A 70,556-nucleotide genomic window follows, 5' to 3' on the forward strand; every position below is an offset into this window, starting at 1 on the left:
TAGGTTGCTCACCTCTGCTCTTCAGATCTGGGGTTTTTGAGCTGAGGCCGGTTATCCTAGAGCCGCTATTGTCTGGAGCAAGTCCCTGGTGCCTCGCAGGCATGTGTCCTGGTCTTCCGCTGCCAACAGGGTATCATGTACATATTGCAATAAGGTCGAATGAGGGTGCTCGGACTGGAACTCACCCAAGTCTTCGTGTAAGGCCTCATCGAAGATGGTCAGTGAATTTTTGAATCCTTGTGGCAGTCGAGTCCAGGTGAGCTGGCCATTGATGCCTTTCTCGGGGTCTGTCCATTCAAAGGCGAAAAGGTCTTGGCTCTTGGTTGCTAAAGGCAGGCTGAAAAAGGCGTCTTTTACATCTAATACAGTAAAGCAAAGTTTGTGTGGAGGCAGGGTGGATAGGAAGGTGTATGGGTTTGGGACCGTAGGGTGCATATCCTCCACTCGCCAGCTGACTTCCCTTAAGTCCTGGACTGGCCTGTAATCATTAGAGTGCGGTTTCCGCACCGGCAGAAGAGAGTGAGTGTTCCATGCCGACTGGCAAGGTCTCAATATGCCCAAGTCCATTGGTTACCATATGTGGGGTGTGGTTCCCGTATGGGCTATGGGAGGCATGGGGTATTGGCGGACCCTGACAGATCTGCCCCTGGCTTTAGTTCTATGTAAATGGCCAGTCGGTGCCAGGCAAGCCCAGTTCCCCCAATTTCTGCCCATGCTTGGAGAAATTCCTGCATCCAATGGTCAATGTCAGTCACTGGGGCCGAGGGCATTTGGTGAAGACGATATTCGTCTTCTAAACTCAGGACAAGCACCTGAATCGGGTGCCCCTCCTTGTTTAGGATTTTTGCCCCTTCGGGGTGGAAGCAAATTTGTGCCCCCATCTTGGTGAGCAAGTCCCAACCTCACGATGGGTAGGGACACTCAGGGATGACCATGAAGGAGTAGGACACCCGGCCCATGCCTAGATCCACAGTTGTCCGGGTAGTCCATGAGTACTGTTTGGTGCCCGTGGCCCCTTGCACCCATGAAGTTTTGCTAGCCAATTTACCTTGGGGTTGTAATAAAACCGAATGTCGTGCCCCAGTGTCCACTAGAAATTCAGCGGGTTGCCCCTCCACTCTGAGAGCTACCCTGGGCTCAGGGAGGGGCGCCGAACCCCGACTCCTCTAGTCGTCCATGTCCTCTATCTCCAAGTTTTTGGTAGGGGCCTTGGGTCTTTTGTTAGGGCAGTCTTTCACCCAGTGGCCCTCCTCCTTGTAATAAGCACATTGGCTTTTGTTCAGTTTAGGGCACTCCGGATGGGAACCAGGGCCATCGTCCTTACCTGTCCCTGAAGCCAGTTTCTTGAGGTATCTCCGACTTTCCCGTGGGTCGTCCATGGTTGTGGCCAGGAGGATCTTGGCTAGGTTTCGGGTCTGCCGGTCACTTAGTTTGATGCTCTTCCAGACTTTATTATTATAGACTTTTTCTGCTACTATTACTAAGTCCTGCAAGCTCTTCTCCCCCGGTCTCTCTACTCTTTGCAATTTCTTTTTAATGTCCGGAGCGGCCCGGTTAACAAAGGCCATGATCATTGCGGCCTTCGTTTCTGGGGCTCCTGGGTTCATAGGGGTGTACTGCCTAAAAGCCTCTATGATCCTTTCTAAGAAGGCTGCTGGACTCTCATCCTTACCTTGTCTTACTTACATCATACACCTTGGCCAGATTTGTAGGCTTGCCGGGAGGACGGAAGTCGGCAGGCGTAAGGGATGTCTCCCAAGACCCTTGGTCGACGGTCTGCCAGCACAACCGCCTAAGCCAGTGTCGACCTAATACAGATTGGAATTCCTACAGGTAAAAATACAGTTTAGAGCTCTCGGGAAATATGCGCGCAAAAGGTGGAAAAAGTTGAGTATACTCTCCATGCCTGGCACCCTCCAGATGGGGTCCTAGGGGTCTCTTGGATCCCGGACGAGCCCCCAAATGTTGTGCCCAAGATTGCATATCTGAAAAACCACCAAGGAGCCGACAGCGATGCAAACACATGAGGATTTATTTACAATCTCAAGCTTGGGTCCAAGTATATACCCGACACGACAGAGCAGGGGTTTGGACCCTGAGGTGGGTTACAGCTGGGTTTTTATGGGCTGCTCTAGGGGTTTAAGATGGTAGCCAGAGATCTTCTCTCTCTCGGCCTCCACAGAAAGAGGCTTGCTTTCAGTACTTGAGAGGGTCTAACTATAGCCCATCCGGCCTCACTTATTCCCTGCTCTACAAAGCATCTGCCATCAGTATACAGATTCCACTCAGGATTGTCTAGTGGAGTCTCCTGCAGATCCTGCCTGGCAGCATCATCTTGCATTATCATTTGTTCACAGTCGTGTTCCAGTTTAGCAGCCTCCTCTGGCAAGAAAGTTGCAGGATTTTAAGATGTACAAGTTGTAATGCAAATATGGGGTTTCTCTAGGAGTAAGGCTTGATATTTCAAGAGGCGACTATCAGCCAGAAGCCTCCTTTTGATTCCCATAGTCTTGTTACATTAGGAGGGGGGTAACCAGTTCTTTCTGCCCCCAAGGTTATCTTAGTAGCTCCAGGTATTAGAAGCTCAATGGTGCTGCCACCCGTAAACAAGCCGGCCCTCCTTTTGGCACCATGTCTGATTCTTTGCTTAGGTATCCTGTCGGTTGCTGAGTTGATCCCCTCGTCTGGGTCACAACTCCAAATGCTATTCCCTTTCTTTCTGTAACATACAAGTTAAACTCTTTTCCTACAGGAAATTAGAGCTGGAGCTTTTAATGAAGCTTGTTTAAGTTTGTAAAAGGCCCAGATGCCTGAGTGGCTAAGCTGTTGAGCATCTGTCTGCCTTTGGCTCAGGGTGTGATCCCAGGGTTCCAGAATAGAGTCCCGAATCCAGCTTCCTGAATGGAGCCTGCTTCTCCCTCTGCCTAGGTCTCCTCCTCTGTGTGTGTGTGTGTGTGTGTGTGTGTGTGTGTGTGTCTCTCATAAACAAAAAAATTTAAAAATCTTAAGAAAAAAAAAGGATTCAGCATTATATCTCTGCAATCAAATTCAAGCATTTGGCTTGTATTTTGACAGACTTCAGTATAGTGGTCAGGATTATCTACAAATTTGCCCAAGTCACTCTTGATCTGTTTATAAAGTCTTGGAGAGAGAATGGCACGTGTACCTTACTTGGGCCAATTCTACTACGCGTGTCAGTTCATGGGTATAGCTAGTGCACCTTCCTCTCATTGGGAGGTTTCTCAGCTTGAGGCAAGCCTGGGTAAGGCCGGCAGGAAGGTTTGACAGGTACCTCTTGATGGGAGGGAGCCTCAGGGGGCAGGTTATCAGCATTTGCCCCTTGTGATCTTTTGCTTTGGCTAGGGAGGTGTTTTCTTTGCAAGATTTACAGAAGTCGGCCTGCTCTTGTAAGGCACAGGAGGGACTTTGGACCATTTAACTCCCCTTTTACAGTATGAATCTAATTGCAAGATAGCTTTGTTTCAATACTTCCCTCAGGGGGGACCAGGTCTCTCCATCCTCCAGATGATCCTGAAGCCAAGCCTGGGAACAGAAAAACATCATACACTTCCTTTTCAGTGTCAGTGGGTCAATTTCCCCAACTTTTCAGAATGCAGTGCACAAGCATCTCTGCAAAGGCTGATTGGTTCCCACCTCGAAATTCTCGTAGGAATCTCCTGCCCTGTACCTGTTCTAGAGAGGTGACCACTGATGGCATCCCTACAAGTCAGTTCTCACCTAAACCAAGGTGCCCCTTTGCTGCCTATCCAAGTTGATAGAGTGGCCTGACATCTTGGGATAAGGAGGGGTGAGGCCAGCGGGAGTAGCCACTCTCACCCGTCTGCCACCTAAATGATCCCGCTTCCTCTGGATCTTGTGAAAAACCGAGTCCTAATCCAGAGCTTAGCGAAGCTTAATAATTTTTTTTATTTTTATTTATTTATGATAGAGAGAGAGAGAGAGGCAGAGACATAGGCAGAGGGAGAAGCAGGCTCCATGCACCGGGAGCCCGGCGTGGGATTCGATCCCGGGTCTCCAGGATCGCGCTCTGGGCCAAAGGCAGGTGCTAAACCGCTGCACCACCCAGGGATCCCTGAAGCTTAATAATTTAAACGGTGATATTCCTTTTAGAAGGCTGAGGAAGTAAGTGGAACACCTATGGTCTCTCAGCGGGAGGCCTGTGCTGCTTTTGGATGAGGCTTCCCAGGGTGTCACCCCCAGGGCCAGTCTCCTTTGTTTTTGTTTTTTTTTAAAGACTTTATTTATTCATAAGACACACATACAGAGAGAGAGAAAGCGGCAGAGACACAGGCAGAGGGAGAAGCAGGCTCTTTACAGGGAGCCCGACCTGGGACTCAATCCCAGGTCTCCTGGATCAGGCCTGGGCTGAAGGCGGGGCTAAACGGCGGAGTCCCCGGGGCTGCACAGGTCTCCATCCTTTAACCTGTCTTGGGGACCCCAAGGCCACCAGAGGTAAGCAAAGGCAGGTTCAGAGTGCTGGATTGCCAGTCCTTATGTGCACTCTCCAGATGAACCTTAGGCTAGCAAGGAATCCTATTTTGGGGGTTTTTTTTGTATATTTTTTTATTGTAGTTTGATATGCCAGCATGTAGCATAACACCCAGTGCTCCTCCTAGCAAGTGCCCCCCTCGGCGCTCATCACCCAGTCACCCTGTTCCCCCACCCACCTCCCCTTCCACTACCCCTTGTTCATTTCCCAGAGTTAAGAGTTTCTCATGTGTTGTCACCTTCCCTGATATTTCCCACTCGTTTTCTCTTCCTTCCCCCTATAATGCCTTTCACTATTTTTATAGTCCCCAAACGAATGAGACCATATGATGATTGTCTTTCTCAGATGGACTTCACTTAGCATAATTAATACCCTCCAGTTCTATCCACATCAAAGTGAAGGGTGGGTATTCGTTGTTTCTAATGGCTGAGTAATATTGCATTGTATGTATAGACCACATCTTTATCCATCCATCTTTCGGTGGACACCCAGGTGCAGGTATCCCGCCGTTTCCCTGCCTCTGTATCATTGGGGTAAATCCCCAGCACTGCAATTGCTGGGTCATAGGGCAGGTCTATTTTTAACTCTTTGAGGAACCTCCACACAGTTTTCCGGAGTGGCTGTACCAGTTCACATTCCCACCAACAGGGCAAGAGGGTCCCACTTTCTCCACGTCCTCTCCCACATTTGTTGTTTCCTGTCCTGTTAATTGTCATCATTCTCACTGGTGTGAGGTGGTATTTCATTGTGTGTGTGTGTGTGTGTGTGTGTGTGTGTGTGTTTTAAGAGTTTATTCATTTATTCATGACAGACAGAGAGAGAGAGGCAGAGACACAGGCAGAGGGAGAAGCAGGCTCTATGCCAGAACAAGACATGGGACTCCATCCGGGTCTCCAGGATCACACCCTGGGCAGAAAGTGGCGCTAAACCGCTGAGGCACTGGGGCTGCCCTCATTGGGGTTTGGTTTTGTTTTGTTTTGTTTTTCATTGTGGTTTTGATTTGTATTTCCCTGATGGCCAGTGATGCAGAGCATTTTCTCTCGTGCTTGTTAGCCATGCCTGTGTCTTCTTCTGTTAGATTTCTGTTCATGTCTTTTGCCCATTTCATGATTGGATTGTTTTTTTCCTTGGTGTTGAGTTTAAGAAGTTCTTTATAGATTTTGGATACTAGCCCTTTATCTGATACGTCATTTGCAAATATCTTCTCCCACTCCGCGGGTTGTCTTTTAGTTCTGTTGTTTCTTTTGCTGTGCAGAAGGTTTTTATCTTGATGAAGTCCCAATAGCTCATTTTGCCTTTTGTTTCCCTTGCCTTCATAGATGTATCTTACAAGAAGTTGCCGTGGCCAAGTTCAAAAGAGGTGTTGTGTTGCCTGTGTTCTCCTCTAGGATTTTGATAGAATCTTGTCTCACATTTAGATCTTTCATCCATTTTGAGTTCATCTTTGTGTGTGGTGTAAGAGAATGGTCTAGTTTCATTCTTCTGCACGTGGCTGTCCAATTTTCCCAGCACCATTGGGTTGAATAGACTGTCCTTTTTCCAGTGGATTGTCTTTCCTGCTTTGTTGACTATTAGTTGACCCTAGAGTTGAGGGACAATTTCTGGATTCTCTATTCTGTTCCATTGATCTATGTGTCTGTTTTTGTGCCAGTACCACCCAGTCTTGATGATCACAGCTTGGTAGTACAACCTGCAATCTGGCATTGTGATGCCCCCAGCTCTGGTTTTCTTTTTCAATATTCCCCAGGCTATTTGGGGTCTTTTCTGATTCCACACAAATGTCAAGATGATTTTTGCCAACTCTCTGAAGAAAGTCCATGGTATTTTGATAGGGATTCCATTAAATGTGCCAATTGCCCTGGGTATCATTGACATTTTCACAATATTAATTCTTCCAATCAATGAACATGGAATCCTATAAATGACCTTATGTTCCTGGGCTCTCCTACAGGAGACCTCATCCTTTGGTCACATAAATTCACTTGCATCCCTTGCCCCATGGTGCCTGATGAGTCAGGCCGATCATGATTGTTGTGCCCAAGATTGCGAATCCGAGAAACCACCAAGGAGCCAACACCGATGCAAGTACACAAGGGTTTATTTACAAGTTCGAGCGTGGGTCCAAGTATACTCCACACAACAGAGCAGGAGCTTGGACCCTGAAGTGGGTTACAGCTGGGTTTTTCATGGGCTGGTCTAGGGAATTTTCAGAAGGGGTGGAGGAATGTTTTTTTCCCATTCCAATATGAGGGGAAAGGGTGGGGGAGTTTCTTAAGATCTGATAAGGGATTCTCTGAGCTCTGTAGTCTTTCTGATATGGGACTTCCTGCCAAGGGCGTTCTGAGCTTTGTTCTCATTCTAATATGGGGCTTAACTGAAGGAAGGTAAAGTTCAGCTCTTCTTCACAGGGCCTGAGATGGCTGTATTTGTGCTAATGCTGAACTTGAGGTGAATGGCCTTAATTTTCTCGGACTCCACAATGATCAGTTGCAGTTAAGTTTCCTGCCTCACCCTTGCTTCTCTCTGTTCCAGTACCTGGGGCCCCGTTTGCAAGCATGACCCCACAATAAGCGAAGGCCCTCAGGCGGGGGGAAAAGCCAATGCAGAAAGCCAGAAAACAGAAAGTGGAGCTGGTTAGGCTTAGGCCAACATTCCCTTCCTTTAGGGAAGGGGGATTGAGCAAACCTTTCTCCAGAAGCCTGTCAACCTGAGTCTTTAAGACCAGCAGCCTCGCTATCTGCCTTTAACTGGCTGACAAGTACCTGGTTTTGCTTTTTGTTACAAGAAGCGGTTACCGAAGGGAGAGATGTCACCCAGGAAAGAAAGGATAGAATCCACATTTACTCACCCTTTAAGGGGAGTGGCCCCCGGTTTGGGCACCAAAATGATACAGGAGAGCTTGGTTCTTGTCTCAAGGAGTCAAGGAATGAATCTAGAACAGACGACACAGAGTGAGCAAAGTGATAGAAGTTTTTTAAGCAGACATGCAGAGAAAGTTCTCAGAATTGAGACGGCCCCCCTGACAGGGGTGCCACTGAGGGCTTTTTATGGTCTTTTATAGGAAACTGCTCAGGGAACTTGGTAAATTTCTTGTCAGTATCTGGATGGATATTTAGAACAAAAGTGGTGGATTTGTAACTATCGTAATAACAAGATGTTCTTATAAATATCATGAGCAAGGTGTTCCTTTGTCTCTGGTTGATCCCTCCTCCATAATATTTCTCTACATCTGGGATATCTGTGAGCCTGGTCAGGTAGCCCATGAGCTTGCGATTCTTGTGATGTCTTGGTTTGAGCAGGGACTGTATTGAAAACATCTTAATGACCTATTTCTTTTTAGTCTGGTGAGTTTCTGTGATTACTTAGTAGCCATGCAAGGGGGGATAGTCCCTAGCATTTTGGAGTTAGGGAGCCACGTTTATTTCTTCTGTTTTTGCTGTCTTATGTCTGTTTTCTTGGGATGGGTAGGAGCCTGACTCTGGGGCCTTTCCTTGATCTTTCCCTGCTTAGGCCCCCATCTGCCACTAATTCGTTCCTACATCAATTCCATGGAGGTCAATTTGCAAATAACAGCATCAATCAAATTGAGTAAAATTAGTAAATAGGGAATATGTTGCCTTTGAGAACCCAAAAAGACAAAAAGATTTTCGACTTCTGTGCTGAGAAGGTTAACAACTGTTTCTTGACAGTGTCAGGGACGGTTTACCAAATAATTTTCAGGTACTTTAACTGAAAATGATGTGGTGGGACTTGCATTGTGTATGGAACATTGAGGACCCATCCTCCTTTTGTGAGCTCTGGGATTCATATCTTCATAACGAGTGTGTCAGAAGACTCTCTTTGGAGGAGGTATGTCATCAATATAATGTCATACCTGTGCGTGTCAAGAAAGTTGGGTCCAGTTAAGGGCTTGCCCTCAAAGATTGTATGTGATGGATCCCAAAGCTGTTGAGGTACCCATGAGGTACCCCCATGGGTAAAGGTGTATTGTATCCCTTGGGAGGTGAAGACAAACTATGGCTGAGAGGCATTGAAATAGACAACGAACAGAATTTATTAGCCAAATCTGTAATCTCAGAATATTTCTTTGTTACTGATGGGATGGACTTGGAAATTTCAATAATGTTTGGTAATGGAGCCTTAGGGAATGGGACCTCAGAATTAAGGTTGCAGTAGTCCACCATGAGGTGCCTGCCTTCTTTCCAAGTTTATTAACAGGCAAAGTTTAATAGGCAAATTTAACTTTTTAAACGGAGCAGTAGTAGGGGTAATCACTTCTTCAATCATTAGGTTTTCCCAAAGTTTCAATCATTGAAGGAAGGCGTAATACCAGCCTTGGACCCAGAACCCTGAGACCAAAACCTGAGCTGAGATAACAGTCGGACCCTGAACTGACTGAGCCACCCAGGTGCCCGAAGGAAGTCCTATTTTATTTTTAATTTTTATTTTGCACTGGGCTATATTAACTGTTTTAATAGATGAGGGGCATCCATGGGGATTCACTTTTGTCAAGCCAATTTGTTACTACCAAAGTCTTTTTTTATTATTATTATTTTTAAGGTAAGCTCCATGCCCAGCATCAGGCCCGAACTCATGACCTTGAGATCAAGAGTCACATACATGCTCTACCAAGTGAGCCAACCAGGTGCCCCTGTAATTACCAAAGTCTTTTATTTATTTTTACGATTTTTAAAATTTATTTTTTCATGACAGACACAGAGAGAGAGAGACAGAGAGAGAGCAGTAGAGACACAGGCAGAGGGAGAAGCAGGCTCCGTGCAGGGAGCCCGATGTGTGACTCCATCCCAGGTCTCCAGGATCATGCCCTGGGTCCAATGCGGTGCAAAACCACTGAGCCACCGGGCTGCCCCCAAAGTCTTAATTTTAATTTATTACTCACTTGGGCAGAGCTTTCTCACCCAATGTGGGATATTTTGAGGCAATGGGTGCTATGACTGTGAAGATTTACGCAGGACAGTAATAGTTTGGATGATTAAGGTAAAACTTACCTATTTGTCCTCCACTTCATATTCAGTAACTCTACTAAAGGGTTATAATGAGTACCTTGGTTAAATTTTTGGGGTCTCCAGATACAACTATAACTTGAGCCTCAGGATTAAGGCTGTGAAGCTTTACCAACTGACACATTTAAGGCAAATATTAAAGAATCAAAAAAAAAAAAAAGAATCTGTGTTAATAGCGGCACAAAGCCAATGTGTGTCTTTTTGTTATTGTGCCCAAGATGGCGTATCCGAGAAACCACCTAGAAGCCAACACTGATGCAAGCGCATGAGGGTTTATTTGCAAACTAGAGCTTGGGCCAAGTATACCCGACACAGTGGAGCAGGGACTTGTACCCCGAGGGTAAGAGGCGTAGCAGTTTTATAGGGGCCAGTGGCCAATGGGATTGTAACACACACAGACTTGCACAGTCATGTCGGTCCACACGCAGGTGGCCAATTGAATTACAGTTTACCCTACAGTGACCATTTGAACTAGCCTATCACTCTGGTCAGAATTGGCGCGCGGGATTGGCAAGCAAAAGGCGGGGTTTACATTCTTTGCGGTTTAGGGGTTCCGCATTCCTATATGAGCCCGTTTCCAGTAAGGGTGTGCTCAGTGGCTTTACTAGGGTGGGGGGAGTGCAATAAGTAGGTCTTGTGGGGGTCATACATGAGATGGCGGATGTAGCACAAAATGGAGTTAGCCCTGCTCTGCTTGTCCAGGGGTAGGGGATTTTTGTTAAATTCCTTGGGTCCCACAGTTATCATATGAAATTTTTAGTAGATTTTGAATTTCCAATTGGATCAAGTGGTGGATCCTTATTTTAGCTTTGCTTCAGTTCCTCACTGTCAGGTTTCTTCCTTCCTCTAGACACTCAGTATACACTTCAGTGATTCTCCTACATTTCTTCTCATCTGTATAAATTTCTTTCTCCAAAAATTTTCCAGTTAGCACCCTCAGGGTTAGGAGCCTCCCTCATGGTATGATGGCTTTATAGTGCTTAAGGACCCTGGGCTTCCAATTAGTTTGAATCAACCCCTTCACTGTGCTACAGGCATGCCGTAAGTGTTTTTTCCCTATAGCCCCGACAATAGGGATCTTTGTTACAACAGAGGAAAAGGTAGCAGAAGGGTGCTGGACCCCTAACCCAATGGTCAATGGATCAAGACCATCCTGTGCTACAATCCTGCTTTTTCTGCCAATGCCATTTTTTCTTCTCTTTTCTCTTTGTACAAAGATTATGTTGGGTTTCTGGCCACATAAAGTCATAGCTTTCAGTTTCTGTCTCTGTCCAGTCATTCCTACTGCAACTCTTCTGGGTAGTTATGGGAAAAGTTCAGGAACCCAGTAGCCAGGCTCATAGGTGGGTGTCTATTCCTCAAGAGAAGGCTAGTCAATCTCCCACAGAATGGAGTTCACATCCAGTAAGGTCATTTTGTCTATGGTATATTTATTACCTAAGCACTTATCTCTTAATTTCTTTCTAAGCACTGCTGTAGCTGTGCCCCACAGCAGGGCTCTTGAACAACATGTTTGAACTGCAAAGGTCCACTTAACGCAAGGGTGGATTTTCTCTTTTTGGACAGATACAGTACAATAGTATAAATGTGATTTTTCTTAATGATTTTATTTTCTCTAGCTCTATTTTAACAATACAGTATATAATACTTGTAACATACCAAATGTGTGTTAATCGACTATTAGGTTATTAGTAGTTACATTTTGGGAAATCCAAATGTATATGTAGATTTTTGCCTGTGTGAAGGTTTGGTGATGAGAGGGTTAAATTTTTCAGCCTCATCCCTAACCTTCTAGGAGGGGAGAGGCATCAGAGATTGAGCTCAATCACCATGGCCACTGATTCAGCCAGTCACGCCTGTGTAATGAAACCTCCATAAAACCCCTCAAAACAAGTTCTAGAGAGTTTCTGGTTGGTGGGCACATGGATGTGTTGGTAGGGTGGCACCCTGGAGGAGCCCTGGAAGTTCTGTGGCACCCACCCTCTACAGTGTCCTATGCATCACTTCCCTTTGGCTGTGTCTGAGGTAGATCCTTTATAACCAGTCATTGTAAGTCAAGTGCATTCCTAAGGTGAGTCGTAATCATACCTGAGGGGTCAGGGGAGCCCCCACATTTGCAGTTGGCAGAAGCACAGGTAGCCTGAGCACCCCCCCCCATTCCTATCTGGCATCTGAAGTGCACATAGTCTTGTGGGACTGAGCCATTTAACCTGTGTGGAATGTGATGGTAACTCCAGCTAGGCGGTGTCATTAAATTGAATTTTTAGATACCCAGTTAGTGTCAGAATTGGTGTGGAAAACAACACATATTTGGTATCCGAGGAAAAAAACCACATTCTTCTCATCTTACTATTTTTATTCTGTTTGTTCCTTCCATTTTTCTATTCCTGTTTTCCCTTTCCTGCTGTCTTTTCCTTTCCTGGGTTCACTGTTAGAGGCGCCACTTGCCCAGGATGGGGAAGGGGCAGGAGGAGTGAGCTGGCTGAGGTCTCAGGCAACAGAGATGCTGACTTCCGGTTCTCCTGTCTCCCCCAGGACCTTGGAACCCTTCCCCCCATGGTGCCGCACATCAGAGGCTATTTTGTTGAGTTCCTCAGACTTTCTGACTCTGTGAGCCTTTTCGATCTGAACAATAGGCTTTTCTTCTCCCTGACAGGTGCTATTAAATTCAGTTTCTAGAAAGTACTTCTACCCCTGCCTAAACGAATTTAACAAACATTTTTAAGGACCTGAGCGATAGGTAGCCATCTCCCCGTGATATGCAGGGAGTGTTAAGTCCGCAGAGACCTGCTCCCAGCACCACTGAAGACAGACGACCCTGCTGTGAGTCCTGTTGGTCTTTGTTGGTGCCACCAATTCTTCTACCTACTGCTCACTTATACAAAAGATCTCTATCTTAAAGGGTTAATAGAAAAAGAAACTGAGGGACACCTGGGTGGCTCAGTCAGTTAAGTGCCCTCCTCTTGATTTTGGCTCAGGTCATGACCTCAGGGTCATGAGATCAGATCTTATGTTAGTTAGGCACCGAGCTGGGTGTGGTGCCTGCTTGGGATTCTCTGCCTCTCCCTCTCCCTCTGCCCTTCACCCTCTGGTCATGCTGTCTCTCTCAAAAAAATAAAAAATAAAATAAAATAAAGATTTTTTTAAAAAAGATCAAAACAAACTGAGGGCAGACCCCTCCTATTTGGATTGGTGGAGTTATTTTAAGTTTCATTCCAATCTCCTGATAGTGACCAACCCCTGCGTTTTATGGAATATAGGCTATTTATGGGAGTTGTGAAGTAGGCCACTGTGTAGACAGGCCTCAGCTCCTGTGACATCATGGAATAGCATGAACTTTGAACCAGGTTTTGGATGCTGTCACTTACCACCTTCGTGCCAGGAGCATCTTGAGGTCAGCACATTCCCCTAAAGGGACTGCATAGATCCAGAGCAGCAGGGAACTGCACAGAACAGGATGCAGAAGAAAGCAGAAGTAGAACTATGAAAAGACGGGACAATCCGGTGAAAACGATGGACATGTATTTAGCCACCCAGGATCAATCAGGGTGATGTCCAGAGTAAAAGAGTCTGTGGCTAGGAGTACGCAGTGGACTTGGTGGATAAGAGGTTTACGTGTGCATTGCAGGTCATTGTTACCTGAACTAGGATAGTCTGTGACCTGGCTTGTGAATTCAGTCATTTGAGAAGTAGTTCAAGTGATCTTATAAAACCAACTTGAAGAATCAGTTCCCCTCACTTTTATGAGGAGAAGACAATAACAAGTGGCTCTCAGAAAACAGCTGGAAAAAAAAAAAGAAAACAGCTGGAGCCTGGATACACAGTGCCATCGTGCCCCAACAAAGCTGAACAGAGTGTCTGCTACTTTGGCACCCCAGTCCTGCATGAGACCCCCAGGACACCACAACATTCTATGATGGGATCAGGGTCTTCAAGGTCCACACCATCCCTATTCCTCTTGCACCTGAACTCTTCTGGTCCCAAGCTTCTCAGAAGGCTTCCCTTCAAAGTCACCGGAGGAATGGTCCCCTGAGTCCACATAAAGCACTACTGGAATGCCAGGCGCTGCAGCCTCTCAGGCGGGGAGCCTGCTTCTCCCTCTCCCTCCCGTCTCCTCTACCCCCCACTCCTGTGTGCAGATACTCTCCCTCTCAAATAAATAAGATCTTAAAAAAAAAAAGAAAAATGACTGGAGGACTCTATTTCAGGGTGGTCTTGGGAGTTAGCCTTTTGAGTTCTCAAACATATTTAATGGGAATATGGGAGGGGAACAGTCGATGAGCATTAAGCACAAACTCAGTATCCATTGCTGTTCCCCAAAATTAGTACCATAATAACTTGTAAGTTATTTTAACAACCAAGAAGGATCACAGTTCTCAATCTACATATCTCAGTCCTTCTTTGTTGCAGGGAGGAGATCATTGGGCCACAACAGGTTAGAGTTAGATATAAGCAGATGCCCATATCTTTAGGTCCAGAACACCAACTAGGGACCCAGAGCCTTAGGGGTCCTTGAACCTGAAGAAAGGAATAAGAGAAACTGGGAGGCTCCGTGGTTTCTGCTTATACCAGAAGCTGTGGCTCAGGGTGCAAGTGAGTGTGGCAAGTCGATCCCAGGGCTTTGGAGGGCAGCTGAGAGAGCAGACACACAGATCACTGGGCTGGGCCAGGTTCCACCTGCTCTGGGGTCTGAGTCCGAGGGGGCCGACCCATCTCTGAGGACTGTCCCTAAACTCAGTTCAGTGACAGGGCAACTATTTCCTGTTGAGGGAAAGAAGCTTAAGTTGACTTGCATCTAACTTGGGTTTACAACCTCCAGATGACATTAATTCATTCAAGCATATATTGAGTTCCTGCTATGTGTCAAGCTCTGTTCTAGAAGTTAGGGATATGGCAGTGAACAAACATCAGAGAACCTGCCATTCTAATGGAGGAAGGCAGACAATCTAGGAGGAAGTAAGATAATTTTAGGTAGTGATAACTGCTACCAGAAAACAAAACACATAATAGGGGAGAGATTTGGGGAGGAAGAACTCTGGTTAGGGAGATTCCCTAACTCTGGTTAGGGAAGTGATTTCCAATGGACCACCTGTGAGCAAGAATTTGTTCTCATTGCTAGGACAATAAGGGGATAGAATAGCCCCTTCTAGGAGAGGTATGTCTCTAATTATATATACACAATTGATAATATGATTTAAAGATTATTTATTTGGTTAGTTTGGTTCATTTTAATAATTTCCAAGAGCCTCAGTAATTTTCCATAGACTGACTAAGTTGAGTTTCTGGACTGCAAGTGTTTAAAGTCAGACTCCAGAATGGAGTACCCATCCCAAAGTGCTGCCGATGGACTCCTGACCAGAACATTGTCCAGCAACTAGGATGGCCCTATTACCTATTACAACATCATCCTGACCCACAATTTCACAAATGGTGAGTTAAAATTTGAACTGTGAGTACTTCTGTATTCCTAGTCTTAACCCTTTATTAATTTATAATCACAAAGTTGGAGATATTCTCACTTGTGTGCTATATGATCTTGAAGTACAGGAATTGAATAAAACGGTTGGAAAACCTATACATAGGACCCAGATATGCACAATTAATAACTTAATTGTTTTATTTGTATTAATATAATTTAATATTAAATAGTAATGATTCAATACTAATGGCGATCATATAATGACTGCTTACTCCATGGCAGGCAGGAGGCTAAGGAAACAATGTGCCTCAGCACATCTAATCCTCAGAACTGCCCTTTGAGTTCAGTAGCATCCCCAGGGTGAAAAGAGTATGCAATGTTAAGAACCCCTAGCTCCAATTACTAGCTGCATGACCTCAAGCAGAGCATTCCTCAGCTCTGAAATGGGAATTAAGATGCTATATACCACATAAATTGTATGTGTGTGAAGATTAAATGAGATAATGGTTATAAACTAATATTGAACGTGCTTAATGGGAGCTTTTAGAGTTACTGTTGTAAGTCTAAAATGTTCTGTACTGAGTAGAAATTTGGTAGTCATTCAGTTCCATTTTCTTTTTGCTCTCCATGTTTTTATATGACCAGTCTGGAAGGCTTCTGGCTGAATGTATGCCTGCTTACAATTTATCACAAAAAGAGCCTCGTGTGCACTTCCAGCCATTCCCCCAATCCCTGAAGCCGAAGGGAAGTAAGTATACGTAAGCCAGCTGGAAGGACTGTGTGAGCTAATGAGAATGTTTATAGCAGTGTGTGAAGAGTGAAAACAATAACATTTTGCTGTTTTTTCTTTAAGGTTTGTTTGGAGCATATATATCTGTTTTAAAAAGATTATTTATTTATCTATCTATTTATCTATCAATCAGAGAAAGAATAGTAGGGGGAGCAGCAGGCAGGCCCAACACGGGACTTGATCCCAGGACCCTGGCATAATGACCTGAGCCAAAGGCAAACATTTTAATTGACAGCTTCCCAGATGCCCCTGGAGCATATATATCTTAATAGATTCAAACACACTACAGAGAGAAAAAATTTTTTTGCTACACATAACTTTATTTTTCCTTTGGGTTAAGAAGCTTTATTACAAATTTGACAGCATGACCAAAACAAATAACACATGGATAATTACCATAAAGCTTTATGGATCTAAAAATATTTGCCATGAAAAATAAGTCATTGTGTATCTCTCGTTTTAAGAATCACAATGAGGAGCACCTGGGTGTCTCGGTTGAGCATCCAACTCTTGATTTTGACTCAGAGCATGATCTCAGGGTCATGAGGTCAAATCCCACATCAGGCTCCACATTCAGTGCAGAGACTGCTTGTCCCTCTCCCTCCTCAACTTGTGTTCTCTCTCTCTAAAAGAAATAAGTAAACTCTTTAAAAAAGAAAAAATCATAATGATACCACAATTTAGATTTATTGCCCACCTTTACAATTAAATATTAAAACCTTTTGGGGGATCCATGGGTGGCGCAGCGGTTTGGCGCCTGCCTTTGGCCCAGGGCGCGATCCTGGAGACCCGGGATCGAATCCCACATCGGGCTCCCGGTGCATGGAGCCTGCTTCTCCCTCTGCCTGTGTCTCTGCCTCTCTCTCTCTCTCTCTCTCTCTCTCTCTCTGTGTCTCTCATGAATAAAGAAATAAGATCTTAAAAAATATATATCCAGCAATTTTACTTCTGGGTATATACCCCAAAGAATTGAAAGGAGGGTCTTGAAGAATTTGTACAGCTGTATTCATAAGCACATTTATTCACAATAGTTAAGAGGCGGAAGGAACTCAAGTGTCCATCAATGGATGAACGGATAAACACGATGTAATATATAAGTACAGCAGAATTTTATTTCAGTCTTTAAAAGGAAGGTAATTCCTAACACATTGTAAGCATGGATGAACCTTGGGGACATTATGCTAAATGAAATAAGCTAGTCACTGAAGGACAAATACTATATGATTCCACTTGTATGGATCCACTTATACCCCTTGAGTTGGAGCAAGGTTATTTTAAACTGAAGTCATTTATGACACAGCAAATGCAGAAGCCTTTCTGGGTCTCATGTATCTGACTAAAGGCTTATCCTTCTGAGAGAGAAGCTGCCATAAATCCCTCTTTGGGGTAGTTTCACTCTCAGCCTGGACCACTTGCATCTGAGAAGTGGCAAACATGACAATATCATACTTTCCATTTGTTTTCCTAAAAGCTCCTTAGTCTTTTCCAGAGAAGCTCTTTCTTTGCTTTCCATCGCTTTCCCCTGTTCAGTTGGTATATAAACGTCTATCTCCAGCTCTTTAGGGAGCCTCTTCATCTGAATGTTCCTGCGTGAGTGTGTAAATTAATCTTGTCTTTTCTCCTGTAAATCTGTCAGTTAATTTTTTTTTAATTTTTTATTTATTTATGATAGGCACACAGTGAGAGAGATAGACGCAGAGACACAGGCAGAGGGAGAAGCAGGCTCCATGCACCGGGAGCCTGATGTGGGATTCGATCCCGGGTCTCCAGGATCGCGCCCTGGGCCAAAGGCAGGCGCCAAACCGCTGCGCCACCCAGGGATCCCAAATCTGTCAGTTAATTAATAGTCTCTAGATCACTGCATCTGAATTGGTAGGAAGTGTTTCCTCCTAGCACACTTACAAAGATATGTAGAGCGGTCCAATTTATAAAGACAGAAAGTTGAAGGGTGGTTTCCCAGGAGCTTAGGTGATAGAGGAATGGAGGGTTATTATTTACTGGGTACAATTTCAATTTAGTAGGATGAAAGAGTTCTGGGGATGGATGGTGGTGATGGGTGCACAATAATGTGCTTAATGCCACTGACCCGCATATTTTAAAAAATGGTTAAGATGGCAATTTTATGTATATTTTACATAAATATACATAATATAAATATATTTTTACAATAAAAATAGATTATTTAAAAATGATAAAATCATGACTCATGCAGATACAAAAACGAACAAGTGTTAAAGATTTATTTAACCGGCTAGTGAGGAGAAGTCAATTGAATAGGACAGAATGTACATGTCCAGAGACAAGAATTATTTTGCATTGCTATCACTTGTCTTCTGAAGTAGCTTAAAAACCATGAAAGACTAGGAAATAGTGAAGACTAGACTGAACAAGTAAGATATGAGCAATGCATAGTTTTTCACGGAAGTATCCTCTTTCCACCTATCACAGGATAGGGTCTGTCATTCAGCCAGCTCATTCACCCCAGACCACACTAGATTCAAGTCAAAGTCCAACACAGATCAAAATTGACAGAGCTATTTCACTAAAAAAAAAAATCCCAAACACAAATTCACAAAACGGTCTCTAAAAGAAAATTACAGACGAATCTCATTGATAAATACTGGTGCAATGGCATTGATAGTCATAATAGCATGTGACTAAGTGAGAAATACTAGAAATGCAAGGATAGTCCAATATGAGGAAATCTTTTAATAAAACTCACCATATTGGGGATCTCTGGGTGGCTCAGCAGTTTAGCGCCTGCCTTCGGCCCAGGGCTTGATCCTGGAGACCCAGGATCGAACCCGCATCGGGCTCCCTGCATGGAGCCTGCTTTTCCCTCCGCCTGTCACTCTCTCTCTCTCTCTCTCTCTCTCTGACATGAATAAATAAAGTCTTTAAAAAAGACAAAACCAAACCTCACCATATTGACACAAAAGAGAGGAAGAGATCCCACATGATCATCTCCATAAAGGAGAAAAAGATGTAAAGGAAGCATATACTCAATAACCTGAAATTTGGATAAAGGCATTTAACAAAATTTATTTCTGGGTTATTTATAGTTTGAAATTCAAAATAACTGTCAATAAGAGACTTCTGACGGAATATCAGTATTTAAAATGATAATCTATTTTTAATAAAATGAGATAATTTAGACAGGCTATTGATTTTTTTTAAACATAAAAATTTTCCTGTAGGGACACCCGGATGGCTCAGGAGTGGAGTGTCTTCTGCCTTCGGGTCACGGCATGATCCCGGGGTCAGAGATGGAGTCCCACATTGGGTTCCTTACAGGAAGCCTGCTTCTCCCTCTGCCTATGTCTCTGCCTCTCGGTGTATGTGTCTCTCAAGAATAAATAAAGTAAAAAATATTATTATTATTATTATTATTTTTTACCATGTAAGTGACTTTAGCACTCCTAAGACTCAGATGCTTGGTGGAGATGGGCACTTGGGACAAGGGCAAGAGCTGGCTGGTTGCTGGCTTGCTGCAAGACCAACTGGCCATCATCACCAGAGGGGACACAGGTATCAGAAAGGCCATCATGACCAAGATCTTGCAGCTGGGGTGTAATGTGGTCATTGCGTCACGTAACTTTGATTGACTAAAATCTACTGCAGATGAACTGAGCCCACCAGGCTCAGGTCACTCCCATAAAATGCAACATCTGCAAAGAAAAGGCGGTGAACAATTTGGTCAAATCCACCTTAGATATTTATGGTAAGATCAATTTTTTGTAAACAATGGAGGAGGTCAGTTCAGGTCTCCTGCAAAACACATCAGTGCAAAGGGATGGCATGCTGTGATCGAAACCAAATTGATGAGCACCTTCTACATGTGGAGAGCAGTTTACAACTCCTGGATGAAAGAGCATGGAGGATCCATTCTGAATAATATTATCCTTGTTTAAAATGGATTTCCAGGACTTGTGTATAGTGCAGCTGCCAGAGCAGGTGTTTACAATCTCACCAAATCCTTGGCTGTAGAATAGGCCAGAACGGAGTAAGGAGCAACTGTGTTGCCCCTGGCGTCATTTATTCCCTGACTGCTATTGACAACTATGGCTCTTTGGCAAAAGACGTATTTGGACGGTTAAGAAAATTCCAGCGAAGCAAATTGGAGTTCCTGAGAGATCTCCCTATTGGTCTGCTTCCTGCTGTCTCCTGTAGCTTCTCTTATCACTGGAAAATTGGTGGATGGGGATGGGGCCAGTCTTTGTATATGGGAGTGTTTGATATACAACTGGCCTTAGCGAGCGGGGGATATTTCTGTTGTCAAAAGGATGAGGGAGTCTATCAGGAATAAAGCCAAGCTATGGAAACTACATATGTTTTTTATCCCCAAATGTCTTAGTATCTCCAGAATGCCCTTTGGTACTTTAGAGTTATAATAATTTGTACGGAAAAATCACTTTCTGCCTTTTGAATGTTATCAGTTATGCCCAAGCAGAAACTATTCCTGAAATAAATGCATTCTTAAGCCCCAACCAATGTTGTTTAGCCTGTGTTTAAAGACTTTTTTATGAATGAAATTAACATACTTTATTTATTATTTTTTAAAGACTTTATTTATTTATTCATGAGAGACACACAGAGAGAGAGGCAGAGACACAGGCAGAGGGAGAAGCAGGCTCCATGCCGGGAGCCCAATGTGGGACTCGAACCAAGGATTCCAGGATCACGCCCTGGGCCGAAGGCAGGCACTCAACGGCTGAGCCACCCAGGTGTCCCTCTAGAAAATTATTTTTTCACGCTATACGTCCACCTACCAAAAAGTCCTATTCATTGTGCATCATGGATACATCAGGGATTGGCATCTCAGTAATCAGTATGGGCCTTACCCTCACTGGGTGTTTTATTGGTAGTGGATTTTTTTCTTTCCTATGTGATGCATCTTACAAATTCTTTTTTTTTAAAGATTTTATTTATTTATTCATAGACACAGAGAGAGAGGCAGAGACACAGGCAGAGGGAGAGGGAGAAGCAGGCTCCATGCAGGGTGCCTGACGCGGGACTCGATCCCGGGCTTCCAGGATCACACCCCAGGCTGCAGGCGGCGCCAAACCGCTGCGCCACCGGGGCTGCCCGCATCTTACAAATTCATCTCTCTCAAAGCTATCCGATGTTTGTGAAGAGAGGAGCATTTTATTTTAAAGATTTTATTTATTCATGAGAGACACGGGGTGGGGGGGGAGAGAGAGAGGCAGAGACACAGGCAGAGGGAGAAGCAGGCTCCATGCAGGGAGCCCGACGTGGGACTCGATCCGGGGAATCCGGGATCATGCCCTGGGCCCAAGGCAGGCGCTCAACCCCTGAGCCACCCAGGTGTCCCTGAGACAGGGAAGCATTGCGGAGGGTTTGTTGCTGCTGGATTTGTGGGAAAGCTCTGAGAGTGGAGGTTGGAGGACGAAGAGTTAGCTGCCAGATTCTCCTGCTGCCTAAACCTTAACTGTGACAGGCAGTTTCCCTCACTTTGCTGAGCCACCTTTCACTGGAATCTTCTCCAAAGAAGCTCGTCTTTTTGTCTTAGCTATCTGTAGTCAACAATCTGGATACTGAAGACTAGATCCTTCTTTTTTTTAAGATTTTATTTATTTATTCATGATAGACAGAGAGAGAAGCAGAGACACAGGCAGAGGGAGAAGCAGGCTCCATGCAGGGAGCCCGATGCGGGACCCGATCCTGGGACTCCAGGATGGCGCCCTGGGCTGAAGGTAGGCGCCAAACCCCTGAGCCATGCAGGGATCCCCTGAAGACTAGATCCTTCAATAATACAGTGAGCTCTTGGGAGAGCTTCCTTTATTTATGTTCATCAGTTGGTTTTTGTTCTTGGGTCAATATTACTTTATGCAAATATCTGGTAAAGTTAGTATCTTTTAGCATTCTCTTATTTTGTTGTTTCTTCTAGATTAAAGTTATAATTATTTAGACAGATTACCAAAAATATTCTGATTATAACAATAAGTTAAGAATTTATATCTTTTCAATATTTGCTTTCTGCCCTTTGACAAGTCTTTAGTTTTGTTAATTTTATTCCATTACATCAATAATTTGCTATTCTTAATTTTATTTCACATATTTATTATTAATGTCATCCCTAGTGATAGCCTGGTTAGGGTGTGGTTTCTTTCATGTGTCTAAGTTACTTTGCCATTGTACATTTACTATTCAGTTCTTGCTGGATATACTCAACATTCCCATCCAGTCACATCAATAAAAATATTCTTATTATATTAGCCTTTAAAATTTTTTTTTCTTTTAGCTTTCTATTGGTAAAAAAGGTAGAATCATGACTCTCATATAGAGTTATAAAGTGAATATGTGAGGCAGATGTTATAGCCAATTCAAAAGAAGAATCCAAACAGTGCAGTTATATGACATAAAGGGATGGTGAGATGAATTATGAATAAAGATAAAACTGCTTTTCCACAGGTGGAAATTAGCGGAAAGTCACTACCAGGCTAGATAGAATTATATATCTATCAGTTACCTACAACATACAAGGAGTTACAAAATCGCACAAAGATAATGAACAGGAATCTGAGCTGATAATCTAGAATCTGATAATCTAAAAGGGTATACATTATAAAGGATGCATAGTTTTCCACTGAAATACATGGGTTTTTTTCTATCTCTTTTTCTTTTAATTGCTATTGAGAGCACCAGCATTACATGTCATATTGCATTGGCCACAGCTTTCCCAATGTTGATAGTGTGTATGCTTGTCCTAATTCAAACATCAACAAAATACTGATAGTGCTGCTCGTTCTGTCTTTGTTTCTCTTGGTTCTCATGATATGATCCGTGTCCATAGGTATAGTCACTTTGCCATTTCTAATTCTGATTAGTTCTTTTTCTCTTCTTTACAGTCTGCCTATTTTTCTCCTAATGCTGTTTTTCTGCTAATTATTTTATCTTCAAGTGCTCGTAATTATGCCCTTTCTTCTGCTGCCTTTGTGGTTGATTTTATTCTTATTAAATGAATTGTAGAGTTTATATGTTCAGTGTTCTTTAGTAATTGAAGAATCTGACTATGAATTTGCCTCTAACTAAAAACTTTACTTTACAGCAATGTCCACAGTAGCCAAACTGTGGCAGGAGCCTCGGTGTCCATCGACAGACGAATGGATAAAGAAGACGTGGTCTATGTATACAATGGAATATTACTCAGCCATTAGAAACAATGAATACTCACCATTTGCTTCAACATGAATAGAACTGGAGGGTATTACACTGAGTGAAGTAAGTCATTTGGAGAAGGACAAACGTTATATGGTTTCATTCATTCGGGAAATATAAAAAATAGTGAAAGGGATTATAGGGGAAAGGAGAGAAAATGAGTGGGAAATATCATAGAGGGTGACAGCATATGAGAGACACCTAACTCTGGGAAACAAACAAGGGGTAGTGGAAGGGGCGGGGGGACGGGGGGACTGGGTGATGGGCACAGAGGGGGGCGCTTGACGGGATGAGCACTGGATGTTATACTATATGTTGGCAAATTGAACTCCAATTACAAAATATACAAAACAAATAACTTTGCTTTAGTCTCAAGAACTTTGATGTGTCCCTCGTGCCAAAAGGGAAAGAACACTTTCTTCCCCTGCTTTTCTTTCCAGCATTTCCTTTTGAAAATTTGTGATCCTAATCTTCTTTGTTCTTTTCACACATATGTAATCTTTTAAAAAGCTGAACAAGCCTTTTGCCAGTTTTGCATTCTAGGTGTGTCTTTCTGGAGCCACCTCTGTGAAAGGTGAACACAGAGGAGTGTGGGGTTCTGTCTCCCTAACTCTGTGGAAGTTTTGTCCAAGCACTTGGCTCCAAGTTTTAATTTTTCCTTTGGACTAAGACAGTTGTATGTATGTAATGGATTGTTTCTGCCTAGCTATCTAAAAGGGTGAGATTTCTTTATCATTCCAATTTCTTTAGCTGAATGCCTGTGATATGCATCATGGTCTGGTTTAATGCTTAATAACAAAACTTTCATTCTTGTCTACATTTTGTGAAGGGGTTGTACTGGGTTGACAGGAGATTTTTTTTAAAGAGTTATTTATTTATGATAGACAGAGAGAGAGGCAGAGACACAGGAGGAGGGAGAAGCAGGCTCCATGCTGGGAACCTGACGTGGGACTCGATCCCGGGACTCCAGGATCCCGCCCTGGGCCAAAGGCAGGTGCTAAACCACTGAGCCACCCAGGGATCCCCTGACAGGAGATTTTATTTAATTATTTCTCCCCCCCCCCAAAAAAAATTATTTCTCCCAACAGTGTACTTTTTTAATTACTTTATTTATTTATTTATTTATTTATTTATTTATTTATGAGAGCCCAAGAGGGTGGTGGGGAGGGGCAGAAGAAGAGGGAAAGAGGGTCTCAAGCAAACTATATGCAGAGCGCAGAGCCTGGAGCCCTCTGCAGGGCTCAATCCCACAACCCCTGGGAGAAACCAAGAGTTGGACGCTCAACTGACTGCACCACCATGCAGCCCCCCAGCAGTGTCCTTTTGCTGTCTTAACAATCTGTGTGTTATGGTTGTTATTATCTAAAACTTATAAGAAAGTTAAAAGTCAATTTAAGTGATTGTCACGTTATATATACTCTGGTCCAAAATTTTGAAATCTTTTAAAGACATCTTGAGAAACATTTGTTGCTTTTATTTATTTATTTATTTATTTATTTATTTATTTATTTATTTATTTATTTTGTTGTTGTTGTTGTTGTTGTTGCTTTTATTAAGGACCATCTAGTACACTTGTGATTGGGACCTTATAATCATGACGATTACATTTTTCCAATGGTTGTTACTGATACATACTAGCACCACTGATGTCTATATGTCAATCTTATGTGACACAACCTGGCTGAACTCTATTATTCTGTAGGTTTGTCTAGGATTGTCTTGGATTTCCTGTGTAAAGAGTCATATGATCTACATTTATTAGCACTTTTGTTTCTTCTTTTCCTGTTCTCATACAACCTTTTTCCTTGTAAAAGTGTGACAGGATGTCCAGTACAGTGTTGAATAGAAGCGGCGATATGACATCTGAGTTAGTCCAGGCCCCACAGGAACCAGATGCTAAGATAGGAAAATGTGCAAGGATTTTACTAGGGGAGTTGTCTATGAAGGAAAATGAGGAAGGAGCCAAGGAAGGCTTGGAGAGCTACAGATGGACATAGGCGATGAGGCAATTAGGGAGGCAAGGTGAGGTGGAAGTGTGCCAGATCCACCAGGCACTCTCAAGCAGGTTCAGCAAAGTCCTTGGCAAGTCCTCAAACCAAAGTGTCTCCCAGGAGCTAGTCTGTTGCACGCAGTCCTTGGTGCAGAGCAACACATGTGAGGTGTGGCCCTTGCTCCAGGCTGCCAGGGATTCTTGTGGGCAACAGGGTGGGCCCTGGATCAGTGACACTCCCTGAATTGGACGTGCAGGGTGCATCAGGTGTGCAGGATGTGAATGGTGGCTCTTATTTGACTTTAAAGGCAGTGTATATAGAACACCACTACTAAATATCAGGTTCAGGAATTTTCTTCCTATCCCTTACTTGATTTTCCTGTCGCCATTGACACAGTTAAATAATTAATGACATTAACCCTTCTTAAGAGAACGATTTGTCAGTGTTTCATTGTTTAGGACTTTTACATCCAGCTTCAAAAGTGAGGGGATCCCTGGGTGGCTCAGCGGTTTGGCAACTGCCTTTGGCCCAGGGCGTGATCCTGGAGTCCTGGGATTGAGTCCCGTGTCGGGCTCCTGGCATGGAGCCTGCTTCTGCGCCTCTCTCTCTCTCTCTCTCTCTCTCTCTGTCTCTCATGAATGAATGAATGAATGAATGAATAAATAAATAAATAAATATCTTTATAAAAAAGTGAGATTGGCCAATAATTGCCAATATTCACTGTTCCTTAAAAAGGGACATATTATATTTCTCAGTTTTCTTGCCAACGCCATAATAGCATCATAGGAGTGGATTTCATAGCTTGGTGAGATTACGAATGAATGTTTCCTGTCTCTGACTTCTATAGATTCTAGTTTTGTACTGTCCAAAAATGTAGCATGTAGCTACATGTAGCTATTAATTGAAATTAATTGAAATTAAATAAAACTAAAAATTGAGTTAGTCCCATGAGCCACATTTCAAGTGGTCTGTTGTCACATGTGTCTCATGGCTTTCACATCAGACAGCACGGGTCTAGAAAATCTCTGTCACAGCACAAAGATCTGCTCTGTAGCCTGGGTGGCCTTGGAGGGTAATGGGATGGGGCTACACTTCCCTAGGAAGTGTAGGAAGAAAGCCTAGGAAGCCTAGGAAGAAAGGAGGGTTTAGGCCGTGGAAAGAGTATAAGTGACCTGAAATTAACCTGATGCTTCATGAGTGAAGAAAGAAAACCTCCGGTTAAGGACCATCCTGCTAAAAGATAAAAGGGTCAACCAGGAAATTAAGGAAGAATTAAAAAGATTCATGGAAACTAATGAGAATGAAGATACAACCGTTCAAAATCTTTGGGATGCAGCAAAAGCAGTCCTAAGGGGGAAATACATCGCAATACAAGCATCCATTCAAAAACTGGAAAGAACTCAAATACAAAAGCTAACCTTACACATAAAGGAGCTAGAGAAAAAACAGCAAATAGATCCTACACCCAAGAGAAGAAGGGAGTTAATAAAGATTCGAGCAGAACTCAACGAAATCGAGACCAGAAGAACTGTGGAACAGATCAACAAAACCAGGAGTTGGTTCTTTGAAAGAATTAACAAGATAGATAAACCATTAGCCAGCCTTATTAAAAAGAAGAGAGAGAAGACTCAAATTAATAAAATCATGAATGAGAAAGGAGAGATCACTACCAACACCAAGGAAATACAAACGATTTTAAAAACATATTATGAACAGCTATACGCCAATAAATTAGGCAATCTAGAAGAAATGGACGCATTCCTGGAAAGCCACAAACTACCAAAACTGGAACAGGAAGAAATAGAAAACCTGAACAGGCCAATAACCAGGGAGGAAATTGAAGCAGTCATCAGAAACCTCCCAAGACACAAGAGTCCAGGGCCAGATGGCTTCCCAGGGGAATTTTATCAAACGTTTAAAGAAGAAACCATACCTATTCTCCTAAAGCTGTTTGGAAAGATAGAAAGAGATGGAGTACTTCCAAATTCGTTCTATGAGGCCAGCATCACGTTAATTCCAAAACCAGACAAAGACCCCACCAAAAAGGAGAATTACAGACCAATATCCCTGATGAACATGGATGCAAAAATTCTCAACAAGATACTGGCCAATAGGATCCAACAGTACATTAAAAAAATTATTCACCATGACCAAGTAGGATTTATCCCTGGGACACAAGACTGGTTCAACACCCGTAAAACAATCAATGTGATTCATCATATCAGCAAGAGAAAAACCAAGAACCATATGATCCTCTCATTGGATGCAGAGAAAGCATTTGACAAAATACAGCATCCATTCCTGATCAAAACTCTTCAGAGTGTAGGGATAGAGGGAACATTCCTCGACATCTTAAAAGCCATCTATGAAAAGCCCACAGCAAATATCATTCTCAATGGGGAAGCACTGGGAGCCTTTCCCCTAAGATCAGGAACAAGACAGGGATGTCCACTCTCACCACTGCTGTTCAACATAGTACTGGAAGTCCTAGCCTCAGCAATCAGACAACAAAAAGACATTAAAGGCATTCAAATTGGCAAAGAAGAAGTCAAACTCTCCCTCTTCGCCGATGACATGATACTCTACATAGAAAACCCAAAAGTCTCCCCCCCAAGATTGCTAGAACTCATACAGCAATTCGGTAGCGTGGCAGGATACAAAATCAATGCCCAGAAGTCAGTGGCATTTCTATACACTAACAATGAGACTGAAGAAAGAGAAATTAAGGAGTCAATCCCATTTACAATTGCACCCAAAAGCATAAGATACCTAGGAATAAACCTAACCAAAGAGGTAAAGGATCCATACCCTAAAAACTATAGAACACTTCTGAAAGAAATTGAGGAAGACACAAAGAGATGGAAAAATATTCCATGCTCATGGATTGGCAGAATTAATATTGTGAAAATGTCAATGTTACCCAGGGCAATATACACGTTTAATGCAATCCCTATCAAAATACCATGGACTTTCTTCAGAGAGTTAGAACAAATTATTTTAAGATTTGTGTGGAATCAGAAAAGACCCCGAATAGCCAGGGGAATTTTAAAAAAGAAAACCATATCTGGGGGCATCACAATGCCAGATTTCAGGTTGTACTACAAAGCTGTGGTCATCAAGACAGTGTGGTACTGGCACAAAAACAGACACATAGATCAGTGGAACAGAATAGAGAATCCAGAAGTGGACCCTGAACTTTATGGGCAACTAATATTCGATAAAGGAGGAAAGACTATCCACTGGAAGAAAGACAGTCTCTTCAATAAATGGTGCTGGGAAAATTGGACATCCACATGCAGAAGAACAAAACTAGACCACTCCCTTGCACCATACACAAAGATAAACTCAAAATGGATGAGAGATCTAAATGTGAGACATGATTCCATCAAAATCCTAGAGAAGAACACAGGCAACACCCTTTTTGAACTCGGCCATAGTAACTTCTTGCAAGATACATCCACGAAGGCAAAAGAAACAAAAGCAAAAATGAACTATTGGGACTTCATCAAGATAAGAAGCTTTTGCACAGCAAAGGATACAGTCAACAAAACTCAAAGACAACCTACAGAATGGGAGAAGATATTTGCAAATGACATATCAGATAAAGGGCTAGTTTCCAAGATCTATAAAGAACTTCTTAAACTCAACACCAAAGAAACAAACAATCCAATCATGAAATGGGCAAAAGACATGAACAGAAATCTCACAGAGGAAGACATAGACATGGCCAACATGCACATGAGAAAATGCTCTGCATCACTTGCCATCTGGGAAATACAAATCAAAACCACAATGAGATACCACCTCACACCAGTGAGAATGGGGAAAATTAACAAGGCAGGAAACCACAAATGTTGGAGAGGATGTGGAGAAAAGGGAACCCTCATACACTGTTGGTGGGAATGTGAACTGGTGCAGCCACTCTGGAAAACTGTGTGGAGGTTCCTCAAACAGTTAAAAATAGACCTGCCCTACGACCCAGCAATTGCACTGTTGGGGATTTACCCCAAAGATACAGATGCAGTGAAACGCCGGGACACCTGCACCCCGATGTTTATAGCAGCAATGGCCACGATAGCCAAACTGTGGAAGGAGCCTCGGTGTCCAACGAAAGATGAATGGATAAAGAAGATGTGGTTTATGTATACAATGGAATATTACTCAGCTATTAGAAATGACAAATACCCACCATTTGCTTCAACGTGGATGGAACTGGAGGGTATTATGCTGAGTGAAGTAAGCCAGTCGGAGAAGGACAAACATTATATGTTCTCATTCATTTGGAGAATATAAATAATAGTGAAAGGGAATATAAGGGAAGGGGGAAGAAATGTGTGGGAAATATCAGATAGGGAGACAGAACGTAAAGACTGCTAACTCTGGGAAACGAACTAGGGGTGTTGGAAGGGGAGGTGGGCGGGGGGTGGGAGTGAATGGGTGACGGGCACTGGGGGTTATTCTGTATGTTAGTAAATTGAACACCAATAAAAAATAAATAAATAAATAAATAAATAAATAAATAAAAGAAAGAAAACCTCCATCCTCCGTCACCCTAAGCTCAATCAGTGGGATTGTGGTGAGCTTACAATGTGCAGACTTGCTCTTGTAATGCACTTAAAATATGCCTCAGTTGCCTATTATATGTTGGTCCCTCAGACTACAGCAATGATAAGAGCAGACACCTCTTTTATTTCATGGAGCTTACAGTTTAACAGAGATAGACAAGAAGCAATGATACGTGTGTGTGTGTGTGTGTGTGTGTGTGTGTGTTTGAACGAGTGGGTGGTAGGGTAGAAGTGGTAGTACAAGAGCTATGAAGCAGAGTAGGATAGAGTCATCATTAAGGGACGGGAGTGTTATCCTATGTGAGTGTTCAGTGTTCAGGGAAGACTTCTCAAACAAGGGGAAATATAAGCAGAGACTGAAAGAGAATAAAGTGAGGGAGCCAGCCAAGTGGATTTCTAGGAGAAATCTTCCAGGCAGAGAGAAGAGTAAATGTAAAGGCCCTGAGATAGTTCTGGGCCCTGTGCCACCAGTGCCTGGGGTGGGGGGTTGGGGGAGACAGTCACAGAGTCAGGTTTGCAAGACCCAAACTCTGGATGTGGAGTCATGAATGGAGGGTGGAGCGAGGCCTCCAGTTCCTTGGCTAACATCTGTCCTGCGATGGACATGAAGGACTTGGAGCCTCCGTGCTGACTTGGGGGGATGCTGAGGCAACAAGTCTCCTGACTCTTCACCAGGTCCATGGAGATGAGCAATCCTGCACCACCCAAGATCCTGGAACTTGCAGCCCACAGCCTCCTGAGCAATGAGGCTTCACCCATACCTGCCTTGGAAGAGTTCACAGTCAAGTACTTCCCACCACTGCTCATGGCTGCTTTTGCCAAAAGGTGGCGGCTCTGAAGGCACTGGTGCAGGTCTGGTCCTTCCCCTTTCTCCACCTGGGCTCCCTGATTGTACAGTGGCCCAACCAAGACAGCCTGCAAGCTGCGCTTGCCTGCCCTGCCCAGAGGACTTGTCCCAGGTAAGGGGGTTGCTGGACTGAAGTATGGGTGCTGAAAGAGCTCTGAGTTGGAGGTAGAGCTGGGAAGGAAGGGAGGGAGTACTGGAATCTGCTAGGGCTGTGAGTGAGGATCTCTGCGTGAAGTGGTTGATGGTGTAGCTGAAGAGCATTAAGGGGTGTGCTTTTTACCTTCTAGGGATTGTGGTAGAGGTTGTGTGAGGAATAGGGACTGGAAAGTAGGAAGGGAAAAACCCATTAGAGAGGAGAGGACTAGGGGGGCACCTAGGAAGGGCTGATGCTGAGACTGGGGACTTAGACTCCACAGTGGCCCAGGGCTGCTGCTGCTGCTGCTGCTGCTGCTGCTGCTGCTGCTCTGCTTACCCTGGGCCCTGATGGGCTCCCCAGATGTCAGCATCTCCTCACACCGCTCTCATCTCCACAGGAGGTCAGAACTGAGGGTGCTGGATTTGACCTTGGACTCCGAACAGGTCCAAGGTAAAGGCGCCTCTGAGGCCCTGGCCAGGTTCCCTTTTTGGTTACCATTCACAGTGATGCCCCCGGCCAGGGCCAAGCCCAAGCCAGCAGAGTCTGCAAGAACTAGTGGAATTACACATGGATCTTTTCCTATGAAGGCCCCTCAAGTTAGATACATTCCTCTCTGGCCTCCTGAATAAAGTGGAAGGGAGCTGTGGGTCCCTGCCTCTCTGCAGTAGAAAGTTGCATATTAAAGAAATGCCTTTTAATAGCCTTATAGGGATCCTGAAAATCCTGAACCTAGATTTCATTCAGGAGCTGGAGGTGTTTGACTGGTTCTGGGCACTGTCTGAGCAGAGCCTGTTTGCCACCCAGCTGGGCAGGATCTGCAACCAGCAAGGCCTCAAGCTGGCCTGCTACCACTGGGCCTTCTCCTCTGAGCCTGAGCAGCCCTCCAGGTACTTCCTGTCATAGCTCAGCAAGCTGGGTCACCTTCAGAAGCTCTACTCTTACTCCTACCTGTCAGGCAACCTGCATCAAGTGCTCAGGTGAAGGGGTGGGCAGGGTCCTCTAAAAAGTACCCAGGATGCCCCCTCAAGTCAAGTCAGGGCAGAGGGTAAGACAGGAAGTGGTGGCTCTCCTTACTTGCTCATGGCATCGCAGGCAGTCTGGGAACTTGGGCTTCCCCTGTAGCCAGTGGCTGGGATCTCCTTAGGAAGAGAAATTTAATGGGGAAAGATGCATGCAGCGATTTCCTCAACAATACTTTTGGGCTCTGCTGAGTGCCTGGCATTGTGCTGGGCCCTGAGGAAAGAACTAGAGACAACACAGATCAGTCCTAGTATTTGTGCTGCCCTGGAGAGGAGTGTGCACGGCTCCCAGGATGATTATGGGAGGGAAACATCTGCTCTGTGCTGCCTCCCAGAAATTTCTGGGTGGAGGCCTTCTGCACACCCCAGCCAAGCTAAGCTCCCCCAAACCCAAACCTGTATAAAAAACAAGCTTATGCTATGGATTCTTTATGGTCATATAATCTCTTTCCAAACAGCTCCTGTCAGCAGTCCTACCAGGTACTAATGTGGTCTCCATTTCACCAGAGAAACTGTGTCGGGGGCGTTGGAAGAGAACCTAGGAGGTAGGTCTGTTGAGACTGGGCCAATCCTTGGTACACCAAAGGACATACTCCTAAATCTATCGGTAAATGGCAGCCCAGGTGAGGTGCTTGCCGCAGGACTGGCCCCGACAGGGACAGGCAGGTGTTTGCCGGCCCGGCCCTCCCCTGACAGAGCCGCACCCTCTCTCCTCAGTCACCTGCAGGAGCCACTGCACTCCCTGGAGATCCGCTCCTGTACGTGGGCATCACCTACTTGTCTCAGAACTTTTCACACCGCCTCCCTGAAGAAGCTGGATCTGAGTGGTGACAACCTGTCGTACATGGTCCCTGGGCCCTTGGAGACTCTGCTGGAGGAGGTCTCGGGGACACCGCAGCACCTGTACCTGAAGCACTGCCAGCTGAAGGACGCCGACCAGGCTGCAGAAGCTGTTGGAGACCATGCAGTGGAGCTGCCCCTGTGGCTACTGCAGCTCCAGAGGGGCGGTTCGGGGGTGGAGGGGTCTGGAAGCTCGCCTGGGGCCCCAGGCTTCCTGGGGGGTTCTGTGCTCTCCTTCCTTTTTTTTATTTTTATTTTTCATTTTTTATTTTGTGTGTGTGTGTGTGTGTTTGTGTGTGTGTGTTTTTTTGTGTGTGTGTGGTTTTCTTTTTTTGTGCTCTCCTTCCTCAGCTGCAAGCCTCAGCCCGGTTCCGACACCCATTTGTTCCCGTCTCCTGGGCATGTGACAGAGATTCCAGGAGCCCAGCCCTCGGGGAGCTCTTCTTTTCCTCAGCATGCCCCTCTGGACACTCGTTGGTTTTTTTCTTCTTGTCTTTGCTTCTGGGTAGAAGGAAATTGGGGGGATCCCTGGGTGGCTCAGAGGTTTAGCGCCTGCCTTCGGTCCAGGGCGTGATCCTGGAGACCCGGGATCGAGTCCCATGTCGGGCTCCCTGCATGGAGCCTGTTTCTCCCTCTGCCTGTGTTTCTGCCTCTCTCTGTGTCTCTCATGAATAAATAAACAAAATCTTAAAAAAAAAAGTTTTCTTATCTGTAAACATGGGCTATTATTTATTCGTTTTTTAAACTTATTTTTTAAAGTTTTATAAGTATCCCCATATAGGTTTTCAAAAACTTTTATAGATTTTCACTAGATATCTTATAATTTTTTGGTGTGGTATATAGTTTTTATTATTAAATTTTCTGCTTATTACTGGTATATAGAAATGTGATTGGCTTTCATGTATTGATTGTATAAGTCACCTTGTAAACCTCTCCTGTAATTTCTGTTAATTTTTCAATTGATTTTTCTCAGTATTCTAAGTAGAAGATCATATTATTGGCAAGTAATTATGCTTCATTTCTTCCTTTCCAAACCTTATGCTTTTAATCTCTTATTTCTTCTCCTACTAAATTTTACCAAATGCTTTTTCTACCTCTATTGAGATGATAGTATTTTTTTTCTTTCATTTATTTTTGACCAAACCTAATTTCATTTACTTCAGCCTATGGGTTTTCTAGTATTAAAATGCATTGCTGGAGTGAATATAACCTGATTATGACATGTCCTTTTAATATTCTGTTGGATTTGGTTTGCTAAATATTAGTTTTGGATTTTGTATATGTCTTTTTTTTTAAAAGATTTTATTTATTTATTCATGATAGTCACAGAGAGAGAGAGAGAGAGAGGCAGAGACACAGGCAGAGGGAGAAGCAGGCTCCATGCACCAGGAGCCCGATGTGGGATTCGATCCCGGGTCTCCAGGATCACGCCCTGGGCCAAAGGCAGGCGCCAAACCGCTGCGCCACCCAGGGATCCCTGTATATGTCTTCATTAGGTGATAACAGCTAATCGACACAGCTGTACTAATCACCCACCATATAGGGGTTTATTAACTCCTCCCTGTAGTTTTATCAATTTCTGTTTTATATATTTTGAGAATATTTTATCATGTGCATACATGTTTAGAATTATTACATCGTCTTGATAAATTGATCTTCCCCTCCTAGATAGTTCTATTCTAAGGGTCACAAAGCAGTTATTCCTGCATGCCTGGGGGAAGAGGGCCAGAGACTGAATGACTCTCCTCTACCCTGTCCTACCCACGTCTTGAGGATTTGGTCTGTTTCTAGTAGGGATCAATCTCAGTACTGGGGTGGGAACTTCACCTGGTTCCTGGAAGCCCAAAGTATTGGGATGGTCCTATTCCCCAAGAGGGGGCCTTGCCTCTTGGCTCCTACCTGATGATCGAAGGCAAGACATCTACCAAAGGAAGCCAGTCAGAAGCCTTTCCCAGACCATAGCTCATGTTGCCCAGGGGGCCCGAATCAGCTTCACTTCTTCCTATGTGTGCCTCAGCTAAGTCTGCCCAGTGAGGGCTCTTCTAGCCTCACATGCCCAAGCTTGGCATCTTCAATTTTCCTGAAATTATACAGAACACATTTTCTGGGGTTCTTGTATTGTGGGGCTCTATCACTAGGCAGAGGCAGAGTTGAGGATTTCAGGTTCTAATGCAGAGTTAGACCAAGGTTAGCACAGCTCTGGCTTCTCCAGAAGCAGCTTCTGAAGAGTATGAGTAGAGGCTTGAGTTTTCCTTCCCTGTCTTATGAGGGACAACATGCCTTGTAAATGTGCTCTCTAGAATTCTGTTTTACCCTGCAACAAATTCCATCCTGGCAAGGAACCCAGCCCCTTCCATGCACTTGGTACGTGCGATCTGGAACATGCTGGGAGGCAAAGCCTCAGCTCTTAGCCACCTGGAAGAGTTCCCCAAGAGCCTCTTCTCACCTCTGATTCTTGCTGCTTTTTCTAGTTGACCAAAGAGGCAGTGAAGGCCATGGTGCAAGTCTTACCCTTCCTCAAGATGGAGCTTGTTTCCATAACATTAGGGTTGAAGGCAAGTAGAGAAGGAGAGTCAGAGAGTTAGAGCCATGTGAGAAAGGAGAGGCTGAGATGGTACAAAGCTGATTGGGCCAAGGTTGATCAAGATGAGATTGATTAGTGAGAGCTATATACCTCCTATAGGTGGTAATATGGATGAGTACTAGGGATGGGAATGAGGGAATATCTGAGAGGGAAGAAGGATGGATGAGGTAGAGGAGGGACAGGCTGGCAACAGGGACATAGGCCTAAGGAAAAGGAATCTGGCCCTTGCTCGAGGTCTCCAACCTCTGCTGGGTTTATTGTGTGGGGGTACACTGTCCTAAAAGGCAGCCTCTCAGGCCAACCTCTCCCATCCCCACAGAAGGTCAAAGCTGAAGAATTTGACCTGATTCAAGACTTAGAACAGGATCCCTAGAACACATAATCATCTGTTCCCAAACAACAGCCATAATTGTGCAGTCCAGCCAGTGGCCCAGCCAGAGAGGAGGCGAGCCCAAGGCAGGGGAAGCACAAAGCAATAGAAAAATGCACAGATCTTGTATTGAGCTGTTTATGCAAGATGGATGAGTCATAGGTGCCTGGGTGGCTCAGTCAGTTAAGCATCCAACTCTTAATTTTGGCTTGAGTCATGATCTCAAGGTCGTGAGATCGAGCCCTGCGTTGGGCTCTGTGCTGAGTATGACACCTGCTTGAGATTCTCTCTCTCCCTCTCCCTCCCCACTTGCTCTCACACTCTCTCTCAAATAAGTAAATCTTAAAAAAAAAAAACAAAAGATGGACAAGTCCTCTATCTCCTAAAAAAGATCAAACTAAGCCTTGGCCCTCTACTCCTCTGCTGCCAGACTGTGTGGTCAAGATAGCATCAGAATCTTCATCAAGATGGTGTTGTGGGTGTTGGACTGGACCCAGACTTCCTCCAGAAGGCAGAGATGCTGGAGCGGGACTTTCACCCTTTTGCTATGAGAAGGCTTTGCCAGGCATGGCACCCGTGACCAAACTGAACAGGGCCACGATTCCACTAGCATCTCTCTGGGAAAAAGGGGTAGGACAAGATCTCAGCAACCTTGTTGTCCACCTTAGGAGTCTGGGCTACTTTGAAGCAAGGATTTTTTTCTCAGGTGAGCAGGGAACAAGTGGAAGTATCCTTTTAGACACAAAGGCCATGAACCCCTTGAATACTCTGAAGTATTCCCCCCGCCAAGCCAGGTGGGGACTATTCAGACACTCATCATAACTGGGAAGTTGCTGTCCTGGACTAGTTGGGGGTAGTAACCCAAGGGGAGGAGAAAGTTATGTCTGAAAAGCAACAGTCCATTCATTATTCTTCCAGTGAACATCTCTTCCAGAGACCATGCTAAGCATGAAGATTTCAGGGGTGCTGGTGGCAGCCTTGCCTTTGTGGAGGATCCAGTCTCCCCAAGGAAGGTGAGGGAACAAATAGCTAAATGGCAGAAGCCCTGCCTTATCAGTAATTGCTTTAAATGTAAATAGATTAGGGATACCTGGGTGGCTCAGTGGTTGGGCAACTGCCTTTGGCTCAGGGCATGATTCTGCAGTTCTGGGATCGAGTCCTACATCGGGCTCCCTGCATGGAGCCTGCTTCTCCCTCTGCCCATGTCTCTGCCTCTCTCTTTGTGTCTCTCATAAATAAAAAAAAATCTTTTAAAAAATGTAAATAGATTAAATTTTCTACAAATGGCAGAGATAGGCAAAATGCATTTAAAAAATTATTCATAGATATGGTTCATTTGAGATATAAAGACTCACGAGATACAGAGACACAGAGTTGAGATAAAAGAGTGGAAAAATATATTCCATACAAATAGTAACCAAAGACTGAAGTAGCTTATGTAGCTCTGCCAATATCAGAAAAAGTGCATATTAAGTCAAAAACAGTCTCGAGGGGATCCCTGGGTGGCGCAGCAGTTTGGCGCCTGCCTTTGGCCCAGGACGCGATCCTGGAGACCCGGGATCGAATCCCACGTCAGGCTCCCGGTGCATGGAGCCTGCTTCTCCCTCTGCCTGTGTCTCTGCCTCTCTCTCTCTCTCTTTCTCTCTCTGTGTGACTATCATAAATAAAAAAAAATTTTAAAAAAAACAGTCTCAAGACAAAAGTGGACATTATATCTTGACAACAGAGTCCAAAATGTATGAAACAAACATTGACAGAATTGAAGGGAGAAATAGTTCTACAATAATGGAGACTTAGTTATACCTTTTTCAATAATGAATAAAACATCTAGACAGAAGATCAACAAGGAAATTGACATGAAGAACACTGTAAGCCAATTCAACCTAGTAAACATCTATAGAACATGCCACCCAACAACAGAAGAATACTCATTCTTCTCAAGTGCACATGGGACATTCTCCAGGTTGACCATATGTTAGGCCACAAAACAAGTCTTCATAGATTTTCAAAGACTGAGGTCACCCAAAATATCTTTTCTTATCACAAAGGAATGAAGCCATAAGTCAGTAACAAAAAGAAAAATTTACAAGTGTGTGGAAATCAAACACACTCCTAAAAAGTCAGTGGGTCAAAGAAAAAAGCTACAAGCGCAAGGAGAAAATAGTGGAGAGGAATGAAAAAGGAAACACATAATGGCAAAACTTATTTTTTAAAAGATTTTATTTATGCATGAGAGACACAGAGAAGGGCAGAGACACAGGCAGAGGGAGAAGCAGGCTCCATGGAGGAGGCCCGACTCAGGACTCGATCTCAGAATTCCAGGATCGCGCCCTGGGCTGAAAGCAGGCACTAAACCGCTGAGCCACCCAGTCGTCCCCATCATGCCAAAACTTATGGGATGCAACAAACACATCAACCAGAGTCAAATGGAGAGCTGTGAGTGCCTATATTAAAAAAGAAGAAAGATCTCAGATCAGTAACCTAACTTTATCCTGAGTACCCAGGAAAAGAAGAGCATCTAAATATAAAGCTAGCAGAAGGGCAGCCCTGGTGGCTCAGCGGTTTAGCGCCGCCTTCCCTGGGCATAATCCTGAAGACCGGGGATCAAGTCCCATGTCGGGCTCCCTCCACGGAGCCTGCTTCTCCCTCTGCCTCCCTCTGCCTCTGTCTGTCTCTGTCTGCCTCTCTCTGTCTCTGTCTCTGTCTCTCTCTCTTTCTCTGTGTGCCTCTAATAAATAAAATCTTAAAAAAAAAAAAAAGCTAGCAGAAGAAAGTACCTACCTAAGCCCTGTCTTGGGTCCCACAGGCCCCCCACTTCTACGGTGCGACTCCACCCTTCCCTCCCCAGCACCCTGGGAGAAAGTCATCCTTTCTGCACAATGGTGCCCCTCCCCTGATCCTTTTCATCCCCACCCCACCCCACCGGCTGGGACATGGCCCCAGGGACCCTTAGCAGAGGTTGGCATGCAGGAAACCAGGGGCCTGATTGCCCCACTGTGAGTGGACCCCAGGGACAGCCCCATGAGCCCCTGCTGCTTCAGGGCCTAGGCCCTGACTCTACCCCTAAAGAACACTCTTGTCCCCACCCCCAAAGAATAATGCCAAGTGATATCCACAGAGAGAAATGAAATTGGAGTGGAAATGGGAAAAGATGGAGAACAACGCAGTCTTGGAGAGGGAGGAGCTTAAAAGAATAATGTAAGTAAATTCATGTCCATAAAATTGACAACCAAATGAAATAGACAAATTCCTTGAAAACAGATTTCAAAAGGTAACAGAATACACATAGAAAATCTAAAATGTCCTATATCTGCTAAAAAAATAGAATCTCTGATTTTAAATTTTCTCACAAAGAAAACGTATGCCTAGATGGTTTCCCTAGTGAATTTTTCTAAGCATTTAAAGACCTAATACTAACCCTATCTCCAAGGCCCCACAGCTGGAGATGAGCAGTCCACCATCTCTCCTATTCTCCCAGTGAGGCAGGGAGATTCTCTTTGTGCAGATCAGCTCCCCTCCTTAGCACTGTGCTCTATAGGGAGGTGGTCCTGTGAAGGGTGGCCTGGGTAGGGGCTGGAAGACAGCTCTGGACTCCAGGGAGCACTGAGCACCCACGGAGTCAGAGTTGGCGTCCTATTGCCAACACCCTGGGCATCTATCAAGGACATGCCCACAGCATCCCCAAGAAGAGATTACAGGCCCTGCTTCCTCAGTGGAGCCTGAATCCACACTGAACACACATGTATACACACACACACACAGAGCACAGGGCAAATTCAACCTTTACCAGCAGAATATGAGGGAGTACTGACTGGGCAGCCACTAAGAGTCCCTTTTGGGGTGTTGGAAATTTTCTTTGTCTTCATCTGGAAGGTGGTAACACAGGTGTTTGCATACAAATGGAATCATCATGTGTACATTAATGATGACTGCCTTTGCTGTCTACAAATTTTACATTAACTTTTTTTAGTCCATGGAAATGGAAGTTTACTTGTTTCCAGCACCACTTATTGAAAGGACTTTGCTTTCTCCTATTGAATTGCTCTGGTGCTTTTGTGAAAAATCAATTGATATTACATATGTTCATCCTTGACTGGCAGCTGTATTACATTTCATTGAGCTGTCTTTGTCTTCTCCTTATGCCCGCACCATGCTGGTATAAGGAGACTTGCTGGTTTTCTTTGTGAGAAAATTTGATGACTGCCTTATAGAAGGGTTGAGGACAGGTTATGTAAGTTCCCACCTGTGTTCTTCTCATTCAAGTATGTAAAATAAGCAGACTGACAAAATAAATTTGAGAAAAAAGTTACAAGTTTAGAAGATAGGTGCATACACACACAGATACACACACACAAGGAGCCAACACCTGTATAATATAGGAGACTCTGAAAAGAAACAAGAGGATAGTACAAAGTCAAGTACAAATAGTACAGATTTGAGAGACCTTTCCTTAAATTAGAAAAAACATCTTTGAAACCATATATTCCAAGGGAAACTGTAAACCTGAGAAAACTGATCCAAGTGACCGACACCAGGATGTATTCTAGCAAAAATCAATAAACTTAAAAAGAAACTTGGAGCATTGAGGCAAAAAAAAAAAATCACAAGAGAAAGAAAAATCAGATTATCAGACTTCTTGAGAGCAACATTTTATACCAGAAGAAACTAGAGTGATATATTTAAGATATTCAGGGAAGGAAAACATGAGTGAAGGATTTTAGGTCCAGCTACACTGACTTCCAAGGATAAAGACCACAGTTACCAATACGCCACCAGCAGCCAGGAAGGCAGAGATGCACGTGGAGCCAGCATACGTAAGGTGTGAACACTAAAACCACAAAAATGCCAGAATTGACTTAAAATCATCATGGTGACAAGAAAGTAAGATTTACCCAGCAGATGTCATGAATGTGCTAGAAGAGCTAAAAGGTTTGTGTGTGTCACTTACTCTGGGGTCTGGAACTCTGAGCCATGCAGGCTCAACTGAGGCGTCATAGGATTGATAGTAGTAACTAGCTTTGTCCTCAGCTGAGAGCCCAGCAATAGTCAGAGGGACTGTGGTGCCCAAATTGGAACCAGAGAATGAGTCAGGAATCCTAAGGACTGGTTGTTGTTCTTGTAGATGAGGACTTCGGGGACCTGGCAGTTGCTGATGTGGCTTAAGATAACACATCCTGCAATGTTGCTGCCCCTTCCTGTGGAGGATACAGTGACCTTGTCTCTCAGGGATCTGACCTTGAGGCCAGCTGAGTCAGCATTGACTGGGCTTTGGCAAGAACGCTCTTGAGATCCCCCAGAACTGAGCACGCCGTGCCCCCTGCTGGGTCCAGGCCTCAGATCTTACCTCCTGGTGGGCAGAATGATCCCCAAATGGAATTAAAGAATAAAGGGGCTCTGGTGCTGCCTCTCTGCCAACTGGTCTCACCCTTTAAATCCAGTCTTAGACCTGGCCGCTAGAATAGTGTGGGAAACAGACCATAGGGCGCAGAGTGGAGACTAGGAGACCAGGAGGGAGATGGGCTTGGGTCAGGATGGTGGCCGTGGAAGCAGGGAGGATTGATTGCATCTCAGATATATTTTGAAGACAGGGATGGCAGGATTTTCAGATGAGAAATAAGCGAGAAAAAGAGAGGAATCCAGGACGCTGTCAGACACTGGGCTTAAGCAACCAGGAAGATGAAGCTGCCATTTTGGAGACGGAGACCTTGCCAAGGAGTGGGTTTGGAATCAGTTCCGTTTTGAAAATGAGTCTCATTATGACTTTTAATTCTTGGCATTTCTCGACCTTAATTTGACCATAAGATGTTTCTTTGTCCAGAGCATCTTTCAGGGCTCCTACTCAAAAAAGGCAGATTGGAGAAAAAGCCTACAGGGAGCAGGGGAAATGTGTGTCTGCTATTACTTAAAACATATTTAGGGACACCATAAAAGATATTGAAATAAGGCCATGAAAAGTTTTTTAAGCCTTCCATAATCCTAATGCTTTAACACACACACAAAAAAAGTTGTTTTTATTGCCCAATTCATCTTCCAGATGGATTTTTTTTCAGATAGATTTTCTATTCATTCATTCGTTCATTCCACAGTCACAGCATTAAAAAGAGTCGGCTATACACTCATCTGCGAATTTGATTATTTTAATTTTTTTTTTAAATGGGGACATGACCCTTTTTTTTTAAAATTTTTATTTATTTATGATAGTCACAGAGAGAGAGAGAGAGGCAGAGACACAGGCAGAGGGAGAAGCAGGCTCCATGCACCGGGAGCCCGACGTGGGATTCGATCCCGGGTCTCCAGGATCGCGCCCTGGGCCAAAGGCAGGCGCCAAACCGCTGCGCCACCCAGGGATCCCTTGATTATTTTAATTATGAACAGCATATATATTTTCATATTTATCATTCCGTTTTTACGACCATTGTAACAGCTGCCTTTCTTGCTTTCCCGGTGGCGGAGAAGAGTAAGGTGGGGGGTTTGGGGAGGCCGCGGGGAGGGGTCAGGAGGCAGGGCCGGTACCCGCGAGCCACGGAACCCGCGGACGCGGACGTGCGCGCGCCGGAGGACAGGCGAGGGGACGCCAGCCGCGGGGACGCCCGCCGCGGCCGGACCGGAAGTGGAGGCTGCCGAGTCCGCCCCCCGAGCGGAAGCTGCGGCGGGAGCCCCGGCGGGGGCCGCGGCGGGGCTGCGGGTGAGCGGCGGGCGGCGGGAAGCGCCGGGGAGGTGGGCCCCCAGCCCCGGGGCGTGGGAGAGGAGGCGGCGCCTCGCTTTCCCGCGCCCTGCTTCCCGGCGGGGGCGCCCGCACCCCGCGGCTGGCGGTGGGGGTGCCGGGAGGTGGTGAGGGGCGACCTCCATCGACCCTCCCGCGGGGCTCTGAGGTGCGGGCTGCGGCCACAGGTGGGGAGACGGAGGTGCGGGGGGCCGCCTGCCGCCCCGGGCCCGGCCCGGCCTTGAGGGCTCCGGGTGTGTTTCTCCGAGTTGTTGGTGGACAGACTCGCCGGATTCAGTTCTCGCAGGTGAAAGGGAGGACTGGCCTTATCCTGCCTCTTTGCCACTCAGCCTTCGGGAGAGGACGTGGGAAGGTCCGCCCAGAGTGGGCTTGATGGCCACGGAGCCCCGAGGTGCCCCTAGAGCCGCGGCAAAGGTCGCCTGGGCCTCGGCCGCATTGTTCTGAGCCTCGGTCCGCTCGCAGTCAGAAAACTGCCCAGGCCAGCCTCGAGGCGTGACGGGCCAGGCTGGAGAGAGCGGCGGCGTGCGGAGCGGGCTTGCGTGCAGAGGAGGGGCTTGCTCTCCGGACCCCGCGGCACCGGCTTAAGTGGCCAAGGTGGAGATCCTGCTCTCGGTGCTGTCTGCGCCACCGCTGGGCCTCCACCCCCAAGCCGAGTTCCGTTGTTCGTAAGACTGACAGGGGAGGACTTTGTGTACCGCGACCCCCGAGGGCACCCACCGTTGCTGATCCTGCTGCCGAGAGGAGAGTCCGCCGACCGACCGGCAGTAAGTGCCCACCTGACGCTCTCACTTTACAGTTCCAGTGTGTGTTGTTTGCTGTCAACACGCCCTCAGCACTGGCTGATTCTCCCTTTTGAAATGAGAGAACCAACTTCAGATGCAGCTTTAGCAGGCGACGAGATCAAATGTGATGAACCACATAGGTTATGGAAAAGAAGGCGATCACATTTCCCTTTAAAAATAACAGACATTTAAGATTTTATTTATTCATGAAAGAGAGAGAGAGGCAGAGACACAGGCAGAGGGAGAAGCAGGCTCCATGCGGGGAGCCCACGTGGGACTCGATCCCGGAGCTCCGGGGTCCCGCCCTGGGCTGAAGGCAGAGCTAAACCGCTGAGCCACCGGGGCTGCCTTAAGATTTTTTTTTTTTTTTAAGATTTTTTTTTAAATTTTTTTATTGATTTATGATAGTCACAGAGAGAGAGAGAGGCAGAGACACAGGCAGAGGGAGAAGCAGGCTCCATGCGGGGAGCCCGATGTGGGACTCGATCCAGGACCCCAGGATCACGTCCTGAGCGGAAGGCAGGCGCACTTAACTGCTCAGCCACCCAGGTGTTCCAAGGAGAGAGAGAATCTCAAGCAGACTTCCCACTGAGTACAGAGCCGGATGGATGGATACCAGACTTGATCCCAGGTCCCAGGACCTGAGCCAAAGTCAGACACTTAACCTGAGCCACCCAGGCGCCCCTCTTCCGTACTTCTAAATCGTAGTTCTTTTTGACCACTTATGTGTGTCTACTGCACTAAATGTAACAAGTAAAAAAGGAAGTATGGTTAGCAGAAGGCCCCCCCAGGTCCAGCTTCCAGACCCTAACCCCACTCTTGCCCCCAGGTGGTTGCTTTGCCATTTCTTGAGTGTGTGTGTGCACGCATCCATAGATGGCAGTGCTTTGTACAGTCACACACTTCACTTCTTCATGTAATTTCTCTGAAACTCAATTCACATTAGTATTTACGGAGCAGATGCACTTCTTTCTCATTGCTGCTTGGTGTTCCATTGTCTGCCACACTTTATTTAACAGTTCCTTGTTGGCATACCCTAGAACGTTTCTAATGTCTTCTGACTGATAATGCTGCAGGGGATTCCCCGGCGGTGTGTTACCCGCTGTGTCCTGCCTCAGGAACCCAGTGTCCACGTGGACAGTCTTGCCAGCGCCCACTGCTTACTTCTGCAGTCTCCTGTCCCCCTGCGGCCTCATCCCCCACGCCATTCAGGCCCCCACACCAGTGCCCAGGCACCTTGCCCTCTGACTTTTTTTCTTCTTCTTCCACCCCTGCTCCCCACTCTAGCACATAAAGATTTTAGACCCCACCAGCGCATGCCCTGCGTGGACCTTCCCACGTCCTCCCCTCCTCCTTGCCCATCCTAGAGTATCTTTCCCCTCACCCTCTCACTCCTACTCACCTGGCACATCCCATCCCTGCTAAATCTAGCCCTTCCCCTGCTGGCAGCCTGCCCCCAGTGCCATCTCCTGTCCTCACTGCTGACCTGCTGACATTTGTACTTCTTAGAGGGGCCCTCTGGCCAAGGACAGCCACTGCTTCCCACCCAGAGACATCACTCCAGCAATTCCCCCCTCACCTCCTGCATCTTCTCTTTTCCCTCTACTCTACTACTTCTATCCTCCTTACAAACATGCTGGTTTATCTTCCATCTTAAAATGTAAAAACCTACTCACTGTTCCTCTTCCCTCCTTCCAGGTCCTCTTGAGCTCACCCCCCTCAGGCTTTTCCCTTTGGCACTCCTGCATGAAACAGCTCCCATCAAGGTCACCTGGTGCCTGTAGGTCTCCAGACCCCAACGTCAGGTCTCCATTATCACCTCCCCCAGGCTGCAAGTATCTGTAGCCTTCGATGTGTGATGTGCAATGACTTCCTGCCTCCCCTCCCGCCCTCCTCACCCCCGCCACCAACCCAAGTGCCTCTTCTCTGGCCTTTGAGGATCTCCCCTCTCCTGAGTCACCTTATCTCCCCAGCCCCCAACTTGGGCTCCTTTCCCTGCTCCACATGCCACCACATGCCACCGCCTCCTCCATGGCCCAGCTGGCTATTAGGCAGCTCACATTTAACATACCTGACAGCTCCTGCATCTTTGTCCCAAACTGCTCCTTCCTCCTAACTTCCCATCTCAACAAATGGGAATCCCATCCTTTAGCTCCCTAGGCCAAAGGCACTGGAGTCATTCTGCACTTGCCTCACTTCCCCTTCTCAGTCCTGTTGGCTCTGCCTTGGGAATCAGCCCCAGACCCCAACTTTCCCTCAGCACCTCCATCACTGCCCCCAAGGCCCAGTGACTCCCTTCTTAGAGCCAGAGGGATCTCTTGAACACTTGAAGTCAGGTCATCAGGCTCCTGTGCTACCTCCCAGTTCCCTCAAAGCAAACCCAAAGTCTGAAACTGCCCTCCCCACTGTCCCCCAATCCTCTGTGGGTCTTAATGCCTGGACTTTGTCCCACGTGGCACATAGCAACACATACTGAGCATGTAGTATGTGCTCAATAAATTCTGGTGGGGTGATTGAATTCATTCCCAGGGGTGGGATTGCTGGGGATGTGCACTTGTAGTTTTGAGAGAGATCGTCTAATTGATCCGCACAGAGGTTGGTCCAGTTTTACTTCAGCCACCTACCTTCATAGTTTGCCTGTCACCAGACCCTCCTCCACGTGTGCTCATCCTGTGATCATTGCTAGTGAGATAAGCATGAGCTCATTTTACTTCTAATTTGCCATTACAAGTGTTGTTGGCCATCATATCACAAAGGGCTAATTTCCTCATTATATAAAACAATTACTAAAAATGAGAAAACAGCAGTCTGGCTGGGGAGAGAAAGGGTAAAGAAATAGGAATAGACCATTCACAGAAAAAGAAAGCAAATGCTTTCAAACATGAGATATGTTTCTGAGCTTCTGAAATCCTTATGTGTCTTTCCTTCATACCAAAGTTTATGTTTTCTTCTAGTATTTTTCTAGTTTTTTTTTTTTTTTAAGATTTTATTTATTTGAAAGAGTGATGGAGGGCAGCCCCAGTGGCTCAGTGGTTTAGCGCCGCCTACAGCCCAGGGCGTGATCCTGGAGACCCGAGATGGAGTCTCACGTCGGGCTCCCTGCATGGAGCCTGCTTCTCCCTCTGCCTGTGTCTCTGCCTCTCTCTCTCTCTCTCTCTCTCTCTCTCTCTCTCTCTCCTCTCTCTCCCCCCTCTCTGTGTATTCTCATGAATGAATAAATAAAATCTTTTAAAAAAAAACCCTTTAAAAAAACAAAAGAAAGAACGTGATGGAGAAAGAGCACAAGTGGTGAGAGGGGCAGAGGGAGAGGAAGAAGCAGGCTCCCCACTGAGCAGGGAGCTCGATCCTGGGACCACAGGATCATGACCTGAGCCAATGACAGACACTTCACTGACTGAGCCACCCAGGCACCCCTAGTATTTTTTCTAGTTTGATCTTTTTGCGTAAATTTCTGCCAGCTCTGGAATCTGTTTTGGTGGCAATTCTAAAGTAGGAGTCTAGGGCAGCCCCGGTGGCTCAGCGGTTTAGTACCACCTTTGGTCCAGGGCATGATCCTGGAGACCCGGGATCAAGTCCCACGTTAGGCTCCCTGCATGGAGCCTGCTTCTCCCTCTGCCTGTGTCTGCCTCTGTGTGTGTGTGTGTGTGTGTGTGTGTGTGTGTGTGTGTGTCTCATGAATAAATAAATGATATCTTAAATAAATAAATAAAGTAGGAATCTAGCTTTAACCCTCCCAGCCCACCCAGAAGGTTGCCCAGTTGTTTAAGTAGCAGTCATGTTGTTGGGTTGGTTTTTTTTTAATACAGTGTCATATTTGTCAATGTTAAGGCCATATATATAGTGATCAAAAAGACAGCAGGAAGAAAAAAAAAAGCAGGAATTCAATGTCCTGTAGCAATCATGGAACCAGTTGTCACAGTGGCCGGCAGTGATCCAGACCTCAGGCAACTCGTGCTGGTGTAGAATGAGACAGTAACTAACCGTGGCGTGGTGCGGTCTATTGTAACGGACTCGGGGCAGCAGGAAATGCTTTGTCCCGCCCCAGGGTGTTGGGAGAGCTCTTTAACCAAGAGTTGGCACTAGAGCCAGGCCTTCAGAGAGTCAAGCTGCATTCTCTGGGCTTGGTGGTACATTCCGAGCAAGGGAACAGAGGCTTAAGAATATGTTTTTCTTTAGATATGGTGTCCAGTTTAATTGGCCAGAGCATGATCTGCAATGCTAGAGATTGTGAAAGGCAGGCAGGAAGGTAGATTGGAGCCCATTGGAAAGGGGCTGTCGAGTACTACTGGGGTCTGGACTCCATTGGCCAATGGGTCTCAGGCCTCTTTTGGATCAGAAAGATCTAGGGAACATGGCCTGGCATCTGCATTTTATAAAATGTCCCAGGGTGGGGCGCCTGGGTGGCTCAGTCAGTTGAGTGTATGAGGACTCTTGATTTCAGCTGGAGTCATGATCTCAGGGTCCTGGGATCACGAGCCCTGAGTTAGGCTCCCTGTTCAATGGGGAGTCTGCTTCTCTCCCTCTGCCCCTCCCCCGCCTGTGTACGATCTCTCTTTCTCTCTCAAATAAATCTTAAACAAAACCAGAAAATGTCCCGGGGCATCCCGATTCTCCGCTGAGGTGGAGGTACTGCTCTCAGCCCTGGGGAGCAAACAGAAGTGTGCCCTGGGTGGAGGGCTGGCCCTCTGCGCTACCCCAGCCTGTCAGTCCAGATCCAAAGGCCCCCAAGTCTCCCTAGCACGGATTTGGTGACATGACTAACCTGAGGTCAGGGAGCCACATCAACTTCTGCCAAAGGAACCCAAATTCCCAAGGTGTTCGTTTCTAAGCCAGTTCCATTGCCCTGGTTTATCCCATGTCTTTTTTTTTCTTTTTCTTCAGGTTTGTTTGTTTAAGTAAACTCTACACCCAGTGTGGGGCTTGAACTCACAACCCTGAGATCAAGAGTTGCATTCTTTACTGACTGAGACAGCCAGAAACCCCTATGTGTGGAGTTTGGGTTTTGGGGGGGGTGTTGTTTTTTTTAAGTAGGCTCCATGCCCAACGCGGAGCCCAACACAGAGCTTGAAAACTCACAACCCTGAGATCAAGACCTCAACTGATATCAAGAGTCAGATGCTTAACTGACTGAGCCACCCAGGAATCCCAAAGAAATTGTGTCTACTTGTGTTTTGCTTTTTGGGTTTTTTAAAAAGATTTATTTGTTGGGCACCCGGGTGGCTCTTTTGGGTCCTGGGATTGAGCTCCTGTTCAGCGGGAGCCTGCTTTTTCCTCTCCCTCTGCTGCTACCCCTGCTTATTCTTTCTCTTTCATAAATAAATTAAAAATCTTTTTTAAACATTTAAAAAATATTTATTTACTCGAGAGAGAGAGGGAGCGTGTATGAGCAGGGGTAGAGACAGGGAGAGAGAAACCCAAGCAGACTCCCCACTGAGCATGGAAACTGAGGCAAGGCTCCATCTCACTACCGTTAGGTCAAACTTGAACTGAAACCAAGAGTCTGATGCTCAACCAACTGCACCACCCAGGCACCGCTGGTTTTTGTTTTTTAAAATGAGTTTCCTTCTTGGTAGAGTTTCCATTAGAAGCATTTGTTTTCTGTGTGTCTTTCAGAGGAGTCAGCTTTGATGGTAGTGTTGAGCTGCAGAAGAACAGTTTCTGAACTTCATCTCCATCCCTCTGAAACTGGAGTGTGAAGGGCCAAAGCCCCGGGCAGCTTTCAGACAAGATGAAGACCGTGCTCATGGTTGCAGAAAAGCCGTCCTTGGCCCAGTCCATTGCTAAAATCCTCTCGGGGTAAGAAAGACAAACCGGCGGGTTTGTGGGAGGAATCACTAAACATGGTCATTTCTTTTTTTCTGGAGTGTGACTCCAGCCCTCTGGAATTGACTTGGTTCAGGACAGTGGGTGTTACTGAAGCATCTCAGTATTAGTTTTTGTGGGTGCATTTACTGCTACATTCAGTGTGCGGTCCAGGACTCCCAAAAGGTACAGACACCATTCACAGCGTAGCACCGGGCAGTCCACTGTTGCTCATAAAGCAGCACCCAGCCCTGGTAACTTACACAGAAAGAGAATTCACTAGAAGGAAGAATACAGAGCCAAGATCTCGCCCTGGTCTAAGTCTGAGGCCATGCCACAGACCGTATCGCCACAGGAGCTTTGCCACTGCCCTCAACCACTATAGCTGCAGCCTGTGTGCCTCATGTCACTCAAGAGCAGCATTAGGCTGGCCCTGGTATATAGCCCTACTGAGACACCAGGGCACTAAGAAAGGGGACATCTGTCCCTTAACTCCATCCTGGCCACTGGGGTAGTTGGTGGGGTGCTCCTTTCCTTCCTATCTCTGACTTCCCTCCAGATAGGAAGGGTGCTTGGGTGCTCTGGGTACCTAGAAATGGCCTATGTCCACCGTGACCTCCCCTGGGTCAGGACAGTGGGATGGTGTCTCTTTGAAGGGGAGGGGAGAGCTGAGAAGTGCCCGATCCACAGAAGCTAAGAAAGTTCAGTTGAGAGGCTGTCAGTGGGGAGCGGGAGCATGAGAAGATGTCAAGGGACCTGGTAATGAGGAGGTCCATGGAGACCTGGTGAAGTTTGAAAGAAGTGGGGCAGAAATGAGAGGAAGGGCCCAAGTGTCTGCTGTGGAGAGCCTTCAGAGAGGGTGCTCCTGGCCTTCAGCTGGCCCAGGGCCCTGCGTGGTGAGCATACCGTGCTGGTTGGTTAGCAATGAGTGGTGTTCCCCGGAGGACCACGACATTCGTCAGCACTGTTACATGCAGTGGCCTGAGGAACGCTGCCACTGACTGCTCTGGGGAAGGGGGACTCTGGCCCTGTGAGTGGTGGCTTCTGGGTCTGGGGCCTCTGTGGTGGCTGTGGCCTGCTGGAGCAGCCATCACTGTGCTTCTCTGCAGGAAACATGTCCTCCCACAAAGGGCTGAACGGAACATGCTCCGTGCATGAGTACAGCGGGACCTTTGCTGGCCAGCCCGTCCGCTTCCAGATGACATCCGTCTGTGGTCATGTGATGACCTTGGATTTCCTGGGTGAGCCCCCTGCACCCTGCCCAACCCCTATCCCACTGAGGGAAGCCCGGCAAAGTGCTGCCCCAAGTCTAGATGGAGCCAGGGAGGGCTCCAGGCAGACAAATTAGTGCAGAACCCATGAGTCCTGAGGCCAGCAGGTCCTGGGTCATCTAGAACCCAGGTTTTAGAGCTCAATGCCCGTGGGTCCCCATCCCAGAGGCACCCCTTAGTCACTGCATGCCCTATGCTCCTTCCTGTGCTTCCTAGAGGTGGTGGATGCCCACCTCAGAGGGGCTGGCCCATGCAGGCACTTGGGAGGTGAATGTGACTGTTGCCCAGTGGTCGTTTGGTGGCTGTCATTGTCATCTTTGTTATCTGTTACCTTGGAAGGGCCAGCATTAGTGACCCAGCAGAGCCACATGCAGGGCCCTGTGGTTGATGAGAGACTCCAGCCTAGGCTCTGTCTCATGCTCTACAGGCTCATGGGCTGGGACTGGAGCCTCTAGAAATTTCTGTTCCAAAAAAAAAAAAAAAAGAAATTTCTGTTCCACATGTGTGATGTGAGTCTTACGATAGTGCCATCCACTTCCTAGGATTGAGGACTCAGTGTGACGGTGAAGGAAGAGAGCTTAGTGCACAGCAAAGTCTCAATACTTCTTGTTGCCCAGTGACAACAAGGACATTGATTCAGTCGTGTGGCCAAGCATTTGGACTCTTGAGTTTTATCACCAGCCAGCAGGTGGGGAGCTGGGATTTGAACTTGACTCTGTATGACCCCGTTCTCCCAGGCTGTACGAAATGGGGACAAAAAGAAAGCCAGAGGGCTAAGCTTGCAAGCACTGAGCACTGAGTAGAGAAGTAGGTGGATGTACCAGACACGAAGCCCAAGAGACTGATTCCCCATGGGGTTCCCCTGAGCACCTGTCATGTGTGCAGTCAAGTGCTGGGTAGGGGGAGAGTTGCAGCTATTCAGGCTGGAAGAGAAGACAGAGGTAGGAGGGGTGTGGTTCAGTGCTCTGGCAAAGTGAGCCAGCCCAGGAATGGCGCTCCAGCCACAGGGCATGTCCTGAAGTGAGGCTGGAGCAGCAGCAGCCCTGCCCAGCGGTGGCTCCTGGAGGTGACCAAGGTGTGGTGTCACCTCAGCAGCCCAGGGGAATGAAGGCCCAGCTCTGCCTCCAATTGTGGGGTTCCCCTGGGCAAATTGTTCTCCAAGCCTCCCTCTCCTCCTGGGCCTATGACAATTGGAGAGATCAAGCTTGGTGAGCCAAGAAGTATGATTCAGCTGTCACTGTGGCTATGGTTTGTAGGAAAGTACAACAAATGAGACAAGGTGGACCCCGCAGAGCAGTTCAGCCAAGCCCCGACAGAGAAGAAGGAGGCTAACCCCCAGCTGAACATGGTGAAGTTCCTGCAGGTGTGTGGGCGTGCTAGGGCATGGGCACCTGAGAAGCCTCTACTCTGGGCCCTCTGCACTGCAGGTGGTCTCCAGAGTCCTCTCTTTGATGAACTGGAGGCCTTTGCTGGAAGCCCTGGGTGGGCCTCGCAGCCCTTTCTGCGAGCTCCCCCTGCTGGCCCACGAGGCACCTTTCAGACTGTTCTCACAACCATCCACTGGCCCACCTGGGCAGCCGGGTCACTCAGCCCTGGAGAGCAGAAATTCTGCTTTTTAAACTGTTTGTTGGTGGTGGCGGTTTTTCTAATCTTAAATGCACACACATTATGGAAAATATTAAAAAGTAGAAGGAAGAAAAAAATATATAATCACACTACCTAAGACAACCACCATTAACATTTAGGCTTATTTCATTTCAGCCCTCTTCCCATGCAGTTTTGGGGGTTAAGATCATTTTGCATTTATAATTTCTTTGTGTCCAAAAAACAAAGTCCTGAGTGAAGTTCTCTGAGTGGCTAAGGCAGCCTAACTGCGTCTAGCGCCGCTGCTCAGCCCGGGCCCAGTCTGGGTGGCAGTCCTGCTCCATGGGGCTCAGGGTGTGGTTGGGAGCACCGTCGGTGGGCACTACGGGCCAGGCCACGGAGGGGCCAGTCACTGTGTACTCTGTGGCAGGTGGAGGGCAAAGGCTGCGACTATATTGTGCTATGGCTGGACTGCGACAAGGAGGGAGAGAACATCTGTTTTGAGGTAAGAGGGGGCCTACTGCTGTCCTTAGTTCGAGCCTTCCCACTGACCTGTCCTCGCATTTGCGCCATGCCGGGGGTGCGGCTGGGAATCTGCTGCGTTGCCTTAGAAATGCCTTTTTTCGGGATCCCTGGGTGGCGCAGCGGTTTGGCGCCTGCCTTTGGCCCAGGGCGCGATCCTGGAGACCCGGGATCGAATCCCACGTCGGGCTCCCGGTGCATGGAGCCTGCTTCTCCCTCTGCCTGTGTCTCTGCCTCTCTCTCTCTCTCTGTGACTATCATAAATAAAAAAAAAAAAAAAAAAAAAATTAAAAAAAAAAAAAAGAAAAAAAAAAAAAAAAGAAATGCCTTTTTTCCTCCTTTAGTTTGGAAATTGCATAGACACTTTGAAATGTATGGACTCTGCCAAGGGCAGAGGGGTATTACCTATTCCCCTACTCGGGTGCACTGTGTGAGCAAACATACAGACAGAGGGCAGAATTTTCTCAGTGGATGGGAAGGTTTTCAGGCCTTCTGGGCACCTCTCAGGGACCTATGGCCAAGGTTGGTTGCCACTTAGCTACCTTTCTTCCTGCTTTTCTCACTTCCAGCCTTCACCGTCCCCTCCAAGATGCCATCAAGCCTCCCCCTCCCGTCTTGTTTCCACCCTCCCTGCAAGGACACAGGTGTCTGCCTCTCTTGTGGCTGTGACGCCCTCACGCGGCTCCTGACTGCAGGTGTCCCCTGGTGCAGCTCACGCTCCTGCCTCTTGCACCCCCAGTTCTCACCCGGAGCCTATTACACTTTGGGGCTTAGGAAATGCTTCCTGTGTGGCAGAGGGAGCTCAGGACAACCCAAGTTCCAGCACAGCACCCTCAGTCAACATGATCACGCTTTGTCCCTTCCTAGGCACTCTTGTCCCGGCCCCACCCCTACGGGACTGCTCCTTCCCTGGGGGCAGAAGCTCGGGGGCTTTCTCCCCTCAGCAACAAAGGCACCCCCCACCAAAGAATCTACATGGCCAGGGTCCAGTGTGACTCCCCTCCCACTGCACAGCCTTCATAGTGAGTCTGGCTCCAGGCCCCCTGCTGGGCTTAGCCCTCAGTCCCTAAGGTGGGGGTCCCCTGTGCCCTCCCTGCTCCTGCCCTTTGTCTTTTCCTCTTCATTCTGATTTCCCTCCCTGGCTTTTCTTCAGCTTCTTAAGAGTTCCACCCACCCCTCCTTGCACTCTGCCCTCTAAAAAGAAGGGAAATGGGTCAAGTGGGGTGGATTGCATGACTGAGTTTCCCTGTGTCGTGGCATTAGCATTTCCTGGTTTGGCAAGGGTGAAAGCAGATAAGAGAAAGGATGGTAGTAAGGGGGGGTGTTTGAACAAGTTTGTCAGTGGAAGGAAAAGAAGCCGTGTAGCAGGAGTGATGTGGAGAGACAGACTTCTGGACAGGCAAGGAGGTGGAGGAGGGTCTGGCAGGATGGAGAGGAAGTCACACCAGCAAGGTTCAGCCCCAGAGAGGAGCCCTCACACGAGAGGCGTGGAGGCAGAGATTTGGAAGGTGAGTGACAGCTGGGCTGCCTCCCCCAGGTCCTGGACGCTGTGCTGCCCGTCATGAATCCAACCCATAGTGGCGAAAAGACCGTGTTCCGGGCCAGGTTCAGCTCCATCACAGACACGGACATCTGTGCCGCCATGGCCCGCCTGGGCGAGCCAGACCACAACGAGGCGCTGTCGGTGGACGCCAGGCAAGAGCTGGACCTGCGCATCGGCTGTGCGTTCACCAGGTGCCGGCTGCCCTCCCTTTGGCCAGGGCTCCTGCCTCATGGGTCCCCATTTGCTGCCCCTGGGCCTGGTTAGTACTAGGCTAGTGTCCATATTCTAAAAACCCTGAAGGCAACTGTCTCTCTGGCAGGGTGTTTGCCTCACTGCATGGGTCTTGAGGAGAGGGTGGAGGGCATAGAATAGAATAGAAGGGTTTCCCAGCCCCAGGATGGGTGGAAACTCTTCTCTCTTGCCTTCCGTGCCATGTGTGCAAACACATGATTCCTCTCTACCCACACACACCTTTCCCGGCCCCTGTGCTGAGCCACGTTCTCACTCTGTCCCCTGTCTTCTGAGCAGGGGCACTGCCGCCAGCTGGCCCCATGCTGGACTCAACGTGGGTGATTAACGATGGTGGCTTTGAGTGCATACGTGACCAGAATATCTTTCTCTACCCCATGCCTCCTTGTAGATTTCAAACTAAGTACTTCCAGGGAAAATATGGCAATCTAGACAGCTCCCTCATCTCCTTTGGGCCATGTCAAACCCCTACCCTGGGCTTCTGCGTGGAGAGACATGATAAAATCCAGTCCTTCAAACCGGAGACGTACTGGGTGCTGCAGGCCAAGGTTTGCTTTCCCTTCCCTACACACGCTGGGTCTTTCCAGGTTCGGGCTGTGGACTCTGAGGGTCTTCTGTCATCATCCGGCCCATTAAACCCCCGAGGCCAAGGGCACAGGAGGGACGCCAGAGTGGTCTGTGGGGTGCTCAGGGAAGGGATCCCAGCCTTCATAGGCCTGAATGCATTGAATTTAGAGGCAAGAATGAACTCAGCCTTGAGGGGGAGGGGGCCGGGTAGATCATGCCTCAGAACAGTCAGCTGTGATGGTCAGGTCCGAGGTTTGGACCAAGGGCCATAAGCCACTGACTTTCAGACTTTTTGAAGTCTTAGAACCATTTCTCCAAATAATGCCGTCCGTGTAAGCTTCTTACAAGATTTAAAGCAATACAGAGCTGGTCTGGTTGACATAGGGCTGGGGGCCCCTGTAAGGACTACACCTAGTGCTGGCCAGGTGTCAGAGGGTGGGCAGGGATGGCATTTGTGACGGAGGTTCCAACACCCTTAAGGATACAGCAGCCTTGGCTCTGGGCTCCCCTTACGAGACTACTTGCCGAATCTCAGGGGAGAGGCCTGGAGTCAGGGCAGCCTTTCCTTGGGACAGGGCTGGGTCTCAGCCTACATATCTGTGCACCTCTGCACACCTGTATAGGTATGGCTGTGAGACCTTAGAGCCGGGACCATTTTCTTCCCAGAGGAGGACCAGCTTCATCTACCTCGATTCTCTTCCCTGGCAGTGTGTGCTCACCTGGACATTTTCTTTCCCGTCTTCTGCCTTTGTACTTTTTCCTATAGGTCAATGCCGATAAAGACAGATCTCTTCTTTTGGACTGGGACCGAGTACGAGTGTTCGACCGGGAGATCGCACAGATGTTTTTAAACTTGACAAAGCTGGAGAAGGAAGCCCAGGTGGGCCTGCCCCACGTGTATCTGTCACGTTTGCTCGGGGCAGGGGTAGACCTTGGATGCCTCTGGCTAGAAGAGTAGCTCGTGACCTAGGGTCCCATCTTTCTTTCCTTTCTGGAAATAGACATCTTGTAGAAAGATGGACAGTTATTGATGCAAGCGGTAACTGTGTGCTACATCCCTGCTCTGTACCAGGCATTGCCCCACATCCACGACCTGCAGCCCCTATCCATGTGACCCCAGGGGCATTATCTCTTTTTGGCAGGACTCCATTTCACACCAATGTGCCTTTTCTGTGATACGGACGCTAACAACTCTAGAGGGACCTGTGTGCATGTCAGTGAACTCGGCCGAGGTCACACAGCTAGCATGGGATATCCCAGCCTCAGTCAGCTTTCCTGGCCTTTATGGTGCTGTGTTTTTTACTCAGGTTTTTTATGAATTTGAGAGTCATGTGCTGGGCTTTTAGGAAGAGGGTGATGCCACCTGGCAGGGGGCTGGCTGCCTGGGGTGGGGGCAATTCCACCGCCACTGCAGTGGCCCACAGCCTTACCAGCTACCACAGTCGTGCAGGTACGGCCTGGCCTTCTTCAGCTGCCTTCTCGTCCTTTTCAAGCTTTCCTTGGGTGCCCTCTGCTTAGACATGCAATTGATGCAGGCTTCCAGAACTTCCTCCAAAGCTGCTTCACACTTTTTTTTTTTTTCTTAAGATTTATTTATTTATACATGAGAGACACAGACTGAAAGAGAGAGGCAGTCATAGGCAGAGGGAGAAGCAGGCTCCTTGCAGGGAGCCCAGTTTGGGACTCGATCCCAGATCCCAGGATCACAACCTGAACCGAAGGGCGCTGCCCAATCGCTGAGCCATCCAGTCGTCCCTGCTTCACGCTTTTATCCTTGATCGTGTTCTCAGGATACCCCTTGCCACCATCTCCAGGTCTCACCCATAGTGATCCCAGCTTCCACTGCAGCACACACCCATTTTGGACTAAATTTGCCCCCACATTTGTCCTTCTGGAATCCACAAGGCACTGCCCTGATGCATGGCTGGTCTCTGTGGTGTTAGGAGGGGTAAAGCATCACAGTTGTTTGGATTGTTTTAGCCACAGGCAAGACAGTCCTCTCTTCTGACAACCGTTCAGCCCAGAGTTTGAAGCTGATTGATATTTTATTTAAACTACATGCTGTTTACAAACATTTCAAAACAGTTCCCAACATTGGAAAATTACAAGATGTCACATAAAAGGCCTGATTTGCAGCTTTTGTTGACAAACTAGAAGATGTAGCAACACCAGTAACCCCTGGTGGGAGCACTTGGGTGCACCGAGAGGCAAGTGGCTGCCCAAGGTGGGCCTGCACTCCGTGGCCTGCTGCAGGCCTCACCTGCCGTCCCAGTGGCCTGGCTGTTTCTGGCTCCTGTAGGATGAGTTTGTAACCCCTTCTCCTGGCTCTTCCCCATTCCCCATATTTACCAAACAAGACCCTCACATGTGGTAGACCTGCAGGTTCAGATGGAAAGGGTTGCACTGACTAATGCAATATCTCCAACATTTCAGGAATAGGGAAGAAATGGTCATCATAAAACTGTGGGGTGGGTTAGTTGTTGCTAAATGCCAGCAGAGCACTAGGAGAAAATGGTGGGTGCAGGACAGCCAACAGATGTGGGAGCCAGATGGCTTCTATGGCAGTGCTTAGAGAACTTTGCAACCTGTGGCCAGAGGGAAGACCAAGATCTGTGGCTGGAGTGTAATGGAAAAACAAGGTGACGGATATTACAACCCCCGCATCTCTGACACCAAAGTCAGGCTGTGACAGGGAAGGCATGAGACCTGCGACTTGGCATGGGCATGTCTAGCTGAATGCACTTGAGAACTTATAACTCCGAGTCCCTAAAACTCTGGGCCAAGGGGCTTCCTCCTTCCTATAGGTCTGGAGCTTCCAGCTTCACCTGGAGACATTGCAGAGACCACACCCAAAGGCTGGTTCAGGATTATGCGTGCCTTACTCAAGAAATGTCCCAGATCCCATCATTTCTTTTGGACTAATAACCAATGTTAAGTATCAAAGTGTCCTGACTAATGGCTATTGTCTCTGGATGACAGGAAGGATAACTAAAAGGACCTAGGCAGTCATGCCTAGACGTGTCTTGAGGTGTTGGATCAAGAAGAGGATAAAAGGCTGGATGGGGAGAATTTATCAATCCTGGTGCAGTCCCCCATGATTCAGACCAACTTAGAGTTGGTCCTGATGGGATAGTATCTGAAACTTGGATAAATGGGATCCCAGTGTCAAAAAGATGGGGATGCTGGAACAGAGTCAAAATGGTGAGAAAGAAGAGAGAGGGAGCAAGAGCAGGGGGGAAGGGCAGAGGGAGAGGGAGAAGCGGACTCCCTGCTGAGCAGGGTGCCTGATGCCGGGTTCCATCCCAGGACCCTGAGATCGTGACCTGAGCTGAAGGCAGATACTTAACCAACTGAGCAACCCTGGAGCCCCTGTTTTTGTTATTTTAACTGGGCTCCACACCCTACATGGAACCCAACATGAGGCTTGAACTCACGATCCTGAGATCAAGACCTAAGTTGAGATCCAGAGTCAGACACTTAACTGAATGAGCCAGCCAGGTACCTCTAATTTGTGGTTTTAATTCTCTAATGATTGATGATGTTGAGCATCTTTTTATGTATTTGTTTGCCTTCTCTATGTCTTCTTAATGAAGTATCTATTTAAAAATTTTCTCGTATTAAAACTGAATGGATTGTTTTCTTATTAATGGGTTTTGAGACTTCCTTATATAGTCTAGATACAAGCCCTTTATCAGGCATGTGTTTTGCAAATATTTTCTCCCAGTCTGTGTATTTGAAATTTTTAAAAGATAATTTATTCATTTATTTGAGAGAGAGTAAGCATAAATGGGGGGGGGGGGCAGAGGGAGAGAAAGAAGCAGGCTCCTTGCTGAGCAGGGAGCCCAATGTGGGGCTCCATCCCGAGACCTAAGATCATGTCCTGAGCTGAAGGCAGACATTTAACCAACTGAACCACTGAGGCTCCCCTGTATTTGGATTTTCTTAAGAGTATCTTTTGAAGAGCAGACATTTTTTTTTATTTTTATGAAGTTATCAACTTGTTATTTTATGGACAGATAGTACTTTTTGCTGTATCTTTAAGAAATCTTTGCCTAACCCAAGGTCACAAAGATTTTCTCCTGGAAGTTTTATAGCTTTAAAGTTTCTATTTAGAGCTGTGGGTTGTTTTTGAAATAGTTTTTGGATATGATGCTACACAAGTATTTGTCAAAGAGAGGATGGTTATACAAATGTGGTAATCCGGGGATCCTGGTGGCGCAGCGGTTTAGCGCCTGCCTTTGGCCCGGGGCGCGATCCTGGAGACCCGGGATCGAGTCCCACATCGGGCTCCCGGTGCATGGAGCCTGCTTCTCCCTCTGCCTGTGTCTCTGCCTCTCTCTCTCTCTCACTGTGTGCCTATCATAAATAAATAAAAATTTAAAAAAAAAAAAACCGGGACATAGAAGGACGCCTGGGTGGCTCAGCAGTTAAGCATCTGCCTTCAGCTCATGGCGTGATCCTGCACTTCTTGGATCAAGTCCCACATCGGGCTCCCCGAGGGAAATCTTCTCCCTCTGCCTCTGTCTCTGCCTCTCTTTCTGTGTCTCTCATGAATAAATAAATAAAATCGGAAAAAAAAATTAAAACCAGGGCATAAAGAGCAATAAGTTTGACTCCCAGGAGATTCATCCAGGACCCTCTTGGTATTCCCTTGCCCCGTTGTGACAGTAAAAAGACAAGTGCCACAACCCTTGCCAAAAGAGGCCTGGTGAGCTGGGGCTCAGAAATTTTAGAGATGAAGGTGTGAGGAAGGCCACCTGGCAACTTAGCGAGGAGGACAGCAGAGTTTGTAGGGACCTTGAGGGGAATCTGCAACAAATAATGCAGGGAGGACAAGATGAGTATCCATCATAGCCCAAGACCAGCTGCAGTGGCCAAGGCCATCATTTACTCACTGGTCTTCCTCTTCTGAGTCTTCCCCAGGATTAGAGGCCACTGGAATCTCAGGGGGAGACCCTTCCCACATAGGTGAAGTGCATTCAGGCGGTGCACGTGGTCAGTTGGCCAGCAATAGATCCTGGATTTTGTGGAGGAGAAGAGTGACGCATTGTTGGCTGCACTCAGAAGTCAGAGGCCTCATCTCCTCCTACCTGCTGGGCAGAGGCCCGAGGCCTTGGGCTGAGAATCTCCACAAAGGGAGAAAGCAGAAGTCAGTGTGACAAGTAGACTGTGCTTAAACAGCCACCTCAACTACAGAGGGAGGTTGATGAGGATCGTTCAGGTGCAGGTGCGCATCGGGGAGATGCTTAGTGGCTTCAGGTGGGAGCAGCTGTAGGTGGGAATGGCTCCTCCTCAGAAAGGCATTTGGGAGGAAGGCTGACAGGCTGAGGGGGAGGGCAATGGAGGTCGCCTCAGAGTGTGGGAGTTCTCACTGCCGACCTTTGGAGAACCTCTTTTCTGTGTCCTCTGCAGCCATCAGTAGAATATACATCCCTCATGAGGAGTCAAGTAGTTGGACTGACTTTTTTGCTGAGTGAGAGGGGCATGAGGGAGGGGCAAGGGCAGAGACACCCCTCTGGGTTCCAGGCATGTGGCTCTTCTTGGGCTGTTCCTTCAGAGAAATGGGACATTTCAGAAGCACAGGGGAGGGTTCACACACAGCCACTTCTGCAGCAAGGGCCCTCCTGCTTCCGAGGAGCTCTGCCATCAGAACAGTTGGTGGTTGTGACAGGGGCCTGGTGTGCCCTCCTGTCCTGCCTGCTCCATAAGCTGCCTTCCGGGCCTCAGCTCTGAGCAGGTGCCCCTTCCTGCTCATACATAAGTGGAGCATGCTCAGTTGGGTCATAGTCCAGTGTTTTGGTGGTTCTAAATGCTCACGTACCAAACCTGCCCCAGCGCATTCCCCTTGTGCCCCACAGAAGAGCAGCCTGCCATGGGATGTGAGGGCTGAGCACTGCTCCAGGGAGCAGCAGAGCAGTCGGGGTGGGAAGTAGAGGAAGGTCGGGCCCGGGTGTGGATTGCTGGCCGTGGAGGTGGTGGAGGTAAACGCATGTGGTTGTAGAGCCTCCTCGAGTACCACAGTGCTGGCGGGTGGCTCTGGCCCTCGCCTGGGGCCCTGCCTGCGGCTGTTGCTCCTGAGGCCTCGTGGGTTCTGCAATTGATTTCTGATTTCACCACCTGTATAGGCTTAGGTGTTGGCTTCTGTAGTCTGCACACTAGTTTCCCAATCCACCTTTTTCAGATTCTAAAAGTTGGCTTTTCTTGAAGAGGGGGCTAATTCATTCTCCTTGACTTTCTGGTCTTAGCTATTCCTTTACTTCATTTAGGGTTTCAGGAGGCAGCTGAGAGCACTCAGGCTCAGTTGTCCATGTGTCATCAGAAGTTCACTGAGAGATTCTCAAATGTGTCAGTCTGCTCTTGTTCCTAGAAGAAATGCTTTGTGATTCTGTTCAAAGAACGCCAATTAGTTCTTCTTAGTAATGTTTTAGTAACGACCTTTGTATCTACTTATACTTGAGATGGTACATTTTAAAGATTTATTTACTTGAGATAGGACAAGCGGGGAAAGAAGGGCAGAGGGAGAAGCAGACTCCTCGCTGAGTGCAGGGAGCCCCATTCGGGGCTCAATCCCAAGACCCTGGGATCATGACCTGAGCTGAAGGCAGCCGCAGAGCTGAGCCACCCAGGCACCCCACGATGGTGCTTTAATGTTCCCTTCTCTTGTCTTTTTCTGACATTTTATGTCAAAAATTCACTAGCCCCATAAGAGGGGTTTTTTATGTCTTCTTGATTTTTTAAAAATAATTTTCTAGTCTCTGAATTGCTCTGAGCTTGGTAGAATGTGAATAGGAACGTATTCCATAGAGCAGGAAGGAGGACAGATCTGAACTTGTGGAAAGTTGCCGTTACTGTTTTAGAAGCTCTGCTTGCCAGAGAAGGCAAACAAAACCTCAGGACCCGACCTCTTACCACTGGACTGGGGTAAGAGATGGGTTATTCTGTCCGGCTCCTTGAAATCACCTTGGAGATGGTGATGATCTTTGGGAAAGTTCAGGAAATTAGGTTTGGAACAATTTATACTCTCTGAAGTCCAATAAAGAATGGAGATGAAGCCATAATTGTTTTCCTTCACTTAGCTGGTATTAAGGGACACTGGGTGAACCTAGCAGAGAAAGAGCTGAAGATTTAGGACTAGAAGTTGTAGGATGGCAGGAGAGGTGGAGGACCGCCTAGGGTCTCACTTCCTGCTAAGATGGGTGGTTGAGGCTGAGTGTCCTGTGCCAACAGGAGGAGGCTGAGCCCTGTGAAAATCTACTTAGGCTTTTCCCTTAACCTTGTGCCAGGTTGGTGGAGATGAGTGGACAAGACCCTCTCAATCTCTTGGATCTTGCAGCACAGAGCCTGCGGAATGAGAAGGCCTCAGCTGTACGTGACCTGGAAGAGCTCCCTGTGGGCCTTTTCCCAACTCTGTCCACAGCAGCCTTTGATGGGGGACACACGAAGACTGTGACAGCAATGGTGCAGGCCTGGCCCTTTCCCTGCCTCCGTCTGGGACCGTTAAGAGATCAGTCAAGAACTCAAGACCTCTTGGAAGCCGTCCTGGATGGGCTGGAATTGGTTCCTCCTAACGCAGTTTGGCCCAGGTAACTGGAGAGTTGGGGTGCTGGTAGGGGCACAGTGAATTGCAGAAGTGGGAGCTGGATTCAGGGATGTGGAGTCCAAGCATGTGCTAGCCTCTCCTGGTGGTGCAGCATCTGTCATCATGAGGCCCTGAGGCCATTGTCAGAGTCCCTCCGTGAAGAGAGTCCTGGCATAGTTCAGAGCTGATCATGCTACTGAGGTGGTTAAGAGTGTGGCTGGGTTCCTGGGTGGTATCCCGGCAACGTATAATGTGGGGAAGCAAGGAGGGCACCTAGAAGGCGTAGTGGACGGCAGAGGGCAGGGCTGCTGGTTGGCACAGTGGTGGGTCCCCAGGGTCTGCCGCTGCTGCTGGTCTCCTGCCGGCCCCGCTCTACAGGCCTGAAATTCCTCATGTCTGCTCTCCTCCTCATTCCCCACAGGAGATCAAAGCTGAAGGTGCTGGATTTTACCCATGACGTTGAGCACTCCAACTGGGAGGAGTGCTCGGAGGCTACTCCTGCACCCTTTGTCATCACTCACATGCTAGAAGAGCCGGAGGCGGACAAGCTGACACCCAGTTACAAAGAACGGCCTTAGCATCACCGAGAACCCGAGGAAATACACAGAGACCTTTTCCTAGGTGGTTTGTTCGGCTTCTTCCACCTGTCTGGGTTCCCCTCGTACATACTCCAGAGAGTCGAGAAGAACCATGGCAGTCTGCGCCTCCACTGTCAGACACTGGTCATTGTCCAAGTGCCATTCCTCAGCCTTGTCGAGATCCTGGGGATGCTGGAGCTGGAGACCATCCGGGAGCTGAGGCTTCATTACAGGAGTACGTTCTGCTCCCGTTCTGACCTAATCCAGTTTTTTTACCCACGCAAGGGTAAATGAGCAACCTGGGCAACCTCATCATGAACGACATCCCCTGGGATTTCCCTGCAGACTGTTTCTTTTTGCTGAGTCCACTGGGCCGCCTCTAGAAGCTCCATCTCATCTTTGGCTGTCTCTCGGGCCAGCTGCATAAGATGCTGAGTGAGTGTGTGACAAGTCCCTCTGAAGGGCCAGGGGCCAGGATCCCTGGAGTCGTCCCTGAACCCCGCTGCGTCGGAGCAGAGACAAGCCTGGATTTCCAATCCTGTGAGGCCGCAGAGTCACTGAGGACACAGACTGCAAGGCTGAGGTCTTGGACCAGCCAGTGGCTGTCGATTGCTATAGAAGAGAAAGATGCAGGTCTGAAATTGGCCTGTCATTCACTCTTTCATTCATTTTCACGCACTCAGTCCGTGCCAAGCAGACAGCTAAGAATGGATATGAAACTCTGACCAAACTCAGGGTCTCGTCTTCCTAGAGCTTATGTAGAGAAAGTGAACCAGGATGGTAGGTTGTCAGGGTGGTGTTTGAGGGAGGGAACTGCCCCCTCACCAATGTCTAAGCTCAGCTGATTTGATGAACTCCTTCCTCTCTTTTGTGTCTCACAGACTTCTCTGTAGCCTGCCCCCCCTACCCCCCCGAATACAGAGCTGTTCTCCTGGGGCCTGGTCTTTGAGTAAATAGAAGCATGGGGAACCATCTTCCCAAATTCTCCAGCCAGTAAAACCTATGCTTTACCATGTGTAGGAGCTATAGCTAAATTTCATTAATTCAGCCACACTTTGTGGAGCATGTGCGATAATTGTGTTGATGGGGCTTATTAGGAAGCTAAGGCTGAGAGGTGCCTGACTCCATAGTCTGCAAACAGAGAGGTCCCATGGCCAGCGGGGATGGGTTTCACTCCACACTCTGTGGTCTTAACCACTACAGAAGCCTGGCTCCCACCATGTGCATCCAGACTCGGGTAGGCATTGTGCCAATTTCTCAGGCCAGATTTCTGGATCTTTCCCAAATGTATCTAGTGGGACACTCGAGTTTCCAAGAAGTGACTGTGTCTGTCTGTCCACAATGGCCTGCAAAACCACTGGAGATGCTGGTGATCAATGGATGCAGGCTCATTGAGAATGACATCACCTACTTGTCCCAGAGCATTCGTGCCACCTGCCTGAAGGAGTTGGTTCTCTGTGGCAATAACCTGTCCCACACGGTTCCTGGGCCCCTCCAGGTTCTGCTGGGGGAGGTGTCTGGCACTCTACAGCACCTGAACTTGTGCAGCTGCCGGCTGAAGGAAGCCCAGCTCCGAACCCTGCTTGCCTGCTCTGTGCTGCTGCTCGAGCCTCCCCTCGCTCGTGTTCTATGACAATGTCATCTCCACATCGGGCATCACGAACGTGCTTCAACAGTTAGGAGGGTTGAAGGAGCTGAAGCGTGTGCAGTCCCCTGTTCCTGCTGAATGTGTTGTATACTTGGATGAATACAGGTGGGGGAAGCTCAACAGAGTGGAACTTGCCCGGGTGCACGCCAAGTTGCAGGAAATGTTGCAACCACCCCAGCGGGCCGACATGGAGTCAACTAATTCTACCTCAGTGGCCTGACAATGAAAACGCACAGCTGACCTGATGGGGAAGAGGAGCAGCATCTGTCCTGGAGCTGTGGTTGTGGATTTCCCGGATGGTGTGGCTTCAAGGAAAACTATCAAAACAAGAAAACACAACCAACGCTCCAGTGGGGACTGCTGTTTCTGGATCCAGCTGGGGCTCAATTCTTCATGAAATCGACAAGCACTGGTCAAACATGGACACTGTGCAAGTGTTCTGATGCTGCGTATAAAAGGACAACTTCGCCTGACACTGGTACTTCTAGTCTGTTTACCCAGTTTCCCTTTCATTATGCTTCAGTATTCCCACTTTGAACAACACGCAGTTGGGTGAGTGAATTCTCAAAACATTAGTTTATAAAGTGAGGTCAATGAAATGTTCATCAAAGGAATAGGTGAACGTGATACGATCAACACGGAGCGTTCATTCAACTATTTATTCAAATATTTGTTGACTTCCTGTTTTGTTCAGAAACTGCTCTCACCGGGAAGACGGTGTAAACATTCGGGGTGTCTGCTCTCCAAGAACTTAGCTTTGAAAGAGGATGGGGCCCACTAAACCAAGTCAGCAGACCCGTAAGAAAGCTGGTTTCAAAGGAGCGCTGTAAGAATGACAGAAGGAATACCAGTCTGATGAGGGCTTATTGGAGTTAGGAGCACTATGAGATGATTGAGAATATGCATCAGTCTCTGCCCTCAGTTGCTGGCACAGAGCTCCTGAAACCTTGTCATTTCCTAAGTAATAACACTAGGAACATCCTCTGTTCCAGCATTTGGTCTTTGACCCCCATCCCTGACAGAGGGCTTTTGTTCTTTTAAGATTTTATTTATTCATGAGAGAGACAGAGAGAGAGAGAGAGGGGCAGAGACACAGGCAGAGAGAGAAGTAGGCTTCCGCCCAGGGAGCCCGATGTGGGACTGGATCCTGGGACACTAGGACCACGCCCTGGGCCAAAGGCAGGGTAACCCACTGAGCCACCCAGGAGTCCCCAGAGGGCTCTTGAAAGCTTTATAAATTCCCAAGTGATAAGGGTGCTAGGATCATCTTTTGTTCTAATGAGGTGGCTCAGGCTGTGCTCTCAGATGGCTCCCAGATGGGACTGGTCCCCAGAAAGATGAGGCCATGATTACGAGCTTGGAATTTTAGGCCCCATCCCTCATCTTCCAGAGCAGGGAAGAGGGGCTGGAAATGGAATGATTGATCATGCCTATGTGAGGAGACCTCCCTAAAACCCCAGTCATAGGGGATTTGGAGAGCTTCCACCTAGATGTACCCCAACACCACAAGGACAGAAACTCCTGCACGTCCTCCCCCCGCCAGGACTTCACCCTGTGTAAGTCTTCATCCGACTCTTCATCTGTATTGTTTGTCCTTTTATAACTGGTAAATGTGTTTTCCTGAGATCTGTGAGCCACTGTAGCAAATTACTCCAACCCGAGGGGGTGCTCATGGGAGCCTCTGATTTGCATCCAGATCAGACAAGTTGTATAACCTGGGGACTTAACTACTATTGGCATCTGAAGTAGGGCGGGGGCGGTCTTGTGGGACTGGGCGGGTAAGTTGGGATCCGCCACTATCTCCAGGTGGATGGTATCAGAGATGTGATGTGACTGAGTTCTCATTGCAGGGAAAAATCGCCTCACGCCTAAAGTGTCAGAAGTCACTTGTGTGAAGAGTAACGGAGACACAGGAGAGACTCCCAGCAGGGAAGCCCCAGGTTTTTCCCTTTGAAGGAGGTAGACAGAACTGGGGTTTTCCTTTATAGCCCCTATTCTTTTTGAGGGGGGTTGTGGTGGGGAAGATCAGGGAATTGTAGCTTCTGTGTGAACCTTCTGATGACTCATAGGTGAGTGTTGAGAAGCACCCAGATATGAGGAGAGCTGGGGACACCCCTCCCAGGCGGAGAAATGAGAGAGACGGTGAGAAGGAGTCAAGGAGATGGAGGCTTCACTTTGAGTAGTATGGATAGGTTAACAGTATTTTTCCAATCCAGGAACTTGGAATGTCTTTCCATTTATTTGTGTCTTTGAAAATTTCCTTCATCAGTGTTTATAATTTTCAGCATACGAGTCTTGCACCTCTTTTGGTTCCTAAGTATTTTATTCTTGCTGTTGTTATGGTAGATGGAATTGTTTTCTTAATTTCTTTTTTAGGTATTTCATTGTTAGTCTTTCGAAATGTCTCCAATTTTTATATGTTGATTTTATATTGTGTAAGTTTACTGAATTTTAGTAGGTTTTTGTGGAAAGTCTTTGCACTTTCCTACATATATGATCTTTCCACCTGTGAATAGATAATTTTACTTTTTTCTTTATGACTTCCATACCTTGTGTTTCTGTGTCTTGCCTGATTGCTCAGGCTAGGACTTCCAGAACAGTGTTGAGTAGCAGTAGTGAGAGTGGAGATCGTTGCCTTGTTCTTTCAGGTTTAACGCACTGGTTATATTAGCTGTAGAGTTTTCATAGATGGGCTTTATTGTGTTGAGGTTTTAGAAGTTTTACTGAACATGAGTTGGTGTTGAAGTTTGTCACATGTTCTGCGTCTGTTGAAATGATGATGATGTAATATTTGTGTCTCATTGTTTGTATTATGTCTCACATGGATTTGCATTGATTTTGCATGTGTGAGGCCAACTTTGAATCCCAAGGATAAATCCCACTTGGTCAGGGTATAGGACTCTCTTGATGTGCTGTTGAATTTAGTTTGTTAGTACAGTTGACCCTTGAGAACAGCATGGTGGATACGGATGCCAACAGTGAGAAATCTGTATATAACTTTTGTCTTCCCCCAAAACGTAAGTACTAATGGCATACTATTGTGAGAAGCCTTACCGACAGGAATAACACATATTTTATGTTATATGTATGATATACTGTATTTATATAGTAAAGTAAACTAGAGAAAAGGAAATATTAAAAAAATCACAAAGAAGAGAAAATAGGGGTGCTTGGGTGGCTCCTTCAGTTAAGAGTTCAACTCTTGATGTCGGCTCAGGTCTCAATCTCAGGGTCATGAGTTCAGGCCCTGCATTGGGCTCCACGCCCAATGGAGTCTACCTTCAAGGGTGTGGGGGCACCTGGATGATTCAGTTAAGCATCTGACTCTTGATTTCAACGTAGACCATACATGATCTCAGGGTCATGAATTCAAGCCCCAGTGTAGACTCCATGCTGGGCATAGAGCCTGCTTAAGATCCTCTCTCCCACTCCCTCCCGCAACTTGCCCACCTGCACTCTAATACAAAAGAGAAGATAGGGTCAGGGTACTGTATACATACTTACGTGAGTATACTGGCTCGTGACAGGAATGGTGGCCCCGAGATGGCCATGTCCTGCAGCCTGGTAGCCTTGGCTCATCAGTAGGTCACTGGGTGGGTCTAAAGGTGGCAGCAGTATCTTGGAGGTTCAGTATAGCTGCCCCATCTGCCTGCTGGTGTACCACAAGCCATGGTCAACAGCTACTGTAGCCAAACTTGAGTGTGCTGGCCTCCAGGAGGCCATGGGGCCAGGGCACCACTAGGAGGAGGAGTCCACACCCAGCCCAGGAGGGGCCCAAGGCCTGCAGTCACACCTACTGCATGGAGGACTTGGGAGGGATGAGGGCACCAGGGGTGTGGGGCTGTCTTTGCGGCACTGTCTCTGCCCTCTGGGCACTTTCTACTTTAGCCCAGCCTTCTACCTGCCAGCCCCAGGAGTTCAGCCCAATCACCCCATTAGTACATGATGTGACCTGCCCAGTCCTGGGACCTCCTGTGGTGGGCGGATGCTGGCAGCCTCACTGAGCCTCTCTAGGTACTCAGAAGGCAACAACAGATGGGACGTCTGTGCTAAAGGCCTTCAGTTTGGTCCTATGCGGTTGTAAATAAATGCCTTGTGGCTTAATGTTGGCAGCTCTTTGAGAAGCTACATTTAAGTGAACCCATGCAGTTCAACCCTGTGGTGTTCACAGATCAACTGCATATCCTGTTTTTTTCTTAAACATCTATTTCTATGATAAAGGTTACTTTATGAATTAGGTACCGTGAGATATTAACGATAAAGCTAATATACAAAAAATTGTAACAACATGGCCTAAAAAAAGTTATGTGAATGTCTCTCTCTCACAAAATACCTTATTGTACCATACGCACCCCTTTTCTTATGATGATGTGAGGCGACGCAATGCCTGTGTGATGAGATGAAGTAGGTGAATAACGTAGGCCTTGTGACGTAGTGTTAGGCTACTGTTGATCTTCTGATCTTACCTCAGAAGGAGGAGGGTCATCTGCTTCCAGATCACAGTTGATCACAGGTAATTGAAACCATGGAAAGCAAAACCGTGGGTGAGGGGGATTACTGTCTATCACTGTGATGCTATGATGTGGGGTGCATGTATATTTACAAGTCTTATGTTTTACTTCTGGGTTAACCCTTTTATCATTACATAATGGCATTCTTCGTTTCGTGAGACCATTTTTAACTTAAAGTCCATTTTGTCTGACATAAGCAGAGCCACCCTTTCTTTTAGTTACCATTTGCATGGAATATTTTCCATTCCTTCACTTTCAGTCTGTGTGTATTCTTCAATATACCACAAGTCTCTTATGACAGCATGTTACTGGTTCTTGTTTTATTTATCCATTCAGCCACTCCATGGCTTTTGAGTAAAGAGTTTAATGCTGGGGCACCTGGGTGGCTCAGTCGGTTGAGCATCTGACTCTTGGTTTTGGCTTAGATCTTGACCTCAGGGTCAGGAGATCAAGCCCCATGTCTGGCTCCGCGTTCAGGAGAGAGTCTGCTGGGATTCTCTCTCTCTTCTCCCTCTGCCCTTGACCTGCTCACATGCATGTGCACTCTCTCTGGAAAAATACATCTTTTTCTTTCTTTCTTTTTTTTTTTTTTAATGAGTTTATGGGCAGCCCCGGTGACTTAGCAGTTTAGCGCCACCTTCGGCCCAGGGCGTGATCCTGGGGACCCAGGGTCGAGTCCCATGTCAGGCTCCCTGCATGGAGCCTGCTTCTCCCTCTGCCTGTATCTCTGCCCCCTTCTCTCTAACTCTCAGGAATACATTAATAAAATCTTTAAAATATAAAATAAAAAAGTTTAATTTTTAACATTTCAATAATTATTGATGGATAAAGACTTAGTATTGCCATTTTGGTTGTTTTCTTTTGCTATTGTGTTCCTTTCTTTGTCTTTTGCTGTCTTTATTATTTGGTCATTTTTTTTTATAGTAATTTGCTTTCATCTTTTGTGTCTCTATTCTGGATTTTTTTTCTGCATTGGTACCATGAGAGTGTTCTCAATGGCATCTAGAATGGTGAACCCTTCCCAGAAGTTTTCAGTTTACTTAGCCTATATCCATCAGAGGAATCACTGTGGCAGCTGTAGCCTTACAAATTTATTTATTATTATTTTTAGGTTTTTTAAAGAAATCTCTAGACCCAACATGGGGCCTGAACTCACAACCCTGAGATCAAGTCACATGTCTTCCAATTGAGCCAGCCAGGCACCTCCAAAATTTGTTTCCTAAATAATAAGACCTGAAAGTCATACTTATTCCTTGATCCATGCACTACAGAGCAGATGTGTAGCAGTCAGGAAAACATTAATGCCATTGTACAACTCCCGTCAGAATGTGTCTCCAAGTGTATCGTCAGCGGTGATATTTTGAAAGGAATCTTTTTTTTCCCCCTTGAGCAGTAGGTCTCAACAGTGGGTTTCAAATATGCAGTAAACCATGTTGTGAACAGGTGTGCTGTCATCCAGGCTCCATTTGTCGAGTACACTTAGCATAATTCATAAAGGCACTAGGATTTTTGGAATGGTAAATGGGCTTAGATTTCTACTTCAAGTCATCAGCTGCATGAGCTCCTAATAAGGGAGTCATCCCTCCTTTGAAGCGTGCCATGACTTCTCTTGTGTAGCCATGAAGTCCCAAATGACATCTTCCTCCCATATGTCTGTTTGGTCTCTGTTGAAAATTTATTGTGGGGCTCCTGGGTGGCTCAGTCTGTTAAGCATCCTACTCTTGGTTTCTGCTCAGGCCATGATCTCAGGGCTGTGAGATTGGGCCTTGTGTTGGTCTCTGTGCTCGGCGTGGAGTCTGCTTGTAGTTTCTCTCTCGCTCTCCTTCTTCCCCTCCCCACTGTGCACTCACGAGTGTGCGGGTGGGTGCTGTCTCTCTCAAATCTTAAAAAAAATTTGTTTAGTGTAGGCACCCTCATGAGTT

General features: G+C 46.9%; 2 protein-coding genes, 1 long non-coding RNA gene and 1 pseudogene across 4 annotated transcripts; all 4 read left to right on the plus strand.

Annotated features, from left to right (window-relative positions):
- Positions 1 to 14,835: 14,835 nt before the first annotated feature.
- LOC144299579 (uncharacterized) lies at positions 14,836 to 21,617 on the plus strand. Its single transcript, XR_013366269.1, has 3 exons — positions 14,836 to 14,964; positions 15,607 to 15,701; positions 21,352 to 21,617. It is a non-coding gene; the product is annotated as an uncharacterized LOC144299579 (long non-coding RNA).
- Positions 19,150 to 20,134, plus strand: LOC144299622 (peroxisomal trans-2-enoyl-CoA reductase pseudogene; annotated as a pseudogene).
- Positions 21,618 to 22,832: 1,215 nt separating the features above from the next.
- LOC144299357 (uncharacterized) lies at positions 22,833 to 32,981 on the plus strand. 2 transcript variants are annotated; one of them, XM_077874911.1, is made up of 5 exons: positions 22,833 to 22,985; positions 30,154 to 30,437; positions 31,206 to 31,348; positions 31,939 to 32,025; positions 32,198 to 32,981. In XM_077874911.1, the coding sequence occupies exons 2-5, from the start codon at positions 30,222 to 30,224 to the stop codon at positions 32,892 to 32,894; spliced, it is 1,143 nt and encodes a 380-aa protein (XP_077731037.1). In that variant the 5' UTR covers positions 22,833 to 22,985; positions 30,154 to 30,221; the 3' UTR covers positions 32,895 to 32,981. The 2 variants fall into 2 exon arrangements, 1 of the variants encoding a protein (XP_077731037.1); XR_013366107.1 differs by lacking the exon at positions 31,206 to 31,348.
- Positions 32,982 to 48,508: 15,527 nt separating this feature from the next.
- Positions 48,509 to 55,291, plus strand: LOC144299454 (DNA topoisomerase 3-beta-1-like). Its single transcript, XM_077874968.1, has 8 exons — positions 48,509 to 48,576; positions 48,745 to 48,836; positions 49,692 to 49,823; positions 51,128 to 51,216; positions 51,868 to 51,942; positions 53,497 to 53,693; positions 54,143 to 54,299; positions 55,085 to 55,291. The coding sequence occupies exons 1-8, from the start codon at positions 48,509 to 48,511 to the stop codon at positions 55,274 to 55,276; spliced, it is 1,002 nt and encodes a 333-aa protein (XP_077731094.1). The 3' UTR covers positions 55,277 to 55,291.
- Positions 55,292 to 70,556: the final 15,265 nt, after the last annotated feature.

This window comes from Canis aureus, chromosome 27, assembly GCF_053574225.1.
Source record: "Canis aureus isolate CA01 chromosome 27, VMU_Caureus_v.1.0, whole genome shotgun sequence".
NCBI lineage: Eukaryota > Metazoa > Chordata > Mammalia > Carnivora > Canidae > Canis > Canis aureus.

Bases quoted from the DNA above. Each gene is read 5' to 3' on its own strand.
- LOC144299454 (XM_077874968.1), top strand. From the start codon at position 48,509: ATGAAGACCGTGCTCATGGTTGCAGAAAAGCCGTCCTTGGCCCAGTCC. The intron at 48,837-49,691 runs GTAACTTACACA...GCTTCTCTGCAG, and splicing joins TAAAGCAGCACCCAGCCCTG to GAAACATGTCCTCCCACAAA. The intron at 53,694-54,142 runs GTGCCGGCTGCC...GCCTCCTTGTAG, and splicing joins ATCGGCTGTGCGTTCACCAG to ATTTCAAACTAAGTACTTCC.
- LOC144299357 (XM_077874911.1), top strand. From the start codon at position 30,222: ATGAGGCTTCACCCATACCTGCCTTGGAAGAGTTCACAGTCAAGTACT. The intron at 31,349-31,938 runs GTACTTCCTGTC...CTTTCCAAACAG, and splicing joins GAGCCTGAGCAGCCCTCCAG to CTCCTGTCAGCAGTCCTACC. The intron at 32,026-32,197 runs GTAGGTCTGTTG...CTCTCTCCTCAG, and splicing joins GTTGGAAGAGAACCTAGGAG to TCACCTGCAGGAGCCACTGC.